Here is a 72,089-nt window from a genome sequence, read left to right as displayed (position 1 = left end):
CAATACCTATTTGGTCGTTCCAGTACCAAGGTATAACTGTATTGATTTTTAAGCATTCTAAACAAGCCAATGCGTAATTTACAGGCAGGTTTTCTAAACATCATCTACAATTCTGTCTTTAACTGTTCATACATTTTTGTAAACCATATGACATTAAAAGAATATGGCCTTAAATTCCATGGAAGGTTTTGGTCACTGGTTAAGCTAGCATTACTTTGGTGAAATCAAAGACAATCGACACTCTCCTAGAAACCCGTCCAACTTATTTTTGTAGACAGCGACAAGACTTCAACGAACCAAATGCTGTCACGATTGCCCATTGCCTTTACCTGTGCCCGCTTGTTTGGCGCCAGCCAGTGTTCCCTCTAAGCTGCGCGCGTGCGCAATTGCGCACTGCTCGCACATTCTTGGCCACAAGAAAATCTAGCCAGCGCACAAAAATGAGGGCTCAGAATTACTTATTAAGAAGCGACTTAAGTCAAAGTTACAGTGCATGAAGGTAAAAATACACGGATTCCTCTGACGTTGTGTCCTAAATGCGGTATTTTGAAGTCGAACGAAGTATGTCGAGAACCGGCTCTTCGGCTCGGCTCACTAAAAAGGGTCCTAAACAGCTCTTTAGGTTGTTTTTGCTTATTTAATCCCAACATGACCAAATATTAAGTAAAATTATGCACCAAATGATTTAAAGGAAGGGGGAATAGAAAAAAAAAGAAAAAAATACCAAATGAAAAAGTAGTGAAAAGCTGAGAAAAAAAGAAACAAAAGGAAGAGAAAAAAAGAAGAATACATTTAGAAAAAAGCCAGAAAAAAAGAAAAGAAAGAAATCTAGGAAAAAAGTAAATAGAGAACAAAAAGAAAAAAGTAACAGCTCATAAAAAATAAACACAATGAGATTTTTTTAAAGGAATTAAAAAAAAGTAGAAAAAAACACAGAAAAAAGAATAAAAAGTTTGTGTTGCGTTCAAATAATTTCCAATTACATCAAGTGAATCGTGTTGCCAACATTGTACTTCCACTAAAAAATGTGATTAAGTACAGTTCTGTATCTTACAACCGACTAAATAAGCCCCCCAAAATGTTAATATTATGTGTCAAAATATATCAGGAAATAAAAAGAAATGGATATCTTGTGAAAGAATTGTAAGAACAAACGACGTATGTAGGACGTACAACCTTTGCAATAGTACATGAGTCAATTCATTCAAAAGAGAAAAATAATTTTGCATTGCTGGAAACTCAGCAAAATGTAACTTGATTTCAAGTTTTGGACATGTTTGATAATTAATTATCTTGCCACACTTGGGATTATGGTGGCTCACTGTTGTTCTTTGTGTGAACGCTCAGACCCGTGGAAAATTAGAGGGAACATTGGCGCCAGCTGCTGCTCGTTGCCTGATTGTCTCTCCTATTTAAACTCAGTGCTCTCATTCACTCCTGGTGAGTCCGTCAACGAACCTCTGCACTTGCAAGGCAAGTATTTTGACTCCGGTATCCTGCTTGTGTATCCAGTATCCGGTATCGATCCCGTCCGTCCCGTCCTGCCCGGTATCTTGCTCGTCTGCCACTGGCTTCCGGTTTTCCCGCGCCTGACTTCACTGCCCCACTTCTTCTGCCCAGCGATCGCCGAATTGCTGGTGTTTGTGTTCCCACGCATGACTGCCCCGCTTCCGTAAAATAAAGCTTGGTGAGAAAATGCCACGCGTTTGGGTCCACCGTCTGTTCGGGTTCTGTGAAATGCATGTTTGAAATCAAATAAGCAATTTATGTTCTTTTTATGAACATCACAGACCAATAAACATCAAATACTTGCAGTTACAGTTCATCAACAAATGAGTTTTTGTTTTTTTAATCAAATAAAATGAATAGCTATTTTCTAAATATAACGATTTATTTGCTATTGTGTCCCCAACACAACATTTTACAACAAACAGAGATGATAGTTTTAAAGACAGCGCTGTGGAATGCTCTGCACCCTGACATCCAGCCTGCAAACTCAGAGGGACTGTTTGAATCTACGCTTAAAACACACTTCTATTCTATATTCTATAAATGACCTATATCTCACATTGACAATATCAGTGTATTATTTATTATTGCAACAGCCATTGCAGCCTTTTCATCCTGGAAGGGGGATTACCTCATGTGCGATCCCTTCTCAAGGTTTCTTCTTTTTCTTCATGTTGAAGTTTTTGAGTTTTTCCTTGCCCTCATGTAGGTTTTAGATCAGGGGATGGTGTCATAATAGTCTGTAGTTTTGCAATAATCTGTGGTCTGTGTAGCCCTTTGAGACTCCCTGTGATTAAGGCTGTCACAAATAAACATGACTTGACTAGTCGGGACGCCATTCTAACTGTCTAAAAATGGGAAACTTCTGAGTGAAGACCGCACATTTCTATAATAAGCTATCAAAGACCATTCAGTTTTGACAAAACAAAGTGTGTGATTCTGCAGTTATCAAAGCCAAATCGCAGTCTTAAACAAAGCTAGCCATTCAAAATGTGATCATCAAAGGCAGTTTAGTTCTAGATTCGTCTTCTTTGTATTAAAGTGGTGGCCATATAGTTGACATGAGAGCTGCAACAGGCGGAACATAACTGGCCCTCGATGCCTGACTCGTGCCCCTGCTCACCAACCTGTACTCCTGACCTACTTTTCGGTCCTCATATGCTTGAATCGTCCTCCCGTGGATCCCATTTATCGCTCTCAACCTTTTTTTTTTCTTTTTATTACCAACCATCCACGCCGACATTTGAATATTTCATCATGGCGCCGTAGCGCTTTCAACACGAAATGTGATTTAACCGCAGCGGCGGTACACGCTAGTGACAGCGCGATTATTGCCGTCGAGGAGTGATGTATGGCCCCCGATAAGACAGGCGCAACACGGCTCTCGTAAATTTGCTGCCTAAGGAGGGAGGGAAACTGCCATTCGTTTTCCTTTTTTCAGATTGATCACAGATCAGAAAGGTGAGCTAATTCTCGAGATTGGCCCTATTCTAGAACATGTTCTAGTGGGCATTTCGAGTTTTTTTCCTTTCCCTCGTGTAGATTCGAGATCAGGGGTTAGGGTTAGCTCGTTGACTCTGTGATTAAGGGTGATACAAATACCAGTGAATGTAACTTGACCCTCTGAAATGAAAGGCAATTTTGTGTCCTAAAAAAAATAATTGCAACGAAAATGTTTATCGGAGTGTGGCATGTGCAGTGCATAAAACAACTGAGTTAATAATGCCAATTGATACCTGGAACCATTGCAATGAACTTTGGTTTCAGTTCAGTGGTGATAGTCAAGACTGGTATCAAGGGTCCTGGCCAGTCTGCAGTCCTCAAGTCTGAAGACCCGATAGGGACCATAATCACTGCATGCAGTGCGTCAAGACCTCGGTTGGCCACTGCCGGTTGGCCAGTCCTTTTCTTGTCTTGGGGGGGGGGGGGGGGGGGGGGGGCGCTTTACCAAGGACAGATAAGCATTCCTATGCTAATCTTCGGCCCGACATTGAAGGAGCGTTCAGGTTAGACCTGTCAGAGCCCGAACAGACGGAGGACCCAGACGCTTAACGTTTTTACACAGGCTTTATTTTACGGGAATGGGGCAGTCATGCGCGTGAACACAAACACCAGTGATTCGGCGATCGCTGGTCAGAAGAAGGGAGACAGAGAAGTCAGGCGCAAGACAACAGGAAGCCAGAGGCAGACAAAATCAAAACCGGACAGGACAGATGGGATCAACACCAGATACAGGATACACGAGCAGATTCCTAACAGGAAGGAACAGACCATATCGATACCTGATACCGGATACTGGAGCAAGATACCGGACAGGACGGGGCAGACGGGGTCGATACCGGACACTGGATACTGGATACAACAGCAAGATACCGGACAGGACGGGACAGACAGGATCAATACCGGTTACTGGTGTAAGATACCGGACAGGGCAGGACAGACGAAATCGATACCGGATACTGGATAATGGAGCAAGATACCGGACAGGGCAGGACAGACGGAATTGATTCCGGATACTGGATACACGAGCAGGATACGGGACAGGACGGGACAGGCGGTATCGATACCGGATACTGGAGACTGGAGCAAGATACCAGACAAGGCAGGACAGACGGGATCGATACCAGATACTGGATAGTGGAGCAAGATACCGGACAGGACGAGACAGGCGGGATTGATACAGGATACTGGATACACGAGCAGGATACCGGACAGAGTAAAAATACAAGTCTTGCAAGTGCAGAGGTTCGTTGACGGACTGACAAGGAGTGAATGAGAGCACTGAGTTTAAATAGGAAGGAAGCCTATCAGGCAACGAGCAGCAGCTTGCGCCGAACGGTTGGTCTCTTGCTAAGCAAGATCTTCTTGCTGCTTGTTCAGTCGGAACTTGATTGACCGCGGGCTGGATCAGAAGTAAATGGCAGGGTTGGGAGCGGTCGCTCTTACACCGCTCTTGGCGACCTCCTGGTGGGAGTTGTCAAGACAACACCTGAATGTCTTTCGTTTCACAAATGAGCGATAACATCGGCCCATCCCTCTCGCCCAGTTGCGAAAATACAAAAGTATTCATTTCAAATATTTGAATTAGAGCTATCATCAATCAATGGACATGTTTTGACATAATCTAATCATTTATTTGACATTTCAGACAGGTAATATTTCAACGATAAGTTTTTCATGTGGGCGAACACCAATAAGTTTATTTCTAGGGGGGAGAGAAAAAGGGGTTGGGGTGGCAGGATGTGTTTCCAAAGTTGATTACCTCACATTTAGTCCTCATAGACACCAGGTCTGTAGAGAAAAATCTATCATCATTTACTGTACCTTTATGGTTCCTGGTATCAAAAAAACTGTACCACTTCTTCTGCCCACCAGCACTGCGTTGGCCTAGATGTAACTGACCATAGAGGATACGGCGTGGCAGTCTGTGGCTGGGCATTCAAACAACATGCCCCAGCCTCCTGAGTTGGCGTTGGGCCATAATGGATTCCATGCTGCAGCTGCCTGCCCTCTCCAACACCTCTGTGTGCGCCACTCTGTCCCTCCATGTGATGCCAAGGATCTTCTGAAGACATCTTACATGGAAGGTCTCCAGGCTCTTCAGATGGCGGCTGTAGATAGTCCATGCCTCACATCCATACAGTAATGTAGTGATGCATACAGCTCTGTAGACCAGCATTTTGGTGTGGAGTCTAAGGTTGTTGTTTAGAAAAGCCCTTCTCCTTAGTCGACCGAAAGATGCTGATGCTTGCTTGAGACGGCTCTGGATCTCATCATCCAATGAGCAGGTGTCAGACACTATGCTCCCCAGATATTTGAAGGTGGGCACCATGAGCAGGTGTTGCCCTGCTGCTGTGAGGATTATTGGGTTTGGTAAGAGGTCAGCACTGGACTGAAAGAGTACCTCTGTCTTCTGGGTGTTGATCGTCAGTCCCATTCTGGTGTATGCAGTTACAACTGCCGAGAGAATGTTTTGCAGAGCCTCTGGTGTATGGGCAACCAGGGCACAGTCATCAGCATACTGTAGCTCAATGATGGTCTCTGAAGTCAGCTTGGTAGTTGCCTGTAGCCTCCTGATGTTAAACAGGTTACCATCAACCCTGAAGTTGATGGTAACTCCAGCCTGCTTCTCCATCCTTCTACGTAGCAGTGTTGTAACACAGAGAAGGAAGATGTTGAAGAGAACTGGAGCCAGCACACAGCCTTGCCTCACTCCAGTTTCCACACCAAAGGGCTCTGAGCTGTGTCTTCCAACTACCACTCTGGCCGTCATCCCTGAATGGAACTGTGCAAGAATGGTGAGAAACTTGGGTGGACACCCAAATCTCTTCAGGACTTGCCACAGTAGGTTCCTGTTCACTGTATCAAATGCCTTTGAGAGATCGACAAAGGCGATGAACAAGTCCTTGTGCTGCTCCCGGCATTTCTCTTTGAGCTGACGTGTCACAAAAATCATGTCGACTGTTCCCCTGTCCTTTCGAAAACCACACTGTGACTCTGGGATGACGCGTTCCGATATTGTGGAGATGAGTCTGCGGAGCATGACCTTGGCAAGGACCTTTCCAGCAGTGGCCAACAAAGAGATACCCCTACTGTTGGAGCAGATGGATTTATCTCCTTTATTCTTGAAGATGGTCACAATGTTGGCATCTTTCCACAGTTGCGGGACACACTCTCGTCTCCACACCTCTGAAATGTATTGAAACAGTGTCCGTGTACAGAGGTAGCCTCCTACCTTGAGAAGTTCAGCTGGGATGTTGTCAGGTCCAGGGGATTTATTCTTTTTCAGGGTTTTGACTGCATGCAGGATTTCATTGAAAGTTGGCGGGAGGTCGAGGTCTGGCAATGTAGGATGTTCAGGGAGCTCTGAAAGGACAGTTGGGTCCACTGGGGTGGGCTGGTTGAGCAGGGTGTTGAAATGCTCAGCCCACCGCTCCACTATCATAGCCTGATCCTTGATTAGAGATGTTCCATCAGCAAATCTAACAGGTGCCAGGGAGCAGTTTCTGGGGCCATCGATGGTTTTTACTGCATCATAGAAACTGTGCATATCGCTTCTATGAGCGTGAGACTGGATTTCATTGGCTTTTGAGATCCACCACTCATCTTGCAGTTTTCTGAGAGTTCTCTGGGCCTCGGAACGAAGGGCTTGCCATAGCTTTTTATGGAATTGAGATTGTGGGTTGTTCAGGGTGGCTCTGTGCGCCTTGTGCATTCTGTCCAGGAGGGTTGAGATCTCTCCGGCATTCTGGTCAAACCAGTCCTGGTGTTTTTTAGTTTTAAAACCAACGGTTTGGGCTGCAGTGTCAAAGAGGGTGGTAGATATATAGGTCCACTTCTCATCCATCCCAGCCTCTGACATGACCAGCTGCTCAATGTTTGCCAGCCTCTCAGCTAGGGAACGGAAGTTGTCAAGGGTGTCGCTACTGGAGAGTTTGGCACAGTTGAGTGTCTTCCTCTTTGAACCACCCTGACGTGCTAGGGGCCGGACATGCATTCTGACCTCTGTCAGAATCATGCGGTGGTCGGTCCAGCATTCTGCCCCACGCATAGCTCTTGTAATGAGCACGTCCTTCAGGTCAGCCCTCCTCACGATCGCGTAGTCGATCAGGTGCCAGTGTTTGGACCTGGGATGCATCCAGAATGCCTTATATTTATTCTTTTGTTGGAAGATGGTGTTTGTGATGGTAAGGTTATGTTCCGCGCACAGACTAAGAAGTCTCATGCCATTGGAATTAACTTTTCCAATGCCATGGGCACCAATCACACCATTCCAGTTTTGCAAGTTCTTTCCGACTCTTGCATTGAAATCACCAAGCAGCATGATTTTGTCATTCCTCCGGATGTGACTGAGGATGTCATCGAGTGCCTGGTAGAAGCGATCCTTCTCTTCATCATTCGATGGCAGTGTTGGTGCATAGGCACTAACTAATGTGACGTGTCTGCATTTTGCAAGTGGGATGCGAAGAGTCATTAGTCTTTCACTGACACCCACTGGTGACTCTGTGAGCTTCATCAGTAGGGTGTTCTTCATTGCAAAACCAACTCCGTGAAGATGGTGTCCGCCCATGGGGTATCCCTTCCAAAAGAATGTATAACCCTCCCCCTCTTCGTTGAGTGAGCCTTCCTCAAGGAGTCTGGTCTCGCTGAGCGCTGCCACATCCACATTATAGCGCTTCAGCTCGTTGGCAATGAGTGCTGTTCTGCGCTGTGGTCTGTCCAGACTGGTATCCAGGAGTGTCCTTATGTTCCATGCTGCAATTCTAAATGCTATTGTTTTTCGACCGCATAGAGGCGCGGTTTCCTGTCCGGGTACTGTGCTGAGTGGGCAATCTTTAGGCCACCTTTTCTAGGCCTTTCCCCAATTGGGGTGAGCAGTGCTATTTTATTTCCTTCCCCTCAGAAGAAATACCTCCCCCGCACACACATTTTAAACAATTCTTTATGGGAGAGGTCATTTTGTTGCTCCAATATTTACCATATTTTAATGTTTTTCACTTTTAAAAGAGTAAGTCCCTGGTGAGACTCAATTGTGCATTAGTCTAGGGTATGCATGTTTTGTGTCCCTTAAGGGCTTTTCTCATTCTTTGCGCACACACACGCACACACACACACACACAGTATCCCCAAAACTTGTTTGTAAGGAAATACTGGAGATTAGAGCCATTGCTGTCCTTGTGGCAAGGGAGACCCTAGACGACCGGCATCTTCCTACAACTGCAGGCGGCTGCCGGGATCCAGGTCTGTGGGAAACGGCCTCAAAGCGTGCCGCCACCAGCTTTTGGGATCACTCTTAGTCCGGACTCAACCCTTCGACCTGTTCGGCTTGGGTAACCCTGCCAGGAGTACGAGACTCCCGCCGACATAGCTCTAGGGGTCATGGAGACGCACAAAGTGCCCCACCACGATAAGGTGGTGATCCGTCGGGACACAAACAAGCCCTTATTGGCTAACGAGGGCTATGGACCCTAAATAAAAGCCTGGTGTCAATCAAAAGGTCAGAAGCTAAAAGGTCAGGAGCTAACAGTCGTATTGAAAAATGTACTAGTCTGTTTTGGGTGAAGTCAGCTAAAGAGTTGAATGTCCGTAAACATGGGTTCGTTACATCCAGGACAATCCCGTGAATCTAACCGTGTACATGATTTACCCCAAAACACAAGATAACGCCGACAGATATAAAGAATCCGCCTAAAAGCATGTCTGCATCGTTGGGCATTCATTGCTGTATTCCATTGGTATTGCCACATAATTTCCATATACAAACAAACAGACTAGTACATTTTTCAATACGACTGTTAGCTTCTGACCTTTTAGCTTCTGACCTTTTGATTGACACCAGGCTTTTATTTAGGGTCCATAGCCCTCGTTAGCCAATAAGGGCTTGTTTGATTAATGGGAGCTTGCCTTCTTTAGTGATGTCTTCAGCCAGTAGTCACTAATTTAAAGAATAATTGACACATTGGTTCGAAAATGAGATTCTGAACAGAACGTTGCTAATATATTTACTCTGGATTTCAAAATAAAAGTGTGCAATGCCATTTGTGATTCCCTATTACACACCATAATTATGTGCAAGTGTGCAAAATCATTGATTAACTTCCAGAAAGCAAAGTTAATCATTTACAACTCTTTCAAAATACCTAAAAAAACGTCCAAAGTAATATATACATTTGCAAAGGTTTTAGTGATATAAACTGATGTAAGCCAAATGGCCACTTTTGACCGGACCAGAACGGAAACAGGACCCAATTGTGTTACTTTTCTCACAAATTTTATTAGAGGAAAGAGAAAGGGCTGCGCCCAAGATCCGGTGTTCGCTCTTCTACTCGGATGGTGCTCAGAACACGGAAGTGGATCTTCCGTAGCAAGCGATGGCGGTGTCAGGGACAGAAAAAACGGGTCGTTAGCCGAGACTGGGGGAGCAAGGCGTGGTCGGAGTCGGAAGCGAGTTGTAAGCCAGAACGGGATAGTAGACGTAGTCGAGGACAAAAAGGGTCGTAAGCCGGGACGTGAGAGCAGACGTGGTAAGGATCAAAACTGGTCGAAGCCGGAGACAGACGGGAGCAAAAAACGGGACAGGTGGGAGTCAGGGTCGAAAAAGGCTTGCCTAGTGTTCACTGAGGTTCGCTGCTGGACTGACCAAAAGGGGACAGACAGGACAGGACAAATACTGACAGGGAGTTAATCAGAACCCGCGGCAGTTGGCACCAAATGAACGCGCACAGCCACGTCACATCAATAATCATGACAACTTTTGGAAATGCCTAAACCTACCATTAAATGTAAATGTAGATGGTCTGCATTTACACAGCGCTTTTCAAGTCAATGTAGACCTCCCAAAGTGCTTTACAATGTGCTTCACACTTTTCCCTTTTACACACTAACTAACTGATAGCATTAGGGATTCAGTGTCTTGCCCAAGGACACTCCGACATATAACACGGAGGAGCCGGGAATCGAGCCTGCCACCTCTTGATCCCAAGACGAGCACTCTACCTTCTGAGCTAAAAAATGTGTAAAATACAATGTTGAGTTTTTCAGATTGTGATCAAACTTGACATGGTAAAACGTAAGGCTTCAAACTAGTGTCTCACTTGTTTTTTCAGCTTAGTTGCCCATGCTACACTCATCTGCAGGTATATAATTGCAAATAAATTCAGGCAAGAATAAAACCTTTCTATATCTGTGTGTTGCAACTCAGATGTTACAATGTTAGTAGCACTTCCAGTGATTATTTCAGTTTAGGACAAACCTTCAGAGTCTTCCCTTTCAGTAAAAAACTGAATTGTCTTTATTGTCAAAATGGTTTAAGAACAGCATTCAATTTACTTTGGGTATGTCTTGGATTGGGATTTTAGGCAAATTTTACAGGGACGTAAAGGGATGCAGAAGATGCTGTCATTTTCCCATCCTCTCAAATTGATTATTGAACCACCAGCAGGTAATTGCCTTGCTAGGCATCCATATAGAACACACTCACTCCAACTTGGGATGTGAGTGGATGCAGGAACTTAGTTGAGAACATGGGGGACATTTCTGTGGTTTTAGGAAGTGTACCTCAGCCATCAAGGAATAATTTAAATTTACATAATTCTATGATTTGAGGCTCAGGCATTTGCAAGAATGAGTATGTCCCAGTTGACGAGGGAAAAGAGACAAAGATTATTATAGAGACTAAATAAATAACGCTTTGAAATATACAATATCAACGATAAATTTGTCTTTCATGTCAAAGATGTAGGCTTCCATTAATGTAAAGCACTGTTGCAGGTTTTGTAAACAAAAAAGATTTACTATTCTAGTTCTAATATACAGTGATTTCTCTGAACTCCAACCACTCTGTAATTAAGCAAATTGGTATTCGACCAAAAATTTAAAAAAAATTCAATAGATATCTTAAGTCTGACAACACATGTTTTTGCTTGGAAAAATATTTACTTGTACAGCTGTACCTTCGTACTTGAACTACTCTTATTCAAAGAAATTAGTACTTAATCCAAAAATTCAAGTAAACTTTCCTTCGGTTTTTGAATAGAATATCGTAACACCACCGAACACATAACTGAGAGAGATTAGCATCAATCTTGGCAACTCGGTCGGCTAGCATTATTTCGATAAAGATCGTCAGTCCAACAACACAGTTTCAGAATTGATTGTAATATAATGCGTTTTATGGCCTTTTTTCCAATAATAATGGGTCTTAAGTGTAGGAATTTATCTCGCTTTTATTTTGAAAATCGTTAGGTTAGAAACGAATTATTCTTTACTACAATCAGTAAACAAATTTGCCTCTAGGTGTTGCTGGTGATCCACCATAAATCTTCCTTTCTCTGAAGGATGCTAGAATTTCCTACACTATTGAAAAGAAAATTATGTTTTTACTTTAAGTTCTTTGAGTTCTGATATGAATTACTAATCCCAAAAAAAATTGATTCAATGAACCAAGCTGCTTGAAAAAGCACACACACAATTTATTAACATGGAGAAATAATGATGGAGGATAAAGCGCCAGATTATGGGAGTTTTCGACCCCTGAAAGACTGGTAAGTACTAGCACAAAAAGAAAGTTCCCCACTGTAATGGCAGTAAATTTGGGGGGATTCCCTTGTACATAAAACGCTCAGCAAACATAGTCTTAAATTTGAAACTGTACTCTTACTTGTTGCGGAGAGATTTGGTCTCGTGCTCCGGATGGTTGCAACGTATGGCCCACGTGCTGCTTTTTGTAACCTAGGAGATTTGAAAGAAGTTTGAAGTCCTTTGATATCTTCTCTCCTTATTTTGAGTGTCTACTAAACTATAAAGCCGTCAGTACGCTAAAAATTCACTGTTTGATTAGCAATCTCAGGCGGATTGTGGTCGAGTATCGAGGTTTCAGTGTACAACTGACAAACAGAAAACAGATTGGTACTTTCATTTTTGTATTCAAAAACATTTTATGTAATTCTTTCTTGTTGTTTTTTTTTTGTGCTGTCTATGTAATTGAACTCTGACACTAAAGCCATTATCAATTACTGTAAAATTCCTTGTATTTCGCCCCCAAATATTACAAAGCCACAAATCCTAAATTCACATTTTTCCTACTAGCGTCTGGTATGAATTACTATATCTAATTAATCACTATCGTTGGACATCCCTACTAACTTAATTATAACTTGTTTAAAAGAATGGAATTCCTGACTTGACGTTTATCAGTCCTAAGCTAATTGAACATTATTTCCTTTTTTTACTTGCTTAAGCAGTGAATAGAAACACGACAAGGTACTTTCAAGAGACGGGATTCTTGCTTTAATATTTAGTAACCCTTGAAAATATTGAATATGTAGTTTTTATTTCAGCGCTTTAGCACTGACGATAGAAAAATGTATGGCCTCCCCGTTGTCAAGGGTAGTTCAACGTTGCGTCGTGTTTTTCTCCCATTAAATTGGGTTTTTGCTTTGACATTTAACAATCCTTGAACATCCGCAGATGAATGGACTTTTACATATTTGATATTGCTTGAGCGTTTTACATTCCTGTGTAGTTATTCCAAATAAACTTGTTCAACACATCTCCACAGGGTACGTTAAGACATTAATATGCTAATGCTTATATAAAGCCGACTTGTGTGATTGCAATTTAGATAGCGAATGGAGCGGTTGCGATGCTGCAGGTCACTTTTGTTGTGGGCAAGGAAGCAAAACCAAGATGACCAGATGATGAAATAATTGATTTTTCATGTATTTATTCAGAAACTTCAATTTTGACTTCCGGCATAGACTAAATAGCCATATATTATTTCATGATGTTAGTAGTTGCGATTTAAAATACTTTTCCCAAGACACACCACAGGAAAGGATGCCCCTAAGACCCAATTACCCAATTACTTCCTCAGAAGGCTGGCCTCCTTCAAAATCTGCAAAAAGCTCCTGAAAATATTCTATGAGATAGTTGTGGCGAGCGCCCTCTTCTATGCGGCAGCGCGTTGGGGAGGCAACGTTATGAAGAAGGATGCCTCTCGTCTCAATAAACTGGCGAGGAAAACGAGCTCTGTTGTGGGCACAGAGCTGGACAGCCTGACAACAGTAGCTGAGAGACGGGCACTGGAAAAGCTGCGGTCAATCATGGACAATCCATCGCATCCACTACACAGCATTATCTCCAGACAGAAGAGCAGTTTCAGCGACAGACTGCTGTCACTGTCTTGTACCACGGACAGACTGAAGAGATCTTTTCTTCCTCATGCCATGAGGCTCTTTAACTCTACCCGGCAGAGTAAAACCCCACATTAAACCACACCCCCTACATTGCACCGAATTTTATTGCAATATGTATTCTGTGTAGCACTAATTAGATATTCTATATAACACGCTACAGTGGGCATTTGCACGTCACATTGGGAATTTGTATATTGTATTCTCTTTGCTTCATTATTGTATTGTTCTCAGCTCAGGGATGCTGCTGGAAATGTGAATTTCCCTGCGGGGATGAATAAAGTATCTATCTATCTACCTATCTATCTATCTATCTATCAATTGGTTAGGGGATCCAACAGAATAACCAACCCTCTCGGTAAAATTAAATGCAAAATATTTTACCAAAAAGGTTCAATTTAATTTTTCGCATTTACAAAATGAAATGTTGACTTGAGGACCCAGGACCGCATCCAAATTAGCAGCCCAAATCAAGAAGAAAATCCACTTCTCAAATGTGTTGAATCAAAGGCTTTTGCAGTTTAAAGCAGAGATCTATCTATCTATCTATCTATCTATCTATCTATCTATCTATCTATCTGTCTGTCTGTCTGTCTGTCTGTCTGTCCGTCCCTCCGTCTGTATGTCCGTTTCTGGGCTTGTGATCAGGAAAAAGTCCTCCCTAAAACTAGCATCACGACCACGGTTTTTATGGGTAAGAGTAGTGGATTGACAAAAGTGAAACTTTGCAGTAAAAACAAACTTAACCAGGCAAAGTAAGAAAGTCACATCTTTACAAGAGACCTTTGTAAAAATTGGATTTTGAAAGTTGAATGATAAGATCATGCGGACTCAAAGACAGACTCATCAGTACACCACTTAGAAACATTTCTGAGCAAGACAGGGTAGAAACATATGTTGGCCTGGAAATAGATGAGCACCAAGAAGCTGTAATTGCCCGAGACACACCATAGGAAATGGTGCCCCTACAACCCTAGGCATCCAACAGACAAACCAACCCACTGAATGAAGGGATACATTGATGTCCTTGATGTTAAATGAATACAGAAAGTAAATACTACTTTCAAATATGTGGATAATCATAAAGTGCATTTATAACTAAATCAATTATGTGATTATTAAAGCAATGATGTGCTGATTAAATAATGAAAATAATACAGTTGAGAAACCTGTGCAATCAAGACTACAAATTCAGTGACTCATTTTAATAATCTAACATCTTTTATACTGTGTCCCCATCCATCTAATCATCTGTCTGTCTGCCCATCCATCACATGTTTAGACATGAACACTCCGTTATAATCGATGACAATAAACGTCATTCTATTCTATTCCTATTTTTAAGGGCTGCTAGCTTGAATGATGCTACACTAGCAGTTTGCTAGCAATTAAGTGTTAGAGGTCCTTTGCAGCAGATATGTTGTTGTTGTGCAGCAGCAGCCCACCTGCGAGCGCCGATCGATATCAGTGGGGGGCGTGCCTGTCTCCCCTTCTCAGGGACCCTGTGGGAGTCAATCACATGGTCACATGATCAATACGCAGTGTATTTCACCTTTATTAGCTCTACAAAAGCAGCAGTCACGTGTTCTTTATGCCCTATGTGACAACTTTTTGGTCTTTTAATGGATAGAGCTCTTGCTTAGACATTCAATTAGCATAAATGGTTACAAATGAGAGCAGCACGGCAGCACTGTGGTTAGCGCGTGTCATGAGATCGATCCTTCCTGTGTGGAGTTTGCATGTTTTCCCCGTGCTTGCGTTGGTGTCCTCCGGGCACTCCAGTTTCCTTCCACGTTCCCAAAAACTTGCATGTCAGGTTAATTGGCTGGTCCGAATTGTCCCTAGGTGGGAATGAGTGAGTGTGTTGTCTGTCTCCGTGTGCCCTGCTGGCAACCGGTTGAGGGTGTGCCCCTGCCCACTGCCCGAAGACAGCTGGGATGATCACAAACGGAACAACCCTGGAATTATAAGCATACTAATCGTAAGCACTAAATAATAGTCAAACTAAACCAACCATGGCGTTATAAATATTCTTCTATGCAAGCATTCAATTACCGCCAAAATGAACCAACCCAAAAAATATACACATTTTTCTTTGCAAGTATTCAATAGTCAAAATAAGCCAAGCCTGGACTTATAACCATTCTTCTTTGCAAGCATTTAATAATCAAGCATTCTTCATTGCAAGAAAAAATTGAATAGATAAACTTTGAGTCTGTTTCTGCTGGAGTGGGCCACGCCACTTTTACTATAGTGTAGAAGGTTAACTGTTTACTTTGTCAATCCAGGACAAATTTAGTTTGTTACACCTAGACACACACTAATGTTTCACACAGAAAACGATCATTAGGTAATAATGTCAACAGTGATCACAAATAGAACAACCCTGAAATTGCAAGCATACTTATCACAAGCACTGAATAATCTAAAATAAATAAACCAACCCTGGCAATACATACAGTATCTTCTTTTTTGCAAGCATTAGGTAACTGCGTTTTTCTTTGCAAGTGTTCAATTGTCAAAATAAACTAAGAATGGGCTGATAACCATTCTTATTTGCAAGCTTTTAATAAGCAAGCAGTCTTAATTGCAAGAAAAGTATAGATATTTTAAAAAAATCTTCTGGAGTGTGCCATCACAGCTTTACTATACTGTAGAGGGTCAACAATTTACTTTCTCAATTCAGGACAAGATTGGTTAGTCAGAGTAAATTATGATACATGATTCAATGATAAATACAACATTTTCCACATTGTTTTTTTCTTCATTAATCCTTAATCCACTTTAATGATTATGAATTGTGCGTTCGTAAAAAGAGCAAAACCACAATTGAATGCGTTTCCACTACAGTTTATTCATCCGGGGAAATTCAAGTGAGAGAAATAGCACACACAGACCTCAATTTAAATGCAAACTTAATAATTTTTCATACAGTCTTTTCTGCTTTTTACTTTTTTTGTTTTTATGAAAAGCTTTACGTGATTATGGGAACTTTGCTCCTTCAAATGTTCTCTGGTTGATAAATAGTAGTCAGCAAATACAGCCACAATGGGTGGATTATTTTGTGAGTGGTGCCAAACTTTGGTGACATCCAGTGGACATATTTAAAACTGCAGGTCATTGTTTTCTCTTGTGTTTCTCTCAGTATCCTATCCTAAGCTACTTTTAATTAATTGGCGGGTCTCATCCGGTATTTTTGACACAACCTCACTTAATAATTCACAATGTCCTTTTAGTTGCATATAATCATGAATTTAAAACCTACAATCCCATTGTTTGTCTGTTTTCTGCATAGTGTCCAGGAAGTTATTTTCATATTTAATATTTATTTTTTTGTATGTAACGTCAAAGTCCTTTTTAAAGGGTGTCTGCAGCACTTGGATTCCAGCATTTCTGTGCGTTTCTTTGCAATGGACTGAAAAAACAGGCGGTGTGGCAATCCAACACAAAAATGAATAATAGTGCAGTTATCACAATTAACACCAGCTTGGTTATCTTCTCAGAGGTGGATCAATAAAGCCTACTGAGGGGGTCTGACGCCTTTGATGCAAGGGAGGGTGGGGCTGCAACTGCCTCAAGGAGAAAATCGCCTCGGTGACTAAACGGTTCATCGCTCTCTCATGTCAGGGAAATGATTGCAAAATGATAATAGAAAATTGCAGATGTAACAAGAAAAAAAAAGTCAATACATTGATGGCAGAAAAGCACTTTAACTGTCATTTTTCATACTGTGTAAATTCTTGAATACCAAACATGACAGACTGGTTTAAAAGAATGGTAATTTATTTTGAGAATGGAAAGATACAAAAATGGAAAAAATATCCCTCGTACTCGTGCACCAGGTGAAAACAAGATATAAGGAAATTCGAAAGATAGAAAAACAATTTAGAATGTAATAAATAGGGGAAAAATTAGGACTTACATGACGAGAAAAAAATAAACAGGAAAAAGAAATTTTCAGGGCGAATACTTCCTTTGCAATTGTGCTGTTTGAAACCAAAACTAAAAAATAAATAGAAACATAATCTCTGAATGTGATTATTTTCTTCCCTTTATTTATCTATTGATTTTCCTAAAACAAAGAAAATCACTACTCTATGGAGAGCAAATAAGCCCAGCACAAAAATGACTTCCACATTCTTTGTTTTTCAAATAACTCACTTTGGAATGGGTGGAACGACTGTGTCCCCTTTTGAACAGTTCCCGGACGTAGCTATTCACCAGGTACACAATAATTAAATCTGATAACATGAAATTTTTAATACGATCAAAACATCCAAGGCTATGTATTGATAAAATGATATTTTGACCGTACATAATTATGTCGATTGGAGGGACATTCTCAAGTACAGAACATTATGCAAATTTCTCACTTCTCTGGCCTTTTTAGCAACTTCAAACACCGTCACCTAATACTGCGGGTATCAGATATCTAAGACCACGCCCTAAGAGGGATGATCTGGACAAACATTCCTGGTCCATATATAAAGAGGAGCTGATCGATAGCTTATCTACCCTCCTGGCTGGCTGGATGGCTGGCTGTGCGTTAGCCACGTGGTGCATTGTGTGGCCATGCGGGCCTGCAGTGAGGTCGTGAGTCCAGCACATGGGCCATGCATTGTGACCATCTGTAGCACTAGACCAAATCTCGACGCAATAACAAGTAAGATTTAACAGCATGTTTGCTCGTTATTGGGTATGAGCGGTTTTTTTTCTGTACAAGGAAATCTCCCCAAATCGACCAGCATTACAGTGGGAAACTTTCGTTTTGTGCTATTAACTATCAGTAACTATCAGCGGTCGAAAACTCCCATAATCTCCAGCGCCTTTTCCCCCTTCCTTTTTTTTCTATGATTGATTCTCTGTGTTAATGAATTGTGTGTGCTATTTCAATCGGCCTAGTTTATTGAATCCATTTTCTTGGGATTAGCAATTCATATCTTAACTCAAAGAATTTAGAGTTATAACGTAAGTAAATTTTTATCAGTGTAGGAAATTCTAGCATCCGACAGAGACAAAAATTGATTTATGGTGGAGCACCAGCAACACCTACAGGCAATTTTGTTTACTGATTGCAGTAAAGAATAATTTGTTTCGATCCTAATGATTTTCAAAATTAAAGCTATAAAAATCCCTACAGCTAAATAATTATCTTCTCAATAGTCCTAAATTCAGAAGCAAAAGAGAAGCACAGAGTCAAGGAAAAACACAAACGTGATCTCAGTTCTGTTGTTTTATCTCTTCCATCTACGGTAAAGGTGAAACAAAAAGGAGGTCATGCAGACCATCAGGACCACCCCTCCGAGCGTGTAATAAATCGTATTTTTCAAACAGACGACTGGTATTTTGCGGAAGGAAATCCTCGCAGATGGCGCACTACGTCCACACAAGGGCCTAACAAATGGAAAGAGTAAACGAAGAGGACAGTTGCTCCCCGAGTGGAACATCCGACAGGTTTCGCCATTCCAGAGAAAATAAATAGGTTCATCTTTTTGGGGTTCAGAATGAAATGGTTGGAAGTTTTAACACTAAAAATGGAAAACTATTCAAAAGTCATGATGTGAAATGTCTGTTAATGTAGCTTGTGTGTAGCATTTTAACCACTTTTGAGAATCCGGTTTTTGAACAATGTCAACCAAATGTTTGGTCTCATATCAAAAGTCCTTGATTCAAATTGCATCTTCGTGAATCTTTACTCAGAAACTCCTTTTTTGACCCCGACCCCGTTTTGCTGTCCCGTCCCGGCTTACGACCCGTTTCGATCCTGACCACGTTTTGCTCTCCTGTCCCGGCTTCCGACCCGTTTTTTCCCGTCTTCGACACCACGATCTCCCGCTCCAGAAGATCCGCCTCCGCATTCTGTGAGCAGTTTGCCTCCCGCGTCCAGCGAGCACCGGATCGCTGGTGCTGCCCTTCCTCTTTCTCTCAATAAACTTGGTTAAGTTACGCATCCGGGTCCTAATTCTGTTTCGGTCGTGACATTCTGAACTTCATGATATAGTTCATATGGTTTTTTTTTATTATTTCAATCACTAGTATTTTATTTCAACAAATTAAGTATTTTACACCGCACGGGGTTATTTCAAAATACAGACTGGAGCTCTAAGGTTAAACCTGATATAATACATTTTCAATTTATCATCAAAATACTCAAACGTCACTTCACACATTATTGTCCCTAATAAACAATTTTACAGCCTGTTCCAGCCACGTTTTTGTTCTTTTCACAAGCAAAAAAAAAAGCACAGAGCATGACACGGCCATTGGGATTTCATTGACAAGTAAGCCAAATGTTTGCCTTGATCTGCACGCTTTAGATAAATATGGCGGGCAAATGAAAAGCCAGATTAGCACATTGGTGCCTGCTGGCCTTATGTTAGAGAATTTAGCAGGTGTTTTGTGTGAGGAAACAGATTCCCAGTTCATGCTTAGTCATGTTTAATCAGTTAATGAGTCGATCAGGTTGGACTACTTTGTCTGAATCGTAATTGCTTCTTATCAGTCAAATGTCAAGCAGTTTCAAAGCTCAGACGGGGATAGTTTGATGAAGTTTGACTTGACTCTTCGATTGCACACTGGTAATCGGCAGGCCGAAACAATTAACGAGGCTATAACGTTGCATAAGTAATGCCTTGAATTTAAGGCCTTAAAGTTTTAACCTCAGAGTAACAGCTTTAAAGGAACAGTGCCACCTTATGGTTGAAAAAACAATATTGATTTGAATGATAAGCAAAAATACTTGAGCCATCATACAAACATTCATTTTAAAAGTAGGTTGAGTAATTAATTGGCGTCACCTCAAGAAGCTGACAAAATGATCAGACATCATGCTGCTACTGGCTCCCGAAAAACTCATCCATTACCTGCACCGCTTATCCTCAGTAGGGTCGCTGGGGTGCTGGAGCCCATCCCAGCTTTCTTCAGGCAGTTGTCATGATTGCCGATTGAGCGCACCTGCGACGGTTTAATTGGCGCCAACAGCCCGGACATCTGATTGGCTGATGCCCTCTTTATAAACCCCCGGCTTCCAAGAGGAAGCCGTCAGATCGTTATGCGAACTGTTGCCACCAGCTCAGTAAGCCTTTTTGTCCGACTCTGTTCCTGCCCTGCTTTTCTCTGCCTGACCTTCGTTGCCAACCTATTTCCGGACCTGACTTCGCCCCGTTCTGTCTGTCTGTTTCCGAACTTGGCACGGCCTTTGCTCTCCAGTCCCGGCAGACAACTTGGAATTCCCGCCTGTCTCCGATCCTCCTCGCCAGACACGGAACAGCCACTTCCGCATCGCCCGCTCCTCTTGTCCGTCAGCCATCGGATCGTGGAAGCAAGCCCTGCTCTCCCTCTTTATCAATAAAAACTGAGAAAACGAGCGCTATTGGCGCCTGTGTCCGTTTCTGGTCTGTGACAGCAGTGGGCAGTAGGATCTGGTCACACGCCGGCGAAAAACAACAGCGACTAGATGATGAAGGTGCATTAGCTAAGTTAAATGAGGACGCTCCACGGAAACCAGGACTATCTGTTTCATGTAATTGAGCAACACATCCACCCATCCATTATCTGCACCGCTTATCCTCAGTAGGGTCGCGGGGGTGCTGGATCCCATCTCAGCTGTCCTCGGGCAGTGAGCAGGGGACACCCTGACCTGGTTGCCAGCCAGTCGCATGGCACACAGAGGCGGATAACTCACTCGCTCATTCATACCTAGGGAGAATTTAGACCGGGCAATTAACCTGACATGTATGTTTTTAGAATGTGGGAGGAAACCGGAGTGCCAGGAGGAAACCAACACAAGCACGGGGAGAACATGCAAACTCCACACAGGAAGATTCGATCCCATGACCTCAGGAATGAGAAGTTAAATGGTGCATTTTAGTCACTATGAGTCGCCATATTTTGTATTCCTTCTTGTGCTTTTTAGCGCTTGCGTTTGGCTGTGTTACATCAGGGATGTAAAACTCTGACTCTGGGGCCGGACCTTTTGTTCTCAGGCTGGCCGATTCAGTTAAAGAATGTGATGTTAAAATGTGTTCTTTACTGTGTTTTTCATATTCTTCATCCATACAGTATAATAATCATGGATGACAGGGGACTTTTTTCTAAACATAACACGTATGTCACACAGTTGTCACAAACAGGATAAAACAAAACTTTTCAATGTATAAACTGGTTTTAACAGTTGAGTGAATGCAGTTTTACACCTAAATCAACTCACCACACTACACAAATTCAAGTGGAAAAAATGATTTTTGTGACTTAATTGTCGTACCAGTTTGAAATGAATAAAAAAGAAAAACAAAATAGACATTTTAACAGTGCTCGGGGAAGAAAACTTAACTACGTCAGATCAAACTCCAATGTTGGGCCTTCTAAAGCTGAGAGTATATCCTTTACTTCCCTCTAGCGGCCAGAAGGAGAATTTGCTTTGCACTTATTTTAAAAATCATAACTTTTGATATAAATAACCTAGAGACGTTTTTTAACATACTCAGAAATGTATTGGCCTGCACTTTAGTACTGTGACATCTAGTGGTCACACTGTGCCTATAAAGTGTTGACCTCATAGTTAAAGCATTAAAGTTGAAAGGAAACAGGACCCACGTGCGTTACGTTTTATTGGGAAGAAAGAGAAAGGGTTGCGCCCACCATCCGGTGATTGCTGAAAGCGGGAAGCAGGTTATGAACGCCGAAGTGGATCATCTGTGGCGAGGGATGGCGGTCTCGGGAATGGAAAAACGGGTCAGTAGCCGGGACAGGAGAGCAAAAACGTGGTCGGGGTCCTAAGCGAGTCGGAAGCCAGGAAAGGAGAGTAGACGTGGTCGGGGACAAAAAGAGGTCGAAAGCCGGGACGGGAGAGTAGACGTGATCAGGATCAAAAACGGGTCGAAGCCGGGTGACAGACGGGAGCAAAAACAGGTGGGAGTCAGGGATGAGAAAGGCTTGCCTAGTATTCACTGAGGTTTGCAGACGGACTGACAAAAGGCGACAGACAGGAGTGGGTACACGTACTGATCGGGAGCCAATCTGAGTCCGAGGCAGTTGGCGCCAGTCATGACGGGTGACAGTACTATGTATATGATAAAATATAAAATGAAATGACAAAAACCTTTATTTTGAGGGGGTTATGGTACTATTTTTTTCTTTGGTTTGTTCATTTCGTATACAAGCTACTTACAAAAGATCCACAAAACATCGGATGTTTTAAATCATTTTATTTTCAAAAGGATTGAGGATTTGTACATTCTTAACTACCGGTACATCAAAAATTCAAAGAAATGAATGCACATTCAAGGGCAGTCTGGTACATAGAAATAAATAAATCAAAAGCTTGCTATTTTGTGTAATTGAATGTTTTTTTTCTTTTTCTTTTCAGGAACTAAGAGTTTAGATACATGATCATTTTTTATTAAAAGCATTGCTTCTTTGTGTGTCTGTGTGTGTTTGAGTGTGTGTGCACTTGTGCTCTTCACTATACATGTATTCTTCTAGAAAATCAGCCATTCTTGCATATTTTTGACACGTAGACAAAACAAATAGCCAGGAATCCAGAAGAGGTGAATGGCAAGTACCATTGCTATCAAGTCAGTATTTTGATTAAGGCAGCAAAAAAAGAACTGGGGGGGCTAATGTTGTGGGTCTGGCATACCTTAGGTGTGTTTTTTTTCTTCAATAATTGATGAAATGACAATAAACAATTTAAATGAATTTAATAAAAATAACATTACTAGGTGAATCAGAATATGTATACAGTAAAAGTTAGGTCCAAAAAAATAACCTACAATATACAGCGACATAAGTTTGTCTAGATCAGGGGTACTAAGGTGGTTCTAAAATTAGTTAACTAGTGATGGATCATTTGGATTTTCGAGGACATTTGACATGACTTTTTACATTTCTAACTGGCATGGTTAATCATCAGCATGATCAGTGTCTTTGGACAAATAATGAATTATTCCAAAATTGTTTTTAAAATTATCCTGTAATTTATATATATGGTTTTTACTCACTTTTTGTGGTAGATGGAACCTATTCCAACCCAAAATATAATTGTTACAGCCTGGTAACAACATAATAACAACATAATAATAAAAATAATATTAATAATAATAATAACCTATTAACAATATAGATTACTCATCGCCCCTGTCCTTCAGCAACTCCATTGGCTCCCAATTAACCATAGAATCTACTACAAAATCCTTCTCTAGAAATGGGCATTCACAACCTTGCCCCTCTCTACCTCTCCGACCTTCACATTGCCACGCCATTCCGCACCCTCAGATCATAATCCTCCCTCAATCTCACTGTACCCGCTGCCTTTCTCAGCTCCGTGTGGAGCTGAGCTTTCAGCCGCTCTGCCCCCTAGCTCTGGAACTCATTGCCGCCTGACCTCCAGAATTCTGCCACCCTGTCCACCCTTAAATCTGGACTCACACTCACCTCATCAGACGTGCCTTTTCTTGATCATGTGCCTCACATACCGCCCGCTTTCAACTCTACTATGTTTATATCTGCTATTTATTACTCGCTTGTTTTATTCTTGCTTTATTCTTGCTTTATTTTTGTCTGTTATTCTATGTGCAGCAACCTTCAGTGTCATGAAAGGCGCTTTGAAGTACAATGTGTCACGACCAGGGGAGACCCAATCGCGTAACGTTTTCTCACAATTTTATTGAAAAAAAGAGGAAGGGCAGTCCCAGGCGATCCGATGTTTGCTGGACGCGGGAAGCAAGTCGCTCTCGTACTCAGATTGTGATCCGAACACGGAAGTGGATCTTCCGTAGTGAGCGATGGCGGTGTCAGGGATGGAGAAACTGGTCGGTAGCCGGGACAGGGAGAGCAAAAACGTGGTCGGGGTCAGAAGCGGGTCGTAATCCGGCACGGAAAAGCAGACGTGGTCGGCATCAAAAATGGGTCGTAAGTCTGGACGGGAGAGCAGACCTGGCAGGGATCAAAACGGGTCTTAGCCGGAGACAAACTGGAGCAAACAAGGGACAGGCGTCAGTCAGGGTCCAAAAAGGCTTGCCTTGTAAAAACAGAGGTTTGCAGACGGACTGACAACAGGGTATTGACAGGACTGGGTTTGAATAGGGACAGGGAGCCTATCAGAGCCCACAGCGATTGGCACCAACAAAGCGGGCACAGGTGATTCACATCGGTAATCGTGACACAATGTATTATTATTATTATTATTATCATTATCATTATTATAACATGATAAGTTGTTATCTTAGAAATGCATATCACACTATTAGCCCTTCCTGCTAATACTTTACGAAAATGTAGCTTTGCGGCCTCAAAAAAGTTGGTAGCTCACTGTTCCAGATGTACTTTACCCACTTTTGTAAATTGAAAAGAGATTTTATGAATATAAAAACACTTAACTGACAACCCCGCACCTCCAATGAAGTATCTGCCACCATCCCTCGTGTTCCTCAGACAAATTGACCCTCTTCACACGGCAGTCGATATTTAACGACGATATCTCCCTTTTTTAATCTCGCCCGCTATCAATTACATGCTATCTGACAGACTCATCGCGTCATTTGACAAAAGGTTATTGCTCTCTGACACGGCAACCCAACCACACCAGCTTCTGTTCTGCTCTTTTTTATTATACTGCAGGAAAAAAACTAGTAAACAGTAACAGAGTTCTCATCAAAGATTTATTTATAAATCGTCCTCTCGTTTGTGCCTTGCATCACATCTCAGAGGTTCTGTTGCATTTATAATTATGGTACTGCTCATAATTCATCCGATCATTTCTTAAATTGTTTTAATCGATATCTCTGTTTTACTTGAATGTAATACATGGCATTGACTACACATTGAAGCAGAGAATTTGAATTTTCTTCAAATCTGATTACGCCAGTTAAAATCAGTTGAGACATTTATGTCTGAATCTAAATTCTAGTCTATATTTCTATCACCAAATAGCAAATGTGCTTTGGCACACATAGCTAGGATTCGCAGGTTTATTAAAATCACAAACATAGCAAAATAAACTTGATTAAGATCAACAATTAATAAGATTATTAGATTATAAATGTATGGTCTAGTAGACCCTCAAAATAAGGAGAGAAGACATTGGTGGATTTTGAACTTGCAAGGAGGAGAGGACCCAAATCTTGGATAAGATATTCCAAACTGTTTGATAAGGCCTCTTCTGAGCCATTTCTTTTTACACATATTTATTTGTGTATAACGTGCACTCAGGTATCACGCACAACCCAAATATTATATATGAAATTGTTACAACATTTTCTTTCACTTTACTATCAGATCAAACTAAAAATATAAGTATATAAGCAATATAAGTGACAAATGTTGAATATGTGCAGACATAAACTATGAACACAATATTAACATAAAAAACTATAATGTGTTCATTTAATTTTCTTCAAGGTACAACACATCAGATACACCAGAGAGTTTCCCTCGTCATGCTTTTTTGCATTCATTTATATCTTTCAGGACGACTCTCTGTTTTATCAATTGTATAACTGTCACTATCCTGTCAGTTGCCCTGCGCTCACTCGTTCAGCCCTAGCTGCCACTCGTGTCCTAATTATCCCTGTCCCTGTTTAAGTGCTTCCTCTCCGGTCAATCTTGGTCAGTGCGTCAGCGAACTTCAGCACATGCAAGGCAAGCACTCTTGACTCTGGCTCCTGGTTTGATTCCCACCTGTTCCAGCATCCCGCGACCTACCTGCCCACCTCGCCATCCTGCCTGATTTCTTCCTCTGATTTCTGCTATCGATCCCCTGCCCATGGCTACCCGGTCGTCTCCGGTTCCCTGACTTGCTCCCGATCCCTGACCACGCTTCGTCCTCCTGTCCCGGCTACCCGACTTGCGCCGATCTAGGATCACGCTCTGCTCTCCGGCCCCGGCTGTCCGCCTCGCCACCTGTCACTGGCTGTGGGGGCTTCCTGTTCCACCTGCCCAGCGAGCACCAAATAGCTGTTTTTCCCTCTCTCCCTGATTCCCCCGATCCCTTAATAAAGTTTTGTGTGACACGTTACGCATTTGGGTCCACTGTTTGTTCCATTCGTGACAATAACGTTCGTCTCTGACTAAAAATAGTGTGATAATGAGAGAAGATCTAATGCCGTTGCGTATCCCATATTTTGCGATTGTGGTCAGGGATATTTTTGTCAAATCAATTGACTGATCATCCATCCATCCATTATCTGCACTGTTTATCCTCAGTCGGGTCGCGGGGAATTGACTGATCAATCATATAAGAACACGGTTACATACTAAACACGAAAAAATATGGTAAATTTCCTAGGTTACGAAAGCTGATCAGCCCTAAAGGTTGTGGGTATCCAAGAACAGCACCATGATTGGTCCATAGGGACAATGAAGTAACAGTGCATGATAGTCAAAACATCAGTGATGTATAATAGCAGTGTCTGAAACTCATCACAAAAAGTTACCGGGCACCAGGGCAGACAACTCCTAAAAATGTCCTGCCCAGCCATAAAGTTGCCTGCCCCATTTTTCACAACTCGAAACACAATAAGGCGACTAATCACAGAAAAAAAAACATTGTTGCAAAGTATTGGATAAGGATTGATAATAAGAATGTATAACAAAACAACACTTTAATATTAAGTGTATTATAAATCTACTTATAACATTCATTGCATGTATATGACATCGTTGTTTTCAATCTGCCATCGTTATGTACCTGTATTGACTCATCTTCATTCATGCAATGTTTGCTTTGCGTCGTCTGCTAAAAGCCACGTGAACTCGTCTTTCCACAATGCTTTTAATATACGTTTACGTTTTGTAGCGTCATAAATTTTGTTAGCTTCTTTTGAATATTTATTTTGGGGCCTGAGGTTTTGGCTTGATTCCGAACCACTTATCATTTTTTCTTGTGTTCACTGTGCGTCTACTTTGAAAAAGGATATGCAAATGCACGACCTTATAACGCTCGGGAAAGTCTGGAAGCACAAAGTCATTCGATGCAGGCTTCTGATCAGCTGCCGAGTATGCAAATTGCCAAACGAACCGAAATTCCAAAATTTCCAAACTGAAAGGAGATTTCGGAATCGGAATAAAGCAAACGTTTGATTTGAAGAAAAATTTTTTTTTTTTTTTCCTTGAGAAAGTTGTCGGCCACCCGGGCAGAGACATTTTGTAAGTTCTACGCCCGACGTAAAAGATGCACGCCCCGGGCGTCCGGGCAGACGTTATTTCAGACACTGATAATAGTCAAAATAATGAACTGGCATCCTTTGCAATCTGATTTGCTGGTGTCAAATATTAAAAACAGAATAAGAGTAAAATTCTGTAAAAAATTAAGAGAAAAATATTTACAGTGTGTATGCAAATGTTGTTATATTGTGGTTTTATTTATTTGTTTTGTTATACAGTGCTGCATTTCTTACGAGAGCTCGGTCGAAACGTGTCAGGAAGGTCGCTGCGCCTTGGAGGGGAATTCGACAATGGACCTTTGCATCTCGTTTCCTTCGCCCTCAGGCATAATGAACTGTGGCACGTGTGGGAGGCCACGTTGGCGTAGGTGAAGCCACGAGGTGAAGCCAAAGGAGCCTTCGAGGAAATCTTAGTCAAAACAAATAACTGCTTCTCTGTGTCCGTCCAAAAAATTAAATTATATTCTGATATTGTCTAAAGCATACCCTTTGACATTATAAGACCATTTTTGATTAGGCCATGCTTGCTGCTTGTCAATTCTGAAACAGTGGATTCGATTTTAGCGACTTAGCAGCAATGTTTTTTTTTTTAAATAACACACACAGACAGGCCATGTCCTTTTTACATAAGCTTATCTTCTTGTTATGGTGAAATTTTTAAAGTGTTGTATAATTTTGCCACTGTAATTCCTCGTTTTTACGATCAATGGGGACTTGACCTTTTTGCAATGTGCAAATATGTGCAAAGTATCCCCCTTCCTTCATTTGTAACACGCGCTCTCCCAACCCCGCTAGCAGCAATAGTCAACTGGGGATGATGGATCCCAGCCAAAACACTGCTGTTGATTTTAGGCGGAAAGAACTGAAAAAGAAGCCGCCCTGCATGACACAAAGTACCACTCTCGTCCCCCGGTTCGAACAATAATCAACTGGGGATAAAGTATCCAAAACAGTGCAGTTCATTTTAACCGGTACACAATGGAAAACTTCAGCAGCCCGACCAGAAAATTTTTTCGCCTACTCTTAACACTAGTCGTAATGCATGGCAGCGCACACTTCACGTCTCACGACCAGAACCGAAGTGGGACCCAGATGCGTAACGTGACTCACAAGTTTATTAAGATATAGAGGAAAGGCAGCGCCCGGGATCCGGTGCTCACTGGACGCGGGAAGCTCACTGAATCGGAACATGTTTCGAATGCAGAAGTGAATCTTCCGGAGCGGGAGATCGTAGTGTAGTAGACGGAAAAACAGGTCGTTAGCCGGGACGGGGGAGCAGAACGTGGTCGGGGTCAAAAAACGAGTTGTAGCCGGAGACAAACGGAGAAATCAGGAACGGACGGGTGGAAAATGGGTGAAAAAGCGGGACGGACGGGAGTCAGAGTAAAAAATGCTTGCCTTGTGCAAACAGAAGTTCGCTGACAGACTGACTGACAACAGGCAAGTGAAAGGGCGGAGTTTAAGTAGGACGGGGAACCAATCAGGACGCCAGCAGCGGCTGGCGCCAAACGAGGGGGCACAGGTGAAATTAATCAGTCATCATGACATCACATTCATTTTAGGCGGAAAAGAATAGAAAAAAGAGCCGCTCCACGTGACTCAAATTTACCCTCTGGTTTCACGCTCTCAACAAGAATTGACTGGGAATAATGAATCACGGCCAAAACAGGGCAGTTCATTTCAGGTGTTCCACAACCGCACACTTCAGTGGCCCAAACTGGGAAAGAATGCGCCCAGCCAGCCCCTGCTCTTAGCAATGGTCGACTAGAAGTAATGGATTGAGGCCACAACCGTGCATTCAAGACGGTACAGAACGGCAATCCTCCGAATAAAACAATGTTCTAAAAGTCTCCGGTTGCAATAATATGGGTTTGGGGATAACAAATACCGGCCGTTCAAGTGCAGTTGATATTAGGTGGGAATAATAATAAGACGAGCTGCCAGGCCCTGCTTGCTGCAATATCCCATATTTTTCAACCCGTAATGCGAAGAGGCCGATAGCGTGGCGAGGAATTATTGTACTGTATCTCTATTCCTGCTGGGCTGCTTTAAAGGGAATATGCTGTTATCCAATAAGGACCGGCGTGTTTAATTTCTGGAATATTTTTAGCCTCACGCCTGGATACTCTCCGGTTGATGCCTCCTCGAAACAAGTAAAATGTGCCACGAATCAATTTGCACAGTGCAGCTGAGATGCAGCTCCTTCTTCCTCAATAGGTATGCAAGCAAGATGCACAGCTAATTGAAGCGATAATTACTTTTAGGCTGCTGTGGTCGATTGTTGTGGGTACGTCCCACAAATGAGGTATACATTTCCAGTATGCCTTTTAATGCACCCGGTTAAGTCTCTATAGAACGGACTGTTGTGCACTCTAGTGGAGACAAACTTGTACTGTAAGACAATTTATATATATATATATATATATTCTTAAAAATGTTTTTTTCTTAATGAAGGACAGGATAGGCTTGGATATAATGTAAAACACTATACGATTTTTTTTTTAAAGAAACAAAAATATGAACAATGCTGCATCGGAAACACTCCACAGCTTTTAAATGGTTCAGTCCATTTGATTCCTAGCACAGCTCTTTTGTAGTATGCACTCTAGTTGTATTTTTGTAGTATTTTTACAGTAATACTGTACTTTTATTTTGTATAATTTCTGCTGTGCCATTTTTGTAGTATTTTTATTGTATAATTTTATAGTATTACTCTAGTCGTGTAGTATTTTTGTAAAATTGTTTTTGAAGTATTTTCAAACTAGTATCTTTGTAGTATTTCTTTATCTTTTAATATTACTGTACTGAGATTTGTGTGGTATTTCTGATGTAAAATTTATTTAATAGTAATTTTGTATCATAGTATTACTGTAGAAGTATTTTTATATTATTTCTATCATATTTAATGGAATGAAGACAAAATAATATATTGGGTCTTTGTTTTTAAGCACTAAATTGGATATTGATTTTTGCAGTATTTTTGATAGATAGATAGATAGATAGATAGATAGATAGATAGATAGATAGATAGATAGATAGATAGATAGATAGATAGATAGATAGATAGATAGATAGATAGATAGATAGATAGATAGATAGATAGATAGATAGATAGATAGATAGATAGATAGATAGATAGATAGATAGATAGATAGATAGATAGATAGATAGATCAATGGGATCAAGAGATCGCAGTTCGAATCCCGGCTCCTCCGTGTTACATGTCAAAGTGTCCTTGGGTAAGACACTGAACCCCTAATACCCCCAATATGCAGGATAGCGCCTTACATGGCTGCATGGCCGCTATTGGGAAATGTGAAGCACACTGTAAAGCGCTTTGGGAAGTCTTGACTTGAAAAGCGCTATATAAAAGCAGATCATTTAATTTCATTTCATCAAAAGTGATTGAATGAAAATAGATTCTATCTATTGCTATACCTCCGACCAACTGAATGACTGTCAATTTTTGAGCTGATTAAATTATTCTTCGAATCATACAAATTGCATGACAATTTAATTATTCAATACAATACTTAATTTTTGACTAAAACTTGTAAAAAGAACCATATTTTATGAAAACAGTAAAAAAAAAAAGAAAAGCTAAAAAAAAATCCTAAACCTTAATATGTTGGAAATAAAATCAAGAAGTATTATCATAAGTTATTCCTTCTATTTTTTTAATTATTTTAACTGAACTGTACTGTACTGGAGTTTCCTGCACTGCAGTGCAATCGGACTCAATAAACGAAGAAGGGGAGGTCCGTCGTCTTCATTTAGTCACTTTCATTGGACGGTGTCCTGAACGGCAACGCCTCATTAGTGTTTCTATCTTTCAATTGGTCTTAGTCAACGCAGCAACAATTTACGTCATCGATACGAAACACTTTGATTGGCGACTGGCGTAGCAACAAATGAAGCCAACTGCTAGGCAGCTAACGGCTAATGCAAACAAGCCCGACGGAGGAAGCATAAAGGAAAGCTTCATGCGTTTGCTTTGTTTTGCGCTCCCCGCCAAGCTGTTTGCCGTTAGAAAGCACATTCGGCGCCTGCCTTCAACCACCTTCCCCTTTTTACTTGGTTGTCACAAAACATTTTCTAAATTGACGGTGCCTTGGTGAAGGTAGGGCGGATTTTTCTTCCTCCAACGCTACGCAAACGCCGCACCGGTTGATCCAAAATGGCGTCGGACTAGCTCAGAAATGAAAAATTGCTATTTTAGCTGTTAGCATTGAAGCCGGTTGTTAGTCACTTGCATGGAACGGCGTCATACGTTTTCTGATTATTTGAGTTTTAAAACAAACTAAATGCATCGTGAAGTAGTAATAATAAGGTCGTGTGGTGATTTAATCGCGGCCGTCTACGGACATCAGTCGCCTCCCACCTCAAAAGATCGGCCTAGATAACATGCATTAATCAACCTCAATATATCACCTGATATGAAAATCAAAACATATCTGTCTCGTATGTAGTTGACGGAAAAACTGGTTAAAGATTTTGCAACCAATGACTCTTTGCAATCTGGCTGGGTTCGCTTAGCATCAGCTTGCTAGCTCTGTTAGACGTGGGGGAGGGGGCGTGCTTTGTTCTAACAAAGACAGTCATGCAAGATTTGTGTTTTTATTTCTACCCGTTGCAGAAAAACTAAAATATATCAGTGCTGCAACATGCTTGCCTCGCTGCACTAACGCTTTGCTGTTCCATATTATCCCCATTGACTAGAGTCGTATGTAAAGTAAGCAATTGTGGTTTGGTATATGAAAAACGTATTCATTCCAGATCAAAAAGTGATTGTGATAGCATATCTGTTGACCCGTTTGTTGCTCTTCTTTCTTTAGGACCGTTTTCCCCTCCCCATCCTTTCCTACTATTATTCTTTCCACTACTCTTCATTGTCAAGCCGCCAAAGTGGAGAGTGTGATTCCAGAAGGGGGTGCTTCTCGTTTCAGGTAAAAAAAAAATCCTCTTGTGGCGTACTAGATTTTCTCTGCTCCTACCGCCTATCTCATGGTCGGAGAGAACAGGATGTGGAAAAGCTCAAAGTGGCTGTTTGTGCAGCCACGGAGTGAAGAGGGTGATGTTCTGTTGATACGTTGTGATGATTTGAGTCCTCTGGGTGGTGGATGACAGCGCAAGCTCGCTGTGATGTACACACATCGACTGCGTGTCTGAGTGAGAAAGAGAGCTGCAGTGTTGAACAAAGTGTACTCGCATGCATTATCGCCTTAAACGGACTGTATTCGGCTCCAAGCGCAAACCAGTCAGTATTTCTCTAGAACTCAACAGTGTTTTCTTTTGATACTTTGTGCCTTTCCCAACAACACGGCGTTCTCTGTGTATTTTGTGAGGGTTTTGTTTTCTTTTGAATGTGATCCCTGCACATTTTATTATATACACACGACCTGATAAGAGCCAAAGCAAAAAAAGGCTTATTTGGGTTTAAGGTCATCAGTAGACGTCTCGACAAAATTTAAAGCATAGCATCACCTCACTCCCCTAAATATTACTACCATTTGTATGTGCCTGTTGTGTCGCCAAAAGATGGGGAAATGATCACTTTACCCACCAGACCATATTCCATTTACACTATTGTGTGTTGTTATTGTTGTTCAGTGTTTTTTTTGTGGTTGCAGGTATTGCTGTTGCATGTTTTTGTTTTAAAAGTACGTAAATCAAATTTAATCTGAACTCGTGATCGCACCCTGCTGTGTGATTTTTTTTTTTTTTTTTTCAAAGTCGCATTATATGCTTGCACTTGTGAAAGGGTAAACCTGATTTGCAGTGTGTCTCATTTTAATTGTCTGAACAGTCTTTTGCTTCTTATCTACGCATGCATGAATAAAGTAGTTTAATGTCTACAGTTACGCAAAAACGGCCTACCAAATCGTTTAATAATGGCAAAAATAAGTTTTTACGTGTCCGTAAACACCACAGTGAACGATGGTTAACTATACTAAAGTCAGTTTGCATGTTCATCAAAATATCCACAGACTCATTCCGTTGTAAATCTTATGGCGTCTCTTATTGTTGTTTTTTGCACAGTGCTTCTTCGGGGGCAGGAGGTGGTAGGGGTGCACCTCAGCACTCTCCCAAGACTGTCGGCAACAGGTGTGTAACTGCATCACCCGGTCTCACCCACTTGTCACATCTGCCAACTCTGCTTAACTCCTTAGCATGTCACCATCCACAAATGGCATTTCAAGTCATTTTGCTATGTTTCTTTCACAGTTTTTTTAAAAAAATTTAAAACGGTGTACCGTAAATTCCGGACTATGGAGCGCACCTGATTATAAGCCGCACCCACCACAATTTAAGAGGAAAACCGATTTTGTACTTACACAAGCCGCACCTGTATATAAGCTGCATGCTCCCACATTAAAAAATGCAACAAAAAGACAGAATTAACCCAAACCCGACTTTAAGTCCCGCGATTGAAACTAAATGTCCTTCATTAGAGTACACAGTCCAAAAACCACAGCCGGGAAAATGATACCGGTACTTAAGGTTTAATGCCGACTCCGGGTCCCGTTTAAAGTAATCCAAGGAAAAAAGTGTATATTTCCAAAGGTAAGGGTGGGGAAAAATCTGTTTCCACTATTGTCCGCCGCGTCCACAAACAGGTCTTTACCGGTCCCCACTTCCCGTCACCCCGCGTTTGTTCCGCCCCTTCTTTTTTATTCGCCCGTGGGAAACCTATCAGAATAAGTGTCTAAAATAAATACATTACGAGAATATACAGTTGCAAATACATATTATACATGGGTTACACATATTTACAAAGAAAGACGGTACACCGAGATAGTTTTCAAAGCTTTAATAATAATAATATAACTTTCATCCCAAATTGTGCCTGTGACAGGGCAGTTAACCCTCGCAACACAGTAAACGGATCTGGTAAAAAAAAAAACATACCGTACTTGTAAAAATCACAATAATCCGTCCTCATCTTCCTCCTTAGAACTGAAGCCATTAAAGTCGTCTTCCTCAGTCGGGAAGAAACTTTGTCATATAGACGTCGTCCCACGCTCCCGCAGCCTCACTCGCGCTGTCGCTGGAACTCTCTTCCACTCCTGATTCTGTGCTCTGTTTCCTTCTTTATCGGACTGCTCGATTGCTTTTAGCTTGAAAGTTGCGTCATGTGCCTTTCATTTTGCATGATGGGGGTATGTTTATGCTAATTTAATTTATGCAGAAGCCAAGAAGTTGCAGTCTTCCTCGGCGCATATATTCCACTGGTCTAAATCTTACCTTTTGTACTCGAGCGCCGCAAAGAACATAAATTGGCCGCATCACTGAATAAGCCGCAGGGTTGAAAAATGGGGGAAAAGTAGCGGCTTATAGTCCGGAATTTACGGTATGTTCTTTTTTGGGCTTCCGCAGCGAGTTCCTGGGGAAACCCCCGGGGCAAAGCGTTCAGAGATGGGTTCCTTCACGAAGCACTAGACGAGATGCCAACTCCAGCAATGAAAAAGAGCGGCACGATGCCATCTTCAGGAAAGTGAGAGGGTAAGAAATGGCGTGCTTCAATATCCTAGTCAATGTTTGCATCCCATTTATGTTAGGTTGATACAGGAGTCACCGACATGTTTGAAGCTGAGGGCTACTTTTTTATGACTGATAAGTGCGAAGGGATAATTTTTTGATATGCATTTCCAAATAAGTCATCCTGTTATTACTGTATGTTGTTACTGAGTATTTTGTTATCAGTTTAATGTAATTATTAAAAGTAGGGTTAAAAATCTGGGTCAGTCAACCACTAAAACATCCGCCTTGTATAAGACCACTGAGTGGGTTACATATAAAAATAGGCTAATTAAGAAAATAATTTCGGAAGATTCAATCATGTATTTTGAAGACACTGATCATGTCATTGCGTGTACCCGTAAATATTTCATTTTTAGAACATTGATTCTAGCACAACAGGATGGTTGTTGTAAATCAAGTCTGTCCTTGTCGAATGCATTGTTTGAAATTCAAATGCAATGATGGCTATGTCTTAGCCACGGTGACACTTGCATTTTTTGTCATTCCTTCAGCATACTCAACAAACTAACACCTGATAAATTTGACAAGCTATGCCTTGAGCTCCTTAATGTGGGCGTCGACTCCAAACTCGTCCTTAAAGGTATCATCTTGCTGGTACGTACACTTGCACACGCAGCAGTGTGAATAATGGTTGTGCGTTTCTCAGTGACTCTTGTTTTCTGTTTTTGTAGATTGTGGACAAAGCCCTAGAAGAGCCCAAGTATAGCTCGCTCTATGCTCAGCTATGTCTGCGCTTGGCAGAGGACGCACCAAACTTTGATGGCCCTTCATTCGAGAGCCAAACCTCCCAAAAGCAAAGCACAGTATGTGGAATTTCAGAAGAGATTGTACATGCGCCCACGTACTTTTCTTACAGCTTTTATTCTATGTATTTTTGCTGCTCCTTTAGACCTTCAGGAGACTGTTGATTTCCAAGCTTCAAGATGAATTTGAAAACCGTGCCAGAAATGTTGAAAGTAAGTGCACTTGTTGGGAGCTCACATGCGTTTTTCGTGTTTGACCATCATTCTTCATCCTTTAGTCTACGACAAGCATGACAACCCTCTTACTTCTGAGGAGGAGGAGCAAAGAGCCATTGCCAAGATCAAAATGCTTGGTAACATTAAATTCATCGGGGAACTTGGCAAACTCGACCTCATCCATGAATCTATCCTTCATAAGTGCATCAAAACGGTATACAACTCTTTGGAAAGTTTGTCCCCTCCACAAACTGGGTCTCACCTTCCTCTGTTTCCTTCAAAGCTTCTGGAAAAGAAGAAAAGAGTCCAACTTAAGGATATGGGCGAGGATCTGGAGTGTCTCTGTCAGATAATGAGAACTGTTGGGCCGAGACTCGACCACGCAAAAGCAAAAGTAAGAGTGAGCTGGGGGAAGAAAAGACTTGTCAAGCTTTCATTGCATGCATAATCAACAAAATATGTGCTTGTCAGCAAACACACACAATATACACAGTATGTCACCAAAGTGAGTACGACACTCACAATTCTGCAGAAATGTCTTCATGATGTTTAATTGACACAATGAAAGTTGGTCTGTTTAAAGCAGTGTGAATTGTTTTCTCTCAAAATAAAGCCAATTAGCATGTAAACCTCTGGTAACAAGTGAGTACACTCTAAAGTGAAAGGTCCTGAAGTTCAATATTTTGTGTGACCGATATGATTTCGCAGAAGCACTTTAATCCTCCTGGCCATGGATTTAACCAGAGCTTCACAAATTGCTAATGGAATGCACTTCACTCCTTCATGACAGCATGACTGAACTGGGGGATATTTGATTTATTGTGTTTCCCCACCTTCCGCTTTAGGATGCCTCAAAGACCGTCGAGCCTAACCTTAACCATAGAACCCAAATCCATTAGTGTATGACTATAATTTGTTTTTCAGATTGATTTATTTATGGATAACTACAACGTTAAATGTTGTGTAAAGAGACTGATATTATGGCTGTTGTGTGTTAACAGTCTTTAATGGATCAGTACTTTGGCCGTATGCGATCCTTAATGAACAACAAGGATTTGCCAGCCAGGATCCGCTTCCTGTTGCAAGATACCTCGGAGCTGCGAGAAAACAACTGGGTCGCCCGCAAGGCGTTCCTCGACAACGGACCAAAGACGATCAACCAGATCCGACAGGATGCAGTGAAGGTTGGCGGGTCTTGAATGATTTCTCCGAATCTCCAATGAACACCCATCTGCTTTTTTTTAAATTGCTTTATTTTTACTAATATCTTTGCAGGATTTAGGCGTTTTCATCCCAGCACCCATGTCGCATGGGATGAGGATGGACTTCTTCTTAGAAAACCCCTTTATGCCCACCAGACTGAAACTTGACCGGGAGACGCTTGGCGGTTTATCTGATATGTTTGGACAAATGCCAGGTATGAGCTTTCAAGATGTGATCCATTAATACTCTTAATTTTGTGGATTTCTAATTCGGTATAATTAAGTGTTTGATCAAAAAGTCTCTGTCCCTTTTTGTTATTACCTTACATACTCTCTTATGAGCCGGCCCCTTAAAATTGCTTTAAAATTTCCACATGAAAAGAAGTTGAAGAAAACGTTTACGGCAACACGTGGAAGCATTGACCCCCAAATATTTCTGGGTTTGTGAAATTTTCAGAACTTGCCAATGTACATTTGGCTTAGACACCCGTATCCATTTCTCTCTGGGCTTGAAACCACTCGAAGATCTCCATTTCTGGGTCCTCTCGTTTTGCAAATTCCAGTGACATGTCATTTTTCTTTCATTTGAGATTGTTTTAATCTTCCCCAGACTTTTTGTTGTTTTCAGGGTTGATTGTCTTCAGCAGGCCCTATCAATTTTAGCATGGAGTCAGCAGTATAGGTTGTTTTATTTTCCTGCAGGCATGGTATATTGCAAAAGTAAAATTACAAATAACATGAAAATGCACCACACTTAGTGTAAACTCTGTCAGCTAGCTCATGTTTGGCTCATTTGTTTTCCCATTGGTTTGTTGTTTGTGTAAGCCATGCCCCTTTCTTCACACGCTGCCTATGGTTCACTACTGGTGACCCAACTAACATGCGCATATGACCCTACCCCATTAATTCAGTATTTTATTTTTTTTATAGTTATATAGTTGGCTTTTGTGTGTATATACAGGACTGTCTCAGAATATTGTGATAGTCATTTACTTGTGTAATGTACTTAATTAAAGCCCAAAATATACGTTTTGGAGTCATTACAAGTCATATAAATTATTATTGAAGGTATTGTATTGTTTTAATATTGCTGGTTGTGACAAAAACTTAAATATCCTATAGACAAATGTTAGAACATGATGAAAATGTATACTAGTAGGCTGTAAGCCATTAACGATAACTTTAATAAAGCAAAGTTTTCAGACGAGCCCAGAAACACTATCATTTTTTTCTACATTTATGTTGCTTAGGTCATTCCAAATTTGTGAGTATGTTTGTTCGATACCCTCTTCCAGGCAGTGGGATTGGAACAGGTCCAGGAGTCATTCAGGACAGGTATTCTCCTACCATGGGACGCCATCGCACCAACCCACTCTTCAACGGCCACAGCGGCCACCTCGCTCCTCAGCCACAGTCGCAGTTTGACATCGGACCCAAGTCCTCCTTCGTGAAGTCCAACCAGGTGAGCAGGCGACTTTTTTTGGCACATTACCTTGTCCCATACATCTTATTTTTCTCTCTGTCCATGCAGGTGCAAAACCAGCATTTCATCAGTCAGAGTCAGAACCACGCAGCTCAGCAGCAGGTCCAGTCCAAGGACTTGCCCCCCCGTTTCACCAAGAAAGGACAGCTCAACGCGGATGAGGTACCAGCTTTGCTCAGCTTATAATTATTTATTTTATTTTTTTGCACCTGCAATTGTGCATTCCTTGTTCCACTCATGCTCGTTGATGATAAAAGACGCGTTATTCTGAGGAAGCAAACAGCCACCAGTTCTCTTCTCTTTCTCCAACCTTTCTTTCTGTGCTCCTCTTCCTAATGCTGGTTGGTGGTCCACTGACTGTCATAAAAAGATCTGAGGGCATGCACATATTTGTTTGCGCTCGGGTGTGGTTTCCTTTTAATTCTAACACAAATGCCTTTTTTTTTTTTTTTTTTTTTTTTTTTTTTTTTTTTTTTTTTTGGGTTGTGTGTACATTCCGCCCTTAGATCAGTTTGCGGCCGGCTCAGTCATTCCTTCTCAGCAAAAGCCAGGTTCCTAAACTTACACCGCAGATTCCCTCCATGATGCCTCCAAGCACCCAGCCCCCTCGCACACAAACACCACCTCTTGGACAGGTAAGCCCGTCTCGTGCAGGTTCGTTTCAACTTTGGACCAAACTCAAGACATAAAGTTAATAAATTAACATCCATTTTCAAGTACTATTATCCTTAGCTACTTCGTACTTGGCAACTCCTGTGCATCGAAGAAATACGTTATGTTATTTAATAGCAGTGCACAGAGTGTACTTTTTCTAATAGGATTGTTTTGTACGTGGTGTTTTATGTTTTATACTGCACAAAACAAGGGGCAGTGAGCTTCTGTAGTTTTTTTTAACACCATTTTAATCACGTATCATTTTGACCATCAGCCCCCACAGCTTGGCTTGAAAACTAACCCGCCACCCATTCAAGAAAAGCCTACAAAGGCCAACAAGAAACCGCCTCCTGCCAGGGAGGAGCTACTGAAGATGACGGTGGGTTTACCTATATCTAAAATCAGCTCCTAAATTGGACGCATATTTGACTTTATCAGCATTAGTTCTCACTAAACTCTGTTTGCCAAATTTGGTCGATACACTAATTGTTAGGTTTTTTTTTTTGTTTTTTTTAAACCCTTCGGAAGTGCTTCAGTCACTATGTAAGGGAGTTTGCATCAAACATGATTAGGACAGATTTTTGATTAAGTCTTGTATAATTCAATAAAGTACAGGAGAATTTGAGCTTTTCTGAGAATGTTATTTGCCGTTGATTTCTTAAGGAGGCAACCATGAGCGAGTTCTTCAACAGCAAGAACCTTAGCGATGCGGTCAGCAGCATGCGTGACATGAAGGCCCCCAAGCACTTCCTGGCAGAGATGCTGAGCAAGATAATCTTATGTTCTCTGGAACGCCCTGACGAGGACAAAGAACATGCCAGCAGCCTCATACACAAACTGCGCCTCGAGGGACTCATCACAGCTGAGAACTTCATGCAGGTTTGATTGTTAAAATATTTTTTTCTTCATGGAAAGGTTCAGTCATATCACATCTTCTTTTTACAGGCATTCCTAAATGTTCTGGACCAGTGTCCTAAGATTGAGGTAGACGTGCCCCTGGTCAAGTCCTATCTGGCCCAGTTTGCAGCACCGGCTATCATCGCCGAGCTTCTAAGCGTGGACGATCTGGCGCACCCGCTAGAGAATGGCAACCACTTCCCACTTTTTCTGCTCTGTCTGCAGCAGACTGCAAAGCTGAAGGACCGCGAATGGCTCACTGACATTTTCCAGCAGAGCAAAGTCAACATGCAGAAGATGCTGCCAGGTTGATACCTAATTCTCATCTACAGTATTCATCATGGAGTCCTCATTAGCCCTCAACACCAGACAACTATTTGCACCTGTGATTTAGACCTGTCTTTGATTCCTTTCTAACTCATTATACCCCAAATGATACTCGTAAATTACTAGCAAATTCTCACTGGTAAGCCCTCTCCCACTTTTCAGAAACTGACCAGAACAAGGATCGGATGCTGGAGATCCTGGAGGGGAAGGGTCTGAGCTTTCTGTTTCCGCTTCTCAAGCTGGAGAAGGAGCTGCTGAAGCAGATCACGGCAGACCCATCTCCACAGTCAATCTACAAGTGGATCAAGGACAACATCTCGCTCAAGCTCCACACTGACATTGGCTTTGTTAACATTCTCATGACCAGGTAGCGGAAAGGTGACAAATCTAACTTTCTGACAAAGTTTTAAACTTTTTCCTGTCTCAGCTTCCTGCAGTATATCGCCCAGGAGCTGTGCGTGCCTGAGGGCGATGAGCAGCTGTCGGCTCCCTCTAAAGAGCATCTTGAGCAGGAGAAGGCGCTGCTGCTTGCTTTCAAACCCGTCATGCAAAAGTTCCTCCACGATCACACCGAGCTGCAAGTGAGCGCCCTCTATGCCCTACAAGTGCACTGCAACACCAATGGCTTCCCCAAAGGTATGTTATCATTTTGTTTGGTTGTTTCTTTGCAATATATCTATTAAATGGCAGCTTATTTTAATGGCGGAAATGTCTTGATATGTAACTGATAGCCTAAATTACAATTAATCCTTGTTTAATGAGCTTAACCATCATACAAACTTACATTTGAAATGCAAAAAGATGAATTGTATGGGATTTCACACAACTAATGTCAGTGTTTTGTATAATTTTTATATTGTCCTCAAACTCATTTTGTACCTAATGAAATGGATTGTTTGGCATTCGTTTGCATAATAAGTGGTTGTTTTCCAAGGCATGTTGCTGCGCTATTTTGTCAACTTTTACGACATGGAGATCATTGAAGAAGAAGCCTTCCTTGCATGGAAAGAAGACATCATCCAAGAATTCCCTGGGAAAGGAAAAGCTTTGTTCCAGGTATTTTTAAACTATAATTCTAATTTATTTAATGTTCATTCCCCAAAATATTAAACATTTGCATATTTGCCATTTAGGGATCGAATGCCACTTGGGTGCATATGAATACACTAGATCCGGGGGCAGCAACTTTTTCGGTGTGGAGTGCCACTTTCAAATTTCCTTGTAAATTAGTGTGGCACACCAAGATTAATGACTTGCACAATATTTTTTTTATATCCAACAGAGCTGTAATGTTACACCAGTCCAAATATACAACATGGATATACATTGAAATCGTATAACTGAACAATTCTATCTTCCACTATTCTTGTTCATCAACAAACTAAAAAATGAATGTGAGCAACATGTGGAAAGGCCTGTAGACATCCATGACTTCAACCATTCTTCATCAACAATCAAAAAAGAAGTGATATGGACAGCTACCATACCATTCATCAATAAAATCTTATTTCAGAAACTATCAAAACTTGAAACACACACACACATTAGGACTTTTTATTCAGGAGTTAGCAGGAGGGGTGGCAGGCATTTTACCTGCCAAAATCTGACTCCCCTGCTAATATGGAACCTGTTTGAGATATAGACTTGTGACTTCTAGAGTAACCTTCTGTGACATAAATATGTCAGCACAGTGATTTTGAGTAGCTTCAAAACGTTTGTCATTATATTACTATTATTAATAATAATAATAGTAGTAATAAAACGAACTAGATTTGTTGAACACCTATTCAGTAACACATCACAAAGTGGAGGTATTCCTCTGTAGTTGGATCCCAAAGCCCAAAAAACCATAATAGGTTTAAAGTGTGAATTACTTTGCAAACATTATAGGCAGGGAAGTCGATTTTTAATGGAGAGAAAAAAACGATTTGTTTACACCGCGGGATTCATTCACAATAAAATACATTACATATGGCTAATATAGTACATCAAATAAAAGGCTATTTGTGTACAATTAGTTGTGATCGTGGATATCATGGCGTACATTGATTCGTCTCCGGTGTTGGTGACTTTTTCTTCCGCGTTAACAAACGCATTTTGTAGAATACGATCGCGCTTTATTGTTTTTAATAAACGCGTTATATAGACTATGATCGCTTAATTGTTTTAATTAGCTCGCTTTATTGTTTTGATAAACTTATATGGAATGGGATCGCTTTTGTCGGAGCGCAGCAGAATGCGCGTTCATGCGAGGGTGGGAGGATTTTGTAGGGGAGTCGGATTTAGGCATGACACCATACCTGGACATAGCGCGTTTTAATGTATCTGCCTTTTTCAGACTCTTCCTTGAATTCATGTTCATGTTTCGTCTCGTAATGACGTTTAACACTTGACGTGCGAGGTACAACTTTCTCGAGGCATAATGCACAAACAGCACGGTCATTTTTTGCAGAAAGCCCCATTCGTCTGTCCACGCTGGCTGGAAAGAACGAAGTTTTCTGCTCGAGGAGCCGTCATAATTTGGCTGTCGTAATTCGTCCATTTATCGTGCGCCGGTGTTTCTGTGGGAGGGTTAAAACACATCTCTCCTCCTCTGCGAGGCACCGCGCAGACACACGCTCACCGTAAAGCCTAAACAATGAAAGCGCGCAATGAAAATGTCTAAATTTCAGGTAAAAACGCGCATTTAAAAAAAATAATTATTACTTTGCCGTGCGCTCGCGTGTCACTGGTTAACCCCTCGCGTGCCACTGCATGCACGCGTGCCATAGGTTGCCGACCCCTGCACCAGGTACTCTGGATACGGCCTTGATCTGTTCTGATTTGGGGAATATTTACGGAAAATTGAAGTATAGTCGAGGACAGAAACTTATGGTTGCGCTCGGAACCCCTGGGTTCTTAGATAAAAACTTAAAAATAACATAACTAGAATATAAAGTACTATTTATGTGTAATATACATGCATTATAAATGAATATAAATTTAATGTTCAAATGAAATATTAACCTTTTGCCTGACATGATGAGCTGGTCAGTTGAAGTAGCGGGTGGATGCACACAGCAATAATGGTTTATAAACTCAACTCACTTTAAGGTGAGGCTTGGCAATCCTTTAGAAGATGACCTTGCTTTAACCGCTTCCTTATTTTTAATATTTTTCCCAATCATTGTTTGGTTACGGCCATTCAACTTGTCATGGCTTGTAATTTCTGTGCCTTCTTCGTATTATTTGATAATCACAAGCTAAGTTTACCCGCTTAGTATTATTTTGCTTCCTGTCTAAGCATCGCTGCTAGTCTTGGGGTTACATAGAGAATAAATGCAGTACAAAAAAAAAAAAAGAGTATTGTGTCGCAGACTCGCAAAGCAGAAAATATTCTGAACTGAATTAAGAGGAAGGCATTTTCGTATGTAATTCTGTCAATGGCATTGACCAATAGCATATCTTGGAGGCACCGGTCATTTAAGACCTTTTCATTTGATTGTAAATATTGTGGCTCATCTGGTGTGCGGGGCTTAGCAATCCGTCGTTTCTGCTAGTTGCCTTCATGTTGTGTTTTTGTGTCCCAGAATCTGAGAAAAAGTCGTTGGCGATCATAAATTGAAGTTTTACGGGATCCCGGCAGACAATCATGAGCAAAGGAAAAAAAAGTTGTTGGTTCAATACATTAAAGTGAAAAGATTCGACTGAGACACTCATCCAAAATGCTCAGTTTAGCTGCGCCCACTTATCTTTTTTTTCTTTTTTCTTGTTTTCTGGATGGCATTTAGACTACAGGCGATATAAGTAATATGGACTCAATACCGAAAAATCATAAATATTTCATTTCTCTTAGCTGATATGAAGTGTGCGCTGCAAACCCTAGCCTTTTTCGAGTGCCTCGGTCCAATCTTGTTGCTTTAATGCATTTAACCACAACCCTATTATTTTGATCAGGAGTGCCCGCTAAGATTCTGTAAAACTTCAATTTATGATCACTTAACGTCGGCTACAAGAGTGTCTATGCATAGCAGAGTTTGGATGTTTAGGACCATGCCAAAAAAAATATTGTTGATGTGGTGGCATCAAAAAAAATCTTAATACTGTAGAGCAGGGGTCGGAAACCTATGGCTCATTTCGTTTTAAATATTTTTATTGGTTTTATAAAACAAGATATGCGACAACAGGTCAGTTATACAGGGAGAAAGAAAACCGAAAACAAAAATCTCATCATGAACCTCAAAACACCCTCCCCAACCCCCTCATCCACTCAATTTCCCCAAGCGCTAGCAATGTCAGTTAAAAGAGGTCAGGACCCCCGCTCCTGCATATGTGGCCCTTTTTTTTTTTTTGAGTACATGTGGCTCACGACCCATATATGGCTCTTTTCTCAAGTACATTTGGCTCACCAGCCTTATACGGCTCTATTCTCGAGTGCATGTGGCTCGCGGGCCATATACGGCCCTTTTCTCTCGAGTGCGTGTGGCTCATGGGCCATATATGGCCTTTGTCTCTCGCGAGCGTGTGGCTCACGGGCCATATATGGCTCTTTTCTCGAGTGCGTGTGGCGCACGGGCCACATATGGCCCTTTTTTCGAGTACATGTGATTGGGAAAAATATTAAAAGTAAGGAGGCGGTTAAAGCAAGGTCATCTTCTAAAGTGTCTCGGAGATGAAACAATACTTGTGGGATTTATGTATTGTATTGCTTCTTGCTGAGTTGATAGTTATTCGTGCGAAGCCCGGACAATACAGGGATTTGATACAGTGTATATATACTGGACTGTCTCAGAAAATTAGAATATTGTGATAAAGTTCTTTATTTTCTGTAATGCAATTAAAAAAACAAAAATGTCATACATTCTGGATTCATTACACATCAACTGAACTATTTCAAGCCTTTTATTATTTTAATATTGCTGAATTTGGCTTACAGCTTAAGAAAACTCAAAAATCCTATCTCAAAATATTAGAATATCATGAAAAAGTATACAAGTAGGCTATTCAACTAATCACCTGAATCATCTAATTAACTCGAAACACCTTGCGAGGGTTTCCCGAGCCTTAAAAACACTCAGCTTGGTTTAGTAAACTAAAATCACAAGTATGGGGAAGACTGCTGATCTGTCTGCTGTCCAGAGGACCATCATTGATACCCTCCATCAGGAGGGTAAGACACAAAAAGAAATTTCTCAAAGAGCAGTGCAGTTTCAAAGCATATCCACAAAAAGTCTGTTGGAAGGGAAAAATGTGGCCGGAAACGCTGCACAACCAAGAGAGATGACCGCAGCCTTAACAAAATTGTGAAGAAGAGCCGCTTCCAGAATTTGAGGGAGCTTCAAAGACAGTGGGCTGAAGCTGGAGTCCAGGTATCAAAAGCCACAGTTCACAGACGTGTCCGGGAAATGGGCTACAATAGCCGTATTCCCATGGTCAAGCCACTTCTGAACTCAAGACAACGGAAGAAGCGTCTGACTTGGGGTATGGAGAAGAAGCACAGGACAGTTGCAGAGTGGTCCAAAGTCCTCTTTTCAGACGAAAGCAAGTTTTGCATTTCATTTGGAAGTCAAGGCGCCAGAGTCTGGAGAAAGGCTGGAGAAGAGCAAAATCCAAGTTGCTTGAAATCCAGTGTGAAGTTCCCACAGTCAGCAATGGTTTGGGGAGCCATGTCAGCTGCTGGTGTTGGTCCACTGTGTTTCATCAAGTCCAGAGTAAATGCATTTGTGTACCAAGAGATTTTAGAGCACTACATGCTTCCATCTGCTGAAAAGCTCTATGGAGATGAGTATTTCATTTTCCAGCATGATCTGGCACCTGCCCACAGTGCCAAAACCACCAGTAACTGGTGCACTGACCATGGCATCACTGTCCTTGATTGGCCCGCTAATTCCCCTGACCTGAACCCCATCGAGAATTTGTGGGGTATAGTTAAGAAGAAGATGAAAGACACCAGACCTACAAATGCAAATGAGCTGAAGGCCGCTATCAAAGCATCCTGGGCATCAATAACACCTCAGCAATGCCACAGGCTGATTGCTTCCATGCCACGCCGGATTGATGCAGTAATCCGTGCAAAAGGATTCCCAACCAAGTACTGAGTGCATCAATGGACATTTTCAAATGTTTGATTTAGTTTTGCTGTTATAAAAAAAATTTTTTTACTTGGTCTGAGGAAGTATTCTAATATTTTGAGATAGGATTTTTGAGTTTTTTTCAGCTGTAAGCCAAAATCAGCAATATTTAAATAATAAAAGGCTTGAAATAGTTCAGTTGATGTGTAATGAATCCAGAATGTATGACATTTTTGTTTTTTTAATTGCATTACAGAAAATAAAGAACTTTATCACAATATTCTTATTTTCTGAGACAGTCCAGTATATATATAGGATAGAATTTTAACTGCAGTTTACATTTAGGCTGTCATACCAGTCAATCCCGCTTTGGCTGCAAATTGTTAAATATTTTTTTAACGAAGCTTATGAAACAACTTAGGTTCACTGTTGAGACATTTAATGATCAAAACTCTCAGAACAAACTTTCTTTTTAAACAAGTGTTTAACCAGGAAACTCTAGCAAAGCACCTAGATCAGTTTGATTGCATGATAGATAGATAGATAGATAGATAGATAGATACTTTATTCATCCCCTAAGGGAAATTCACATTTCCAGCAGCATCCCTGAGCTGAGAACAATACAATAATACAGCCAAAAGAATACAATATACAAATACCCAGTGTGACGTGCAAATGCCCACTTTAGTGGTAGAAATGGGTGGAACTACATACAGGACCAGAAGCGCACACTCTTTCTAGTTTGCCCAGCGCGTCTGCACTGAAGGTAAACACATTTGTATCCTCGTTTGCAGTATTTTGTGTCATTTTTTTACAAAATAACTTTGCTCGCTTGTTGTAAAAGGACAAAAATGACAGACGAAGTAAGCCTCAACACTCTAAAGTGCCTGCGGGAGCGAGTCGAATTTCAAGTGTTATATTTAAATGGAACACAGGCTCCGGCATTATTATTATTATTATATAATTTCAAGAAAACCTTCAAAGGCCACACAGTAAAATAAAATGTGCTGAAGAATAAGCTTTTGTCTGGTAAGTAGGTTTGGTGATTTTGTTTCATTTTGAATATATATATATATATATATATATATGGTGTGTCTCCTCAAAATATACCAAAAAGGTTTCAGACCCCTACCGTAGAGTGGAAATAAAGCGGAGTGGGGCGATGTATCCCGAGGTCTACTTTATGTCTTCCCAGTTGTTTAAATAATCCTCATTCGCTGTTTAACACAAAGTGAGTTGGGAAAATTTGACCGTCTATTTTTGTAGTCTCCCTTGATTGTGATGAACCGGATTGTGGTCTCTGTCCAGGTCAATCAGTGGCTCACGTGGTTAGAGACGGCAGAGGAAGAGGAGTCAGAAGACGACGACGATTGAAGAGCAGACTGAAGACTGCCTTTTCCTTCACTTCCACCATTTATTGAATAACCACTAACCAGCGACACCGCCCACCCTGTTACTCCTTTCTGAATTCTGTGGCCGCTTTTGCAGAGACTAAACTTCTTTGTTTTGTTTTATTACATCCGTTGAATTACTTCGCCCTGGCGCATACGTCAGTTCCTAAATTCATTTGGTTTAGTCACCCTATGTTTGCTATTTTTTCTTTAGAATTTTGGGACGTCAAAGATCTTTCAGTCAGTCATCAGTGACTTTCTACCTCTTATGGTGGGCATTTTGTGCCCTTTGAGCAGTGCATCATGGCATCAATCACTAATGGCGCCAATTATGAACCGAGGCCCCAAAAGATATCATGATTTTTCCAGCGCAATTGAAAGTTGATAGGCAAAACGGCAACTTTAATTTATTGTTGCACATTGCTCACATGGGTCCTGGCTGCTAAACTCTCCAGTGATCCCTTCATGAAATCAAGTCGGTCGTATTATAATGTTAGAGTGAATGAAATAAGAAGCTTCAAGTGTGTTCCTCCTAGTTTCTCATTACTCATGCCCCATTGCGTAAAAACTGCTGAGTCTTTGTATTCATCATTATGCTTGTGCACCTGCGTTAATGTCAATAAAGTCAGGACATAAACACAAGATAACCACAGCCTCACTTGTCTGAATATCTTCTCTGTTGGAGTGTTAATCCTGATCTGTAGGAATCCAAAAGTATTCCACCAGTTTCCTGCTTTGTCGCTGTCGTGTCGCAGAATCTGGACGCTTTCCTTCAAAAGGGGGGAGCTCATCAAAGTGGCTTGGTCCAGTCTCTCTCGCTGAGAGTGGTGCACTCACTCGGAGCATAGTTCTGAAGGAAAACCGGTTTGAGGGATCAATGCTTGAAGGTATTTTTTGTCCACTAGAGGGAGGCTTTGAGTTTGATGTCCACTTAAGTCAGGAGTGTCAAAATCATTTAGTGCAAGGGCCGCATGCTAGAAAAACCTTGCAGAAATGAGCAAATTAATGGCATAAAAAGTGCCATAGCTGGAGGGCCTAGGGGGCATTTCCACAGTCAACTAAATGACAATTTATGGTTTTTAGATTTTGATAAGCAAGCTATTGTGTTGTTTTTTGTTTTTTTGAGGATTATAGCTTTGAAAAATATTTACTGGAATATAGGAACTTCGTGTTAGATTTCATATTATAGAAAGGTGCTAAATCATCAGACTTCTCCAAATACCAATCAGTTGGGTTCCCTCAATGTTCTCTGCTTGGTAAATGGTAGTCAGCAAATCCAGCTTTTGGAGTGGCGCTTAGCTTTGGCTACATCTAGTGGGCACATTTAGAACTGAAATTCTTTGTTTAATACTCATTTTTCTCTGGAGCTTCTCTTAGCATTGTCTCAAGAGCCACATAAAATGATGTGCGGAGCCACATTTGGTCGGTGGGCCATGAGATTCATTCATGGTACCGATGGAGCAATATCGATTACATTTAACGTTGCGTTAGAAAAATGAAGGTGCTTTATCGCAAAAGCACCTTTATGTCAGAAATGTCCGCTTGTAGGTAGTGATTTGTCAAAACAATAAAAAGTAAAATCACAAAAAGTTACTCCATCAGGACCTGCTAATCACTTGTACATTGAATAGAATGATCTTTATTGTCATTTTACAATAGAACAACAAAATTGAACTGCTTCAAACATCTATTACTATAAAAAGGGTCACCAAGGTGATGCCTACAGGCACCAGGAGCCCCTTAAGAACACACGAGACGCGTCCGGACCTCTCCTAATAACGGCTCTTACAGGAAATTGAATTTATATTTCTAATTGGCTTGGCAAATCAATTACATGGTCTACCCATTTAAAGACCTGCTCAATTCTTCCAATATTGGCCTATAATTTATATATGTAAATATCTCCGTGCCCTTGTACAAGGCTGATATTTTAGTGCTTGACAGTCGATTTTATCCCTACTTCCAAAAGTACAAATCAATAATAACATAAGTCAGTGGTGGGCCGTGAGGGCCTGCAAAGTGCTGGCCTAAAAATGTCTTAATCATTTGATGTTAATTATATTTTGGCCATAAATACTTGTTAAATAATGACTGATGTATTTTTTGTGCTTTGCCTAAATAAAGCAGCCACAAATAGTAAAAATAAAGAGACTGTAAATCCACCTAAACATAAGTGCCAATTGCTCGATATGGATATTGATACTTTTTAACGTGTTGCAGCTAATAAAGGTTTTATATCTATGAAATAGTGGTTAAGAGTTGGATTTATTTAGACTTGTAATGACTTAGAAAAAAGGAAATAAGGCAAAAATATATACAAAAGAAAGTAAAATGTAAAAAGAAACGTGTAAAAAAGGCTGGGGGCTAATAAGAGAATGAAAAAAAGACCGGTTTTAAGGCGTTCTCTTAATCAGTAACCTATATTGCAAATGTTAATGTAACATAATGCACAAAATGAATTCCTAATTTTGAAAAAATAAATTATCCTACTGAATTAAAATAGCATCTCAATTTTCACCACAAGATGACGCTGTGTTTTGTAACTCATTTAAACTTAACATTAAAGTTGCGTAGTGTAAAAAGGGTTAAGGAACTCAATCATTGAAAAACACAACAAAATTTTGTTTACAGATATTGACTACGCAGTGCAACAAAAAATAAACTATAATAAAACTTTAAATTACTTTTAGGTGACGAATGTAAAGAAAAACAAAGGAAATGAATTAAAATATTTACAGGTGTCTCGTGTGTGGAACCACCCGAAGCAATGGGTATATTTATATGCTCTTTTAGGTTTGATGAAGTACTCCTTTTTTTTTCCTTCTCAGTTTCTTTTTCTTCATTTGCTGTCTGTGTACAGTAATTGGTTGGTTAGGGTTTTTTTTTCATATATAATAAGACTCTCACTCTGGATGCTGTATTACTATTACATAATCTCAAATATTTCTATGTTTGTATCCTTGGTGATCAAAAATCGAATAGAAATGTGTGCTTTATGTATATATACATCCATCCATCCATTCTCTTCCGCTTATCCAAGGTCGGGTCGCAAGGGCAGCAGCGTTAAAAGGGATGCCCAGACGTCCCTATCCCCAGCCACCTCCTCCAGCTCATCTGACGGGACCCCGAGGCGTTCCCAAGCCAGCCGAGAGACATAGTCTCTCCAACGTGTCCTGGGTCGCCCCCGGGGCCTCCCGCCGGTGGGACATTCCCGGAACACCTCCCGAGGGAGGCGTCCAGGAGGCATCCTTATTAGATGCCCGAGCCACCTCAACTGGCTCCTCTCAACGCGGAGGAGCAGTGGCTCTACACCGAGTCCCTCCCGGATGACTGAGCTTCTCACCTTATCTCTAAGGGTGAACCCAGACACCCTGCGGAGGAAACTCATTTCGGCCACTTGTATCCGGGATCGTGTTCTTTCAGTCATGACCCAAAGTTCATGACCATAGGTGAGGGTAGGAACGTAGATCGAGAGCTTTGCCTTTCGGCTCAGCTCCCTCTTCACCACGACGGACCGGTACAGGGTCCGAATGACGGCAGACGCTGCACCGACCCGTCTGTCGATCTCCCGTTCCATCCTACCCTCACTCGTGAACAAGACCCCAAGATACTGAACTCCTCCACTTGGGGCAAGACCTCCTCCCCGACCCGGAGGGGAGCATACCACCCTTTTCCGACTGAGAACCATGGCCTCGTACTTGGAGGTGCTGATCCTCATCCTGGCCGCTTCACACTCTGCTGCGAATCGCTCCATATATGGCATAAACCATATGCATCACTTATTCTCAGTAGGGTCGCGGGGGTGCTGGAGCCCTTCCCCCAGCTTCGAGCAGTGGGCAGGGAACACCCTGAACTGGTTGCCAGTCAGTCACAGGGCTATGAGTGGTCACCCAGCATCCACCCCGAAGAAGAAATCTGGCTTCTACTTCCTGGTTTGTGTGTATACACACTGCACTGTATCTTCTATTACGCTAAGAACTTTGACGTTTTTATTGTTTAATATCTTGTGCATCCATTTGATATGGTTGGTGTAAACCTTAAAGAGGTGAGGCATTTCTTTTGAAATGAAAGTGGAATAAGAAAGCTTGATGCGGTTGAGAAAATGGTCGGAACGCTTTTTTTTTTTGCCACTTTTTAATACAGAGGTGGACCTCTTGAAGGACATCTTCCAAAAGTAAGTTAAATTTCACTTTATCTTTATAGAGCATATTATTTTATGAAATGTTTAATTTTTTAGTACAAAACAATACAGGTTACGTTTACAAGCCTTAAACATACTTCGATAAACCTTAAACCTACATTCCATACAAAATATGGCACTGAAGCATCTTAGGAACAATATTCTCTTACAAACAATCATCCGGAACCTCTCTTTCGTAAGTAGAGCAGCGTCTGTAGTTTGATCATAGTTTGTATGTGCCTTTGTATGGTTTTATCCTCAAAAGTACCTTAACAAACCCAAAGATTATATCCAGGTGCTTCATGTATTCTTGCAACAATTGTATCCAAGGGCAAATACAAATAAACCTGACTTGACTTTTGGGGACCCTCTAACTATTAATCGAGATGGCCCTTACTTTAGTGCCGGAAAGTCTGGTCACGAGCTTGCCTCCCTTTTGCTACTCCTCTGACTTCACAGTGACGGATTGTACCTTTTTGTATTACAAAGTTTCTCTTTTGTATTGCTCATTTATTATGCTTACACGCTGTCTAGAGCCACGTGTTTGCCACCCCTGCTCTAGCCATTGGGGGGGTGACTCCTTCTCTGAGCCGATCTTGGAGGCAGATCGAGGGGAAAGCTCAGTGGGATCCCCCTCCGATGGAAGGGCTATCAAAAACCTAACCTCAGACTCAGAGTGTGTTCTTTATTATAATAGAATCTCAAGTTCTAACTTTGATTTTAAAAATCTACAGTTGAGGGCATCATTTGTCATAATCGGTAAACAACCAGTCATAAGAACCATACCTGGATGAACTCCTTTCAGGTTCTTCAGGGTTGTCCTGTGGAATAGCAGAGATGTAAACAGGATCTCCTTCCTGCATTATTTAAAGAAAAAATAGCGGGAGAAACCAGAAAAAATAGACTGTTCAAGAATGCAAAGATTTTGCTTACTGGGAAATTTCTTGGTGCGCCATCTAGATTTTTGAGAATTGTGAACCGCTGGTCGCTCTCAGTCATGCACAGGAAGTAACTCTTGATGCTCACCTGGCACTGAAAAGCATGGGTGGTGGTACAAGCACACCTGTATTACTGCAGGGTCACCAAGCTTTCTGAAGCTGAGAGCTACTTTTTGGTATTTGAATAACGCAGTTTGAAATTCATATCTAAAAGAAAGTGAACAGGTTGCCATTATGTTATTATCCTATCACCTGGTTTCTGCTCAGAATTCTGACTTACAAGTGAGAATTCCTTGAAAACTAACTTTTCGGGAGCTCACTTTGGACCACATTAGACAAAGTAAACACAACTATCTTTGAGCAACAGTAAGCCTACTTCGGTTGGGCTTAACACAACCCAAATTTATATCTGTGTTTTCAGACTAAATAGAGTGCACTGTGCAGTTTTCTCAGAATTCTCACTTGAAGTCATAATGCTATTTTTTTCTTAATCACTTTGTTGCCAGAATTCCGACTTTTCCTCAGAATTCAGAGTCAGAGAATCCTGGAAAAAAGTGTAACTTTTAACTCGGAATTCTGAAAAAATGTGAGTTTAAAGTGATAATTCTGGGTTTAAAAAAAGTCTGAATCTTGCCTATGTTTTTACCCTTTCCCTATGTGTGTGTTGTCTGTCCCTGTGTGCCCTGCGACTGGCTGGCAACCAGTTTAGGGTGTCTCCTGCCCACTGCCTGAAGATAGCTGGGATGGGCTCCAGCACCACCGCGACCCTACTGAGGATAAGCGGTGCAGATGATGGATGGATGGATAATGCATTTTATTTTCAATTTTCCAACTTTCCTCGTTTCCTCCTGTGCAAGTACTGAATTAATTCACCATTTGTATATACAGTAAACCTCGGATAAGTCGGATCCAGATGGACCGGTCATTTTCATCCGACTTATCCGAGGATCCGACTTATCCGAGGTCGCAAAATTTCGAACTAAGAAGAAATTTAACTCTTAGAAAAGTGCATACTTGTATATGTAAAATGAAATACCAAGCAATGATATCTTGTAACATGAACGTGATTTATTATCAAAAAAGTTCTTAAAATGAACATGAACATGGTTGATATGAACTATGGTTAATAATACACTGTATATGAACTGGTTATGTAATTTTATCCGTACGATTCATCGTCCGTTAGATTCGTAAGTCTGTTAGGTTCGGAGTTACATTGTACTCATTTGAAAAAGTCTGTAATTCTTGAGTATTTCTCGCAGTTTTCCGCTTTTCCATTCTTCAACAACCTCTGTATCCACTCCGCCCGACTCCCCGGCTTTAGTAATCCGCCCAAGTCCATATCGTTTTTTGAACCTGTCGATCCACGCTGGTGCAAGTTCAGCCGATTCCGGTGAAAACTGTTGGCGAAATTTGTTAGCTTGCATTAGCATCATTCCACAGTCAATTCTGATTTCAGGCCTCGATGATTTTTGACGGAACCACAAAATCAGTGCTTTGTCGACATCTGGATGATCATTTACCCTCTGCCTTTTAGCGGTCGGAGCTCTAAAATCTGTCGCACACATATCTTTTATCTTCTTCTGGCTTTTCAGAATGTCGCTCAAAGTTTGAGGGCTCATTCCAAACTTCGCCGCGATGTCTTTTTGCTTCATGTGCTGATTCTTTTCTTGGAATTCAATGATAGCGAGCTTTTCTTCATACGTTCTAGTCTTGAGACTCCTGCCTTTGGTTTTAGAACTTGAGGCCATCGCCACACCGTAGACCGCACAGACCGCAAGGAAGTCCAAAGAAATTCACACAAATTCAATTTGAATGCTAGCACTACTGTAATAAGAAACAATGGGATTATGATTACGAGGCTTTGTTCTATGACCGCGTGCTGTGATTGAGAGTGCTATCATTCAACACTGAGGAGGAGTTTGATGAATAGCCTCTGCCAATCACGGAACGCCACGTCACATCAAGAAATCTTCCCGGAAAATCTGGGAGGGGTGAAAATCTTCCCGGAAAATCTGTGAGGAGTGAAAATCTTCCCGGAAAATTCCATCGCTTACTGCCACTGGAGGCTGAAATTTAGAGCATTTGGGAGATGTCCTAGGCGACCTGATACCGATCCGACTTATCAGAGGCGAAAACCATTAAAAAGGGTCAATTGTACGGAAAAATCCATCCGACTTAGGCGAGGATCCGACTTATAAAATCCGACTTATGCGAGGTGTAATACTACAGAAAAGCCTAGAGAACAAACGTTCCACGCAATTTGTCCGACTTATCCGAGAATCCGACTTATGCGAGTCCGACTTATCCGAGGTTTACTGTATTCTGATAGCAGCTATCGGTAGAGGTGACAAAAGATCCACATTGAATGTTTTGGCACTGGGAGCAATGACTAATACTAGTATCCATGCCACCCTTTCATGATTAATTCGATATAAATTCAGAAAATAAAAAGATACATATTTTACAATTATTAGAACACATTTTATTATGGGATTTATACATTTTTATTTGGAATGACTTATTTCATATTGACGATATCTGTATGGTTTGTTCTTGCAACATCTGTTGCAGCCTGGTCATCCTGGAAGGGGGATTACCTCATGTGCGGCCCCTTCTCAAGGTTTCTTCATTTTCCTCATGTTGAGGCTTTGAGTTTTTCCTTGTCCTCATGTAGGTTTTAGATCAGGGGATGGTGTAATAGCAGTCTGTTCTATTCTTTGGTCTGTGCGGCCCTTTGGGGCTTCTTATGACTAAGGGCTATACAAATTAACATGACTTGACTTAAAACCTAAAGAAATACTCATCAAATCAAACAGAGGGGTTTCACAGCGTTCTTATTTGGATGTTATATTTCTGACTCGGGCAGCAAGGCGGTGCAGTGGTTAGCGCGTGTGCGGCACAGTTTTAAGGTCTTGGGAACCTCTTGTGTGGGTTCAAATCCAGCTACCGGACTTAGTGTGCGGAGTTTATGTTCTCCCCGTGCTTGCGTGGGTTTCCTCCGGGAACTCCGGTTTCCTCCCACATTCCAAAGACATGCATTTCAGGTGGATTGGCCGGTCCAAATTATCCCTAGGTGTGAATGAGCGAGTTGTCTGTCCCTGTGTGCCCTGCAATTGGCTGGCAACCAGTTGAGGGTGTCCCCTGCCCACTGCCCAAAGATGGCTGGGTTGGGCTCCAGCACTCCCGCGACCCTTCTGAGGATAAGCGGTGCAGCTAATGAAATGAAATGAGATTTCTGACTCTAGAATTCACACTTTAATGTGATCAACCAGAACTTTTCACAGAATTTGGCCCCAGATTATTTAAATAAAAATCATGTAGCCTCCCTTTAAAGTAAAAAAATAGTTATTATGTGAAGTGAAAATTCTGATTTTACAAAGTGAGTACCGGTATCTTGCAAATCGTTTCCTTTTTCCTTTTTTTATTGGCCCCGGTAGGGAGAATTGCTTTAAATTGTATTTATTTGGTTTAGAATTGAATTCAGTGGTTACAAGTCGACCAGCCGGTGGTGCTCAAGATTCCCCACCAGAATTAGTCCCCAAAACACATCCATCCATTATCTGCTACCGCTTATCCTCAGTCGGGTCGCGGTGGTGCTAGAGCCCATCCCAGCTATCTTCGGGCAGTGTGCAGGGGACACCCTGAACTGGTTGCCAGCCAGTCGCAGAGCACACAAGGATAGACAACACCCCCTCATTTACACCTAGGAGCAGTTTTGACCGGCCATTTAACCTGACATGCATGTTTTTGGAATGTGGGAAACAAACCGGAGTGCCCGAAAGAAACCTACACTAGCACGCGGAGATCATGCAAACCTCGCACTGGAAGGTTCGATATCATGACCTCAGAACTGTGCCGTGGATGCGCTAACAACTCAGCCGCTGTGCTGCCCCCCAAAATACAGTCTCATTTCATTCTAAAGGAGGCAATCCACCCAATATGTAGTATTTTAGTTTTGAAATATCGATTTCGTAGTTCATTTATATTGTTTGATTCGTTCGAGAGAAAATATACACACCACAAATAAATAATGCACGTGGTTGTCACGAATCACCCCAAGTCTGTTGCTCAGAAACCATTTCTGACTCCTAATTACAGTCCATCAGCTTAATCGCGCGCATACATGTTACCTGTCCTCGTGCTTTACTAATTGTGCTTTATCAATTCCTGCCTTAAATGTAAGCTTTCTAGCCTCGTGACAGTGGTTTGATTTTACGAACTAAAATGTATTTACAAGGCAAGGAAATCAATAAAAAAAGGATCAAATCAAGGCAAAGTCGCGCGCTTTTAATTAACAAACACAAGCAACATCTGGGGAAAGGGAGTTGGAGTTGAGCAAAATCTACCATTGAAAGCTAAAATACAATATGTTTGGAGGATTGCTTCCTTTAGAATAAAATGAGAATGTATTTTGGGGACTAATTCTGGTGTGGATTCTTGAGCACCACTCGCTGGTCGACTCGGTAATCACCGAATTAGATCCGAAACTAACAATATAATTTAAAGCAATTCTCCCTAAACTCCTAATCTTATACTGTAAGCGTAAAGGATTCTTACAAAAAAATGGCAGAATTACCGGTCTATCTCTAAAACTAGAAATACTATTTAACGAATGTAGACCTATTGTACATGAAATACATCAGCCTTTATCATGAATGGAGATTTTCAATGCAGGCTACGGGTTCAGACTAATGTCAGGAACTTTTAAGGAGAAAAATTCAGCCTGATGTCAAGAAACCCCGAGACCAAGGTGTAAAAAAAAAAAAAGACTGAAGTTGCGGTTTCCTGTTGACCTATGAAACACTTCAAAAAAGGTATTAAAACTTTGCTTCAAAATGTCAGAGCGAGACTATTGCAAATATTGACCGATTGAAGATTTGTATTGCAATGGTCTCCAGAATATATACTGCCAATAAATAACTTCGAGAAGCAGCCTCTTAATTTACTAATATTCTCCTCACCCTAAATTCAACAAACACGCAAAGGACAAGATCAGAATCCACGATCCTTCTTCACCAACAAAGCAATCCAAGTGTACAAGTAATATTAATGAGTAACAAAAACAATCTGGAAAAAAAAATGTTTTTCCCACGTAAACACAAAAAAGTGAGAGTCTTGCCAATAATTACCCCCTCATCCTTTGGGGCCCTGATCCGATTCTTAAGTGAAAAGAAATAAATGAATTAAAAACCTGAGAAAAATCCTTCTAAAACCTGAAAAAAAGAACAAAACCAACTAATCTAATAATGATAGTTATATCAATTATAGTCAGGGAAAAAATAAATGTGATTTTTTTTTTGCATTAGAATCTTGCCAAACTTTTTGCCCCATGAGTTTTTGGCCCTAATCATCTTCCATAGGTAAAGAGAACTCTCTAAGAAAGAAAACAAAACGGCGAAAAATATTTTTCTTAAACCCCCCAAAAACTTTTAACCAAACGATTCAGGCATAACGACAACAATAATGATATTTTTAGAAATAGTCGAGAAAAGAGGCGATTTTTTTCCCCATGCGATCGCAATACACTTTGGTACAAAAGCAAGAATGCCTGTTGAGTTTGACCTCTATATAATAAAGGCCGATTGCAGTACAAAAGCGTTTTGATATCATATTTGATATAACGATATATTAATATCATATGTATATTGCAGAATTCTTCTCACGCTTTTGTCCCTCCGCATGGCCTTCATGAAGTCCTGCGTCCTCAGCACACCATCCAGCGCGCCGTGTTTCTCCTTCCAGTCCCGGCACTCTTCCACCCAGTTCCGCCGCTCTACTTCGGCCACACGCCGCTCGGCCTCGGCTTCTTCGCGGTTCCGCTCGGCGCGTTCACTCGCCTCCTGCGCTGCTGCTGCTCGACGTTGCCATTCTGCCTCGCTGGTATCGCATAAAGACGAATATGTGAACAGATTTTTATTGTATTTTGAGAAAAGAAAACAATCGTGCTAGTTGTTTATTTGCTAAAAGGTTAGGTCTCGTCCAAGCATTGTGAGGCTAATACGGCAAAGCTTAGAATATGTTCTATTAACAAACAATATTGTGTCTAAACTCCAATTAATGTATGTGTATACCTGGGCCATATGCCCTTGTGGAGAGTGGCTAGAATCAAGAGTCCCCTCACATGAAGGAGGGGATTCCCAGCCCCCTCGCCCAACTCAACCCTTCCAATTCCAACCCCTAATGCCGAGCGCCAAGCAAGGAGGCAATGGGTACCAATGTCATAAATCTTAGGTATGGCTCAGCCAAGGCTTAAATCAGCGACCTCCCAAATAATTATTTTTAGGATTTATTTTTGATTTAGCTGAATTTTTTCTGAAGCTACTTAATCACATTATAGTACAGTAGACCCCCTTGATGCAACAATACTCCATTCTGAGTTGGGGATTGGTGAATGGCAGAGGATAAAAGCTTACCGTAATTAGTTATTACAAAATAATAGATAATAAATACTACGTATGTGTGATATAGTTACATAAGGTTATCAATAAATATATATGTAAAGGAAAAATGACATTTAGTTTACCCTTGGTGAAGCGTGACTTAAGATGGTTGAGTGGAGTAGCAGGTAAATGCAAATGGGGAGGAGTCGGCAAGGGCGTCTTAAAAATGAAACTCATTTTCAATTTTCCATGTAAAAAGATTCTAACACCCTTCATTACTTTAACGCCTTTCATTGCTTTAATCACCTCCGTTGTGTAATAATTGCCAATTGTTTATTGCTTATGGCCATGAGACTTGGTGAGGGTAGCCATTGGTCTGCCCTCTTCATATATCTTGATAATCACAGACTCTATTTCCATTGTTGTCATGTGCTTCTGTCCTTAGCATCACTTAAAGCCTTAGTATATGAATACAGTGCAAAAAAAGACAATATTGTATCACCAATACTCAAAAGCTTTACGAAGCACCTGATATTCCGAAATAAATGAAGAAAGAGAAACGCATTGTGGGAAGTAGCTCAGCCAATAGTATATCTGTATTTTCATGATGTCAGACGCAAACTAATAGCTACCAGCATTTAATATGAAGTCAACCAATTACAAAGAGCTATCTTGGAGACATAACTTGTTTTACAGACTAACAATAGCTTAAATTTTGTAAGATATAAGGCTTGTGAAATAAGTTGTTGTTGATGTATTATAGTGGGGAAAATGCTGCAAAGATAGGACCAAATAATAGGGTTCCCAAAAACATTATGCCACCCTTAAAAGTGAAAAACCTTCTAAAGGGTTTCCCAAATTCTAAAAAATACAAATTGTGAGAAAATTATAAATGTTGTTTGTATAATATCTATATATATATGTCATTGGTATATACCTATTATTTTCCGAGATAATGCATTTTGAAGACAGTCTGTCTTGTCTTAGACTTCCTGAGGTCTGATGTCATGTGAAGCACACCAGTCTCCAAGCAAGCCAGTCCCCCTATTGGTTTTGGTTTTGGTAGTTTTTGTAGAGAATGCCAAGACGATGTGTCGCAGATGGGTGCAGCAATGGTACAACATATTGCGTGCAGCCAAAATTGGGCAAACCGGGGCAGAAAAACGGGAGGCTGGCTAACCGAAAACATGCAATAAGAAGCCAGGATAACCGCGAGCTAATGACAAAAAAACTACCAGCCACCATCGACAACAAAGCCGGGAGAAAAAACAATGAGCACAGCAGGCTAACCTAGACCATGCAAAACTGGAAGCTTTCAGGAGCTGCAAACTAACAGGGAGCTATCTGGATGATATTATATCAATTGCAAAAGACATGGCGAAAAAATAGGAGGGAAAGTAAGATCAAAGCAAGCTCTTCGGACAACACTATCGCAAGACTTTCGGCGACACGGTAAGCAAAAGTCGGATTACTCTAAGCGGGATGCGCCATTTGTTTTGGTTCTCGTTGTCTTCTGGTGACGTCACAGCTCCAGGAGGTAGAAGATCAAACTGTCTACTTTGAAAATCAATTCCTCAAGATCCATGGCATCTGAAATATTTTAGAATATATCTGCATGATTGTAGGGAGGAACACTACATGTTTTGTGCCAAATTTAAAAAAAGGGGTCTTTTGCATCCCCTTTAAGGTATGAACATCGTAGCTCCAATTAAATGATAACAAATACAGAGGATAAAATCATACAAAGAATTGATTTGTAAATCCAGGAACTAGCATCATTAAGCTAAAATGAAACACTTGAAACAAAGTGGTTTCAATCAGTTTTCCTCCATTGCCCTCAATAATCAGAATTTAATCAACCTTTCTTTGATTCTGTGGTTCTCCTCAGTAGTCTGTCTCAGTTTATCTCTAAGAACATCCCGGTCCTCCTGCAGATCCTTGTTTTCCTTCTGCAGGGCCTGCTTGTCTGCGTCGGCACGTTCCAGTTTCAGCTGCGCTTCAAACAGGTTCTTCTCAGTCCGAATCATAACCAGTTGAAGATCTGCATTCTTTTTTTTAGGGCAGAAAATATTTCTGAGTAAAATCAAACCCGAGATACTACGATGGTTTCTCTGTAATACATTGGTACCTCTTCATACAAGCTTAATTTATCCGAAGATCTTGCATGTAGCTTGAATTGTACGTGTATCAAACCAATTTTCCCATTATGAAATGACCATAAACTATTTGGTCCGCTACCGTCCTCCTAAAAGCATCCATGTAAACCCTAAATAACTATAAAACACATCTTCCTTATGGCTAAAACCATTGAAATAGTAATTAAACATAAAAATAACACTAATGAGGTGATATTAACGAAACAAAATGGTGAGTTTATTTTGAGCGCCGAAACGAATGTGTGCGCTTGTCATGATTGCCCATTGCCCTCATGTGTGCCCGCTCATTTGGCGCCAGGTCCTGCTCGTTGCCAGATTGGTTCCCCTCCTATTTAAACTCAACACTCTCATTCACCTGTCAGTCCGTCAGCAAACCTCCGCACATGCAAGGCAAGCATTATTTGACTCTGGCTCCCGTCTGTCCCGTCCTTACCTGTATCCTGCTAGTCTGCCCCTGGCTTCCCGATCGTTTCAGGCTCCCTGACTTTTTCCTCCCTTCGACCACGCTCCGATCTCCTGCCCGGCTACTCGACCCGTTTTTGCCCACCGACTACGCTCTGATGTCCTGTCCCGGCTACTCAACTCATTTCTGCCCATCGACCACGCTGCGATCTCCCGTCCCGGCTACTCAACTCGTTTACGCCTGTCGACCACGCCCTGATCCCGTGAGCTCTCTGCTCCTCCTGCCCAGCGATCGCCGGATTGCTGGCGCTTGCCTTCCCATACCTGACTTCTCAGCTTCCAGAATAAAGTTTGTTGTGAAACGGTACGCGTTTGGGTCTACCATCTGTTCTGGTGCTGACAGCGCTGGGTTACGGAGGAAGGTGGGGGCAATGTAAGCAAGAATCTCGCAGATCGCTTACCTGTCAACTTATACCTTTTCTCTTTATTTTATGTTTTTTGATCGTTTCAAATTGTAAATGCCGGATGACAATTTTGTTACAGAATTCTTTTAAATAAAGACCAATCTGAAATTGTCCATTTCGTCCCTAATCCGGATCATCTCATTCTCTGGTAGCAGACTACAACGCTATCGTAGATTGCCAATATTGTTACGGTATTCTTGCCTTGAGTGGGTGCTGCGTTGTGTTTGTAGGGTAAATTTCTTCTTTTAATGGTACTGGAGATTTTGGAGGATTGGCTTTGAAAGTCATTAAAAGTCATTAAATTGTAAAAAGTGGTCTGTAGTGGTTTGTGAGCGCAAACTGGACGGGCTAATCCTGGCATGAGCAGTAAGCAGTCTCGAGCAGTCTCTATTGGTAGTTTCTGGTACTAAGCCAATAAGAGATCTGCAAGTTCAAGAGCGTTCTCCATTGGGGCCACGGTGCTGTGGAATGCTCTGCCCTCTGAGGTTTGAATCTAGGCTTAAAACACACTTAGCATATGAATGCCATATGTTGAGTGTCTGTGTATTACAACATCCATTTTGGCCTGGTCATCCTTGAGGGGGATGACCTCATGTGCGGTCCTTTCTAAAGGTTTCTTCATTATCCTCATGCTAAGGTTTTGAGTTTATCCTTGCCCTCATGTAGGTTTTAGTCCATGGGTTGGCGTAATAATAGTCAGTAGTATGTAATAGTCTGTGGTCTGTGCAGCCCTTTGAGGCTCCTTGTGATTAAAAGCTATTAAAATTCATATATCGTATTTTCCGCACTATTAGGCACACCGTGTTATAAGACGCACCTTCAATGAATGATATATTTTAAAACTTTTTCCATACATAAGGCGCACCGCATTATAAGGCGCTATAAGTGCATGCTGGTTTAAGATCAGGTAATTGTGCAATTTTGTAATTGTAATCCTCTGCAGTCCATTTTTGTGATTAAGGGCTATATAAACAAATGTGACTTGACTTGACTACAGTAGAGGCTGTAGTTATGTTATGCAACCATTAGATAGTGTAATGCTAAAGGGAATGTCAACAAAACAGTCAGATAGGTCAGTCAAACTTTACTAATAGATAACAAACAAGCTTTCCACAACTCCATTCACTCCCAAAATGAATAAAGAGCTGTTTTATTATTTTCTCTGGGGTAAAGCATTTTCGGGACACATCTTTAACATCTTTGAACAACAGCAAGGCATAACATTTTACATTTCCTCCATTTAGTCAACACGCAAAAAAACGTCTGATACTCTTATGGTAAATTAAACGTTAGTGCAATCGCAATATAGTGACACTCGTAATGTGCAAAAACAATAACAAGTGCAAAACAATAACAATAAAGCAATAACGTAATAACTGTAAAATGTAAAACGTAAACAGCTCATCCTCATGCTTCCTCCACTTCCACACCATCGATTCATTAATGTTAAACTCTCTCGCTGCTGCTCTATTTCCGTGTTCTACTGCGTGACTGATCGCCTTGAGTTTAAATAGGAGCCATTTCAGGGTCTTTATACAAACGCACAAATAAAAGAGAATCGCTGTTTAATATTTCCCAGTATGCACAGCGCACTTCTTCTACACGAAAAATGAAGTCGGTGGCTGCTTCTCTTAGTTGCGAGACCTTGCAATTCAATATTGATCCATATATAAGGCGCACCGGATTATAAGTCGCATAGTCAGCTTTTAAAAAAAAAAAAAAAGATTTTATGTGCGCCTTATAGTGCGGAAAATACGGTACATAAATTCTCATGTTTATAGGTGCCTGTATAAAGAGGTCCCAATGTACAAGGAGGTGTTGTAGTGTGCTCATGTGTTGTTTTTTGTTTTTCAATACCTCTTTTTTCATTTCTTCCATTCGCCCAGTGAGTTTCGTGCCATATTCCTGGGCTTCCTCCATGCCCCTTCGGCCGGCAACTGCTCTGGCCTCGGCAAGGGCCCTGCCCTTATCGGCCTCCCCTCGCCACAACTCTGCCTCATCGGCAGCTTGCGAGCACAACGCCGCCCTCTCCTGGCTCTGAGACAAGCGCTGCTTGAGCTACGAAACACAAGCCTGCAGGTTAAAGGTGAAACTCGATGCTATACATGACCTTCTTCCTGAAAGGAGGTCTTTGTGTTTACACCACTTGTAGGTAGGTTAAATCAGCTTATACTTAAAATAATAACAGTACTACAAAGTGACATGTAAGTAAGTGTCAAGTGACATGCAATATGTCTTCTAGGTTCCAGGCATCGGTATCAGTGTTACCACCAGCCGTTTTTTTTTTAGGGTCTCACTCTGATGATACCTGTCTTGGCTGCCCTATAGCGGCCATCTAGAGGTGGGGTGCATAGTTCGGGGTTCCCCTAAAATGTTTTAAATAAAATATTTTCCATATTAAGTATGTGTTATAAATGCCCAACTGACTTCAATGAGCTTCTATATTTTAGAACCAGAACAGGAGGAGGACCCGGACGCGTAACGTTTTCACACAAGCTTTGTTTTACAGGAATGGGGCAGTCATGTGCGTGATCACAAACGCCAGTGATTCGGCGATCGCTGGGCAGAAGAAGTAAGACAGAAGTCCGGCGTGCAGAGGTTTGTTGATGGACTGACAAGGGGTGAGTGAGAGCACTGAGCTTAAAAGGGTGATGAGAGTGATTTCATGTGCATGTTGGCGGTAAAAATGGTAAAAGTAACAAAAGGACTGTTTCAAATACAGTCCAAATGCCAACCCAAACCCCAAAAAGATGAAAAAGTTTATTTGAGCACATCTAAGACTTTCTCATACTTGCACACGCAACAAAAGGAGCTGCAATGACGAAATGATAAGCCAGAAGATGGCGTTACATACACCACCTTTAACACAGAAAGAAGATAATTTTACGTTTCGATTGTATCAGAAAAATGAATGGAGTAGAACCCCGGCATACAGCATCCCGCCTTATGATGTTTTCTCTTCATGGTGTGGAATGTCGTTTACGTCCCTCTCTACAGCATTTTCCTAACCATACGACATCAACAACAAATATGTTCTGTGTGCCCAAAAACTTCAAAATGTAAACTTTCCAGTGTTGGTGCGTTTGACGAATTAAGTCTAAGACTCCTGTCTGCTATTGGTTGACATGCTATTGTTTGGCATCATGGTATAGAAATGCCAATATGCTATTGGATCAACTACTTCCCACAATGCCTTTCTCTTAATCCAGTTCAGAATCTCGTGTGCCTTGTAAAGAGTTTGCGAGTCGGCGATACAAAACCGGATTTTTTTTGGACTGTATTTATTACCTATGGGTCCCAAAGCTTGCTATGATGCTAAACATCTGGTGATAAACATGTAAACAAAGCTTCCAATTGTCAATAAATGCAAAGAGCACACACGTATCGCTAACCTTGCTAAGTTGCATGGACATAACCAATCGAAAAATTGGGAATATAAATAAAAACAGGAGGGTGATTAAAATAAAGATATCTTATAAGTGCATGACAATCCTTGCAGTTTTTAGTTTGATCTGAAATCTTATCTCACCCCTTCGCCGTGCATTCACGCGCTACTCCACTTTACCAGCTCATGACATATCACACGAAAGGAAAAAAATATATATTTTCTTTACATCCATATTTATTATGCATTCATGTATAGGCAATTGCACATAATTAGGACTTACAGTATACTATTTTGGCATTTCAATGTTTTTATCTGGAGTACCAATTGTTCGGTTGGATTCTATCCTCCGCTATACAATAATTTCACTTTGCGATCCCCATTTCAGGACACATTACGGTTGTATCTAGGGGGTCTTCTGTATTTAAGCAGGGTTGGGTAGAGTTACTTTAACTGGATTACTTTCAATTACTTTTGGATTACTCCAATACCAAATATGCTAATAAAAGACAAAAGAAACTAAATATGAATAAAATTACTAAATTTTGTGCAGGCTTGGGCAGTAACGGTATACATGGAACGGCAAAAATGATGTTGGCAAGCTGTTTGGATTTATTTTCATTTTGTTTGTCTCATTTTATGTTAGTTTTGCCGGTGATCAAAGAGATCAAAGCCAGGAGAGAAAGCTTACCATGTGTTGTGAGTCATAATTGTATTCATATTTAGTTTATTTTGTCTTTCATTAGCATATTTGGTATTGGAGTAGTCCAAAAGTAATTGAAAGTAATCCAGTTAAAGTAACCCTACCCAACCCTGAATTTAAGTGAGCCAATCTTCCTATGCCACTATGTGAACCTCATAATCAAGGTTGTGTATGCTTGTAAATTTCAGGCCGTACGTCTTTGACTTGTGTCTGCAGCTCCAGGTTGAGGCTCCTGAGGTTCTTTTTGATGAGCTCGTTCTCCGAGCGCACGGTCAGTTTCTCCAGGCGGATCTCACTCAAAAGGAATTTGTTCTCCTTCCTCAGGTCCTCACACTCCTGAGTCAAAACCAAGAAAAAAAAATAAGAGTTCCGTGATGCTATGAAATGATTTCAATGTTTATTATTTTGAAAACAGCAGACCGGTCACAATACGATGGTTTAACCAAAATTTGTCATGTCCAGAACAAAGGGTAGACCCAATCGCGTAATGTTTCTCACAAGTTTTAGATAGAGAGAGGAAGGGCAGCGCCCGCGATTGGTGCTTGCTTGACGCAGGAAGCAAGTCGCTCTCGCAATCGGATCGTGATCCGAATACGGAAGTGGATCTTCCATAGCGTGAGATCATGGTGTCGAACACGGAAAAAAAACAGGTCGATAGCCAGGACAGGAGACACAAAACGAGCAGACAAGGTCGGGAGCAAAAACGGGTCATAGCCGGAGACAAACTGAGATATCAGGAACGGACAGGTGGAAAAACGGGAGCAAAAACGGGGTAGGCGGGAGTTCGGGTCAAAAAAGCTTGCCTTGTATCAACAGAGGTTCGCAGACGGACTGACAAAAGGAGAGTGATGAGTAACGGGACCGGGCTTAAAAGGGATAGGGAGCCAATCAGATGAGCGGGCACAGGATGAAATTAATGAATAATCATGGCAAAATTGTGGAGATAAAAGTGAGAGAAGCAAGAATCCATCATAATATTGGACCCTGATATCGTGGCTCTAAAAAGGCTGCACTAGGCTCCCTCATCCTGTCAGGACCAGAACGGAGACAGTACCCGCTTGCGTTGCTGTTAGGGTTAATATTTTCGTAGGTTAACCTTAAGTGATCAGTAAGGGAGGCAAAAATGTAGTTTTAGAATTTATTTCACTGCAGTGGGTGGCGGTCTCAAAAAAGTTTTTACCGTCTCACACGTTTCTCAGAGTGCAACCGAGTTTTGTTCAAAACGTGCGCATGCGCAGAAAGTATCAATGACGTCACACATACGTCTACGGTTCAAAGTTTCGCACATGCGTAGTAATAACAAACGTCATCTAAATCTTTCGGTTCAAAAATAGTTACAAGAAAACAGAAAAACGAGTTGTAAAATAAATCAAACACATCAGGATTATTTGTAACATAGAAGACAGAGAAATACACAATTAACTAAAAACGATTAGATTTGACAGTTGCGTTTCTCAGTTTTATTGGAAGAAAGAGAAAGGGTTGCGCCCACGATCCGGTGATTGCTGGACGCGGAAGCAGGTCGCTCTGAACGCGGAAGTGGATCTTCCGTGGCGAGCGATGGCGGTGTAGGTAACGGAAAAACGGGTAAGTAGCCGGGACAGGAGAGCAAAAACGTCGTCGGGTCGTAAGCGAGTCGTAAGCCAGGAAAGTAGAGTAGATGTGGTCGGGGACAAAAGAGGTCAAAGGCCGGGACGGGAGACTAGACGTGGTCAGAATCAAAAACGGGTCGAAGCCGGGGGACAGACGGGAGCAAAAAACAGGTGGGAGTTAGGGTCGAAAAAGGCTTGCCTAGTGTTAACTGAGGTTCGCAGACGGACTGACAACAGGGGACAGATAGGAGTGGGTTTAAATAGGGACAGGGAGCCAATCAGAGTCCGAGGCAGTTGGCGCCAAAGGAGCGGGCACAGGTGATTCACATCGGTAATCATGACACACCCAGGTTTCTCATTTTTCTTGTATTCTTTTGAGTCTTTTTACTTTTTTTATTCCTTTATTATTCTTCTCTTGTTTCTCTCTTTTTGTCTTTCCGTTTTTTCCTTCTATTGTTTCTTTATTCATTGTTCTCTTTTTACCTTGTTAGCTTTATTTGTCCCCCAAAAGCAATTTTGTGCATATTGTTACATAGTAATTTCTAATACATGGATTAAAGCAAAGCACAGATGAAAACTGTCACGTGTGCGGGGAAAGTAACACACCATTTTTGACCGTCAGTAACGAAACCGGCGTTTTAACAGCGGATAAAGTTACTGGAAAAAATAATGCTGTTACAAATAACGCCATTATGCCCAATACTGCTTATGAGAACGTGGCTCGTGTATCTCATTACCTTCCTTTTACGCACCAGCTCCCCCTGCAGGTGGTCGATTTGCAAGAACGATGCATTGGAGCCCGCACCTGCACTGACTGGCCTTACGACCCTCAGGGGCCTTCGGGCCGGCCTGGTAAGAAGTCGAGCACACTCCTGGGTCCCGAGGGACCCGTTCCCGAAGCGCACGCCGCTCAAGGCGAGGGATTTCCCCAGGCCTTCGTCGGACGAGCCGGATGAGCGCAGGTCCGTGTGCGATTTAGCTCGAAGCGCCATTTCTTTGACCCGAGTGAGGTTGTGCTTTACACTCACCTGAGTTTCATGCAATATTTAGCAGCAGGTAACAAGAGATCTTTAAAGCTTTAAATATTGACACCAAATGCAACTTCACATTGTTACACGGGTAGATTAAGTAAATACATATTACTAACTGTTTTACATGCAAAGGTTTTAAGGGACAGGGTGTATTTTTCCGTTAGGTCATTTTTTTTTGTATAGCCATTAATCACAAAAATCCTCAAAAATTTGCACAGACCATCATTACATTTAAAGCGAGAAAAATAGAAAAAAACTGGTGAGGTTTGGTGGTCACTTCGAGACTTCATATTTTGTAATCTTCCTTGAGCTTTCTAACACTTGTTTTCAGTTCCACTACACAATACAGAGACATCTAGTAGGCAATATTACACTGACCCATTAGGACAATGAATTTCAAATAGTGGGGCTGTGTCATAATTACTTAGGTGATCCACCTGTGCCCGCTCATTTGGCGCCATCCACCGCGGGTTCTGATTGGCTCCCTGACACTATTTGAAGCCAGTCCTGTCAGTCCCCTGTTGTCATTCCATCTGTGAACCTCAGTGTACACCTGGCAAGCCTTTTTCGACACTGACTCTCGCCGTTTTTGCTCCCGTCTGTCTCCGGCTACGACCCGTTTTGATCCTGACCACGTCTGCTCTCCCAACCCAGCTTACGACCTATTTTTGTTCCCGACTACGTCTACTCTCCAGTTCTGGCTTACGACTTGTTTCCGACCCCGACCACGCTTTGCTCTCCCAGTCCCGGCTACTGACCAGTTTTTCCGTCCCTGACACCGCCATCGCTCGCTACGGAAGGTCCACTTCCGTGTTTGGATCACAATCCGAGTAGGAGAGCGACTTGCTTCCCGCGTCCAGCGGACACCGGATCGTGGGCGCAGCGCTTCCTCTTTCCTTCGATGAAACTTGTGGTAAACGCTACGCAAATGGGTTCAGTTTCTGTTCTGGTCCTGACAGGCTGGCCCCCCTGGGTGAGGGTTGGAAGGTCAAAGCTCCGTCAAGGAGTGCCTCAGTGAACTTTTTTTTTTCCAATGAATCAAGTGCGATTGCACCTCCACTACACTAGGGAGCAATGACAATCTCATTGGCAGTGTTTTGTTTACATTTAACTTCCACTCCTCTAGAGCAGAGTTTAAGCATTGCGTATAAAGTGTAGATACGAAGTGGAGCAGACCCACAAGTGACCCCATGAGAAAATATATAACCCGGATAAGGGGACAGACTTCTTGGGGGGCCCGGTAAGATTTTTTTCTCCAGGAGGTTGGGGGCGGGCGAGGCGACGGATGGATGGATGGATTCCATTGGATTACATTTGATACTTAAGGGTTTTGCTATTTTATATGATTTTATAATCATTTTAGCATTGCTCATTTGTATATCATTGCTGCTAATTCAAATACTCATATTCATTTTTTCTTGTACAAGCAGAATGGCCCAATTGCCAGGCATTCTCCATGGGCAAAGTTGTTGGGGCCAGGTTTTGTTGATTAAGCGCCAGTGAGCCACTTAGGAGTGCCAAAGAGCCGCATGCCCGCATGTACCTCAAGTGCAGTTTGTACACAATGTGGCAACCCGGGGAATCATAGGCAGGTTTTACAATTGGAAACACAACCAAGAGACCCAATTCCAGATTTGAACAGAAGGAGGTTTATCGACTACAACAAAATGGTCCAGGGAAATGGGGGATGAGGTCCAGAAAACAAAAGGTTCTTCTCCAATCAGGAGTAGTCTTCCTGTGGGAGGTGGCAGAGAAGGCAAACATTTAAAATAATATCAGGCCTACCTTCCGGTGTTTCTTTAAAGGTCAGGGTTGCATCCAGTCCAGACTTCTCTTCACTCTAAACTGTCATGATTACTGATGTGACTCAGCTGTGCCCGCTCCTTTGGCGCCAACTGCCGCGGGTTCTGATTGGCTCCCGATTACTATTTGAACCCAGTCCTGTCTGTACCCTTGTCAGTCTGTCTGTGAACCTCAGTGAACACTAGGCAAGCCTTTTTCGACCCTGACTCCCACCTGTCCCGTTTTTTGCTCCCGTCTGTCTCCGGCTTCGACCAGTTTTGATCCTGATCACGTCTACTCTCCCGTCCCGGCTTTCGACAACTCGCTTCCGACTCCGACCACGCCTTGCTCTCCCAGTCCTGGCTACCGACCCAATTTTTCCGTCCCTGACACTGCCATCGGTTGCTACGAAGATCGACTTCCGCGTTCGGAGCACCATCTGAGTACAAGAGCGACTTGCTAAACGCGTCCAGCAAACACCGGATCTTGGGCCCAGTCCCTGGGTTTTTGATCCTGACCACGTCTGCTCTCCCATCCCGGCTTTCGACCTCTTTTTGTCCACGATTACGTCTTCTCTCCTATTCTGGCTTACGACTCGCTTCCCATCCCGACCACGTTTTTGCTCTCCTGTCCCAGCTTTTTATGTCCCTGATACCGCCATCGCTTGCCATGGAAGATCCACTTCCACGTACCAGAGCGACTTTCCTGCCGCGTTCAGCGAACACCTGATCGTGGGAGCAGCCGTTTCTCTTTCCTCAAATAAAACTTGAGAGAAACGTGACGCAAGTGGGTCCTGTCTCTGTTCTGGTCTTGACATAAACAAAACTAAATTCCTCTTCTTGCATTCCCAAAAACGATTCGGCCACTAGCTGCTTACCCCAGAGTTTTGGAGAGACTGGTGCTCTCTCTTCCCCAGCTCTCTCTTACCCAGCTTGGGGATCGCTTCTCCATGGGCAGCAAAATGGGTTATTATTAGCAGATTGGGCTATGGTGGGACCACTGCCTGGAACCAATCGATTGCAGAGCGCGTACCGGAAGGTAACGGTGGGTCACAACTTCGCCCAACAGGTATCAGGAATCAGTACAGCCTGCTGGGACCTTGGGTTTCCACAACGAAGGCACATGTTTATCAATTTTGTTGGTATTTATTGGAAGTGCCTTGACACGAAACCTAGCCAAAAACACTCCCAGAGGCCTGAAGTAC

General features: G+C 41.6%; 2 protein-coding genes and 1 non-coding gene across 3 annotated transcripts; 2 read left to right on the top strand and 1 right to left on the bottom strand.

The window, feature by feature from the left end:
- Positions 1-21,875: 21,875 nt before the first annotated feature.
- eif4g2b (eukaryotic translation initiation factor 4, gamma 2b) lies at positions 21,876-48,516 on the top strand. Its single transcript, XM_088340525.1, has 23 exons — positions 21,876-21,935; positions 25,718-25,841; positions 27,584-27,728; positions 32,200-32,310; positions 33,404-33,469; positions 34,742-34,867; positions 35,398-35,500; positions 35,578-35,709; positions 35,796-35,862; positions 35,928-36,079; positions 36,149-36,259; positions 36,867-37,049; positions 37,141-37,282; positions 38,363-38,529; positions 38,599-38,712; positions 39,057-39,185; positions 39,479-39,583; positions 39,868-40,083; positions 40,150-40,408; positions 40,591-40,795; positions 40,856-41,064; positions 41,363-41,484; positions 47,787-48,516. The coding sequence occupies exons 1-23, from the start codon at positions 21,876-21,878 to the stop codon at positions 47,850-47,852; spliced, it is 3,114 nt and encodes a 1,037-aa protein (XP_088196651.1). The 3' UTR covers positions 47,853-48,516.
- Positions 38,788-38,932, top strand: LOC148362870 (small nucleolar RNA SNORD97). The gene has a single exon (XR_015851047.1). It is a non-coding gene; the product is annotated as a small nucleolar RNA SNORD97 (small nucleolar RNA).
- Positions 48,517-48,556: 40 nt separating the features above from the next.
- LOC148362868 (uncharacterized) lies at positions 48,557-69,064 on the bottom strand. Its single transcript, XM_088339337.1, has 8 exons — positions 68,810-69,064; positions 66,676-66,816; positions 64,250-64,450; positions 61,231-61,418; positions 58,654-58,867; positions 52,983-53,081; positions 52,836-52,906; positions 48,557-48,719 (listed from the first exon to the last, which is right to left on the bottom strand). The coding sequence occupies exons 1-8, from the start codon at positions 69,062-69,064 to the stop codon at positions 48,557-48,559; spliced, it is 1,332 nt and encodes a 443-aa protein (XP_088195463.1).
- Positions 69,065-72,089: the final 3,025 nt, after the last annotated feature.

The sequence above is a fragment of the Urocampus carinirostris genome, chromosome 7, assembly GCF_059441175.1.
Source record: "Urocampus carinirostris isolate Australia breed hairy pipefish chromosome 7, RoL_Ucar_1.0, whole genome shotgun sequence".
Lineage (NCBI taxonomy): Eukaryota > Metazoa > Chordata > Actinopteri > Syngnathiformes > Syngnathidae > Urocampus > Urocampus carinirostris.
Note: the sequence above shows the minus strand (reverse complement) of the source record. Positions and strands in the feature narration are given on the sequence as shown.

Bases quoted from the DNA above. Each gene is read 5' to 3' on its own strand.
- LOC148362868 (XM_088339337.1), bottom strand. From the start codon at position 69,064: ATGGCGCTTCGAGCTAAATCGCACACGGACCTGCGCTCATCCGGCTCG. The intron at 61,419-64,249 runs GTATTGAAAAAC...CCTAAAAAAAAG, and splicing joins TGGAAGAAATGAAAAAAGAG to AATGCAGATCTTCAACTGGT. The intron at 48,720-52,835 runs GTATGGTTCTTA...GTTTTCCTTCAG, and splicing joins CCTGAAAGGAGTTCATCCAG to AACTATGCTCCGAGTGAGTG.
- eif4g2b (XM_088340525.1), top strand. From the start codon at position 21,876: ATGAACGCCGAAGTGGATCATCTGTGGCGAGGGATGGCGGTCTCGGGA. The intron at 33,470-34,741 runs GTGTGTAACTGC...GGGCTTCCGCAG, and splicing joins CCCAAGACTGTCGGCAACAG to CGAGTTCCTGGGGAAACCCC. The intron at 39,186-39,478 runs GTAAGCCCGTCT...TTTGACCATCAG, and splicing joins AAACACCACCTCTTGGACAG to CCCCCACAGCTTGGCTTGAA.